At 35.9% G+C, this 72,089-nt stretch overlaps 2 protein-coding genes and 1 non-coding gene across 10 annotated transcripts in view; 2 read left to right on the top strand and 1 right to left on the bottom strand.

Moving 5' to 3' along the window:
• The first annotated feature begins 5,553 nt into the window (after positions 1–5,553).
• LOC131147309 (small nucleolar RNA R71) lies at positions 5,554–5,660 on the top strand. Its single transcript, XR_009134699.1, has one exon. It is a non-coding gene; the product is annotated as a small nucleolar RNA R71 (small nucleolar RNA).
• Positions 5,661–22,517: 16,857 nt separating this feature from the next.
• LOC131150837 (uncharacterized) lies at positions 22,518–53,845 on the top strand. 3 transcript variants are annotated; one of them, XR_009135621.1, is made up of 11 exons: positions 22,578–22,835; positions 33,980–34,109; positions 39,770–39,908; positions 39,982–40,194; positions 40,301–40,448; positions 52,511–52,661; positions 52,747–52,856; positions 52,941–53,038; positions 53,144–53,213; positions 53,386–53,458; positions 53,529–53,566. XR_009135621.1 is itself a non-coding variant. In XM_058101838.1 (10 exons), exons 1-10 carry the CDS (start codon positions 22,743–22,745, stop codon positions 53,616–53,618), a joined length of 1,242 nt encoding a protein of 413 aa, XP_057957821.1. In that variant the 5' UTR covers positions 22,518–22,742; the 3' UTR covers positions 53,619–53,845. The 3 variants fall into 3 exon arrangements, 2 of the variants coding, with proteins under 2 accessions (XP_057957821.1, XP_057957828.1); XM_058101838.1 differs by lacking the exon at positions 53,386–53,458 and having other exon boundaries at positions 22,518–22,835; positions 53,529–53,845; XM_058101845.1 differs by lacking the exon at positions 53,386–53,458 and having other exon boundaries at positions 22,555–22,835; positions 40,310–40,448; positions 53,529–53,845.
• Positions 53,846–70,565: 16,720 nt separating this feature from the next.
• LOC131157563 (pentatricopeptide repeat-containing protein At3g04760, chloroplastic-like) overlaps positions 70,566–72,089 on the bottom strand; it is a 3,310-nt gene continuing 1,786 nt past the window's right edge. The window contains exons 2-3 of one of the 6 annotated variants that reach the window (XR_009137284.1): positions 70,992–71,180; positions 70,566–70,783 (exon numbers count right to left, since the gene is read on the bottom strand). Coding sequence is in view for 4 of the 6 variants with exons in the window: in XM_058111827.1 (XP_057967810.1) it covers positions 71,131–71,180 (50 nt within the window). In the remaining 2 variants the exon portion in view is untranslated. Of the gene's footprint in view, positions 71,181–72,089 lie in introns of all 6 variants that reach the window. The other 5 variants (XR_009137285.1, XM_058111846.1, XM_058111827.1 and 2 more) reach the window with 5 other exon arrangements.

Raw genomic sequence — 72,089 nt, 5'->3', positions numbered from 1 at the left:
ATGACCCTAAGACGCTCACCATTGCACTTGCATGTGTTAGGCACTTGAATAGGGTGAATGTGAAATGAATTAAGACCGAAATGCACATTTTGTGCACATTCGGTCGATCAACCTAGGCAGTTCATCTGTTCCGGTCAACCGAACCTGGTCTGGGTCAACCAGTTGACCATAACCTAGTCGACTGAATTCATTTAGTTCAAATACACCTAGTCGGTCGAACCTCCTATGAGTCAACCTTTTGACTACTTGGTCGACCAAGCACAAAATGTACTCCAACGCTCTAGTCGACTGAGGGTCCTCGGGAGAAGTCCCAATGCTCTGGTCAACTGAATCACCCAGTTCAAATATCCTTGGTCGACCGAACCACGCTACTTGGGAAAATTGCCTCCCCCGGTCGACCGACCTTGAAGTTCATTTTCACCTTGGTCGACCGAACCTCGGAAAAAGGCCTCAGACATACATGTTTGGTTGACCAAACAGGCAGTTCTTTTTTTGCCCGATCGACCGAACCTCAAGAACTTCGATCGACCAAACTTGTCCTGGTCGACCGGGTCTCTCAGGTTGCTGTGTATTTTTTACCGTAGTTAACTAATTTTTAACAGGGTTAAAATTTCTAAACGTCATTAAATATTTTCTAATAATACCAACCTTGTCCCCAACGGTCATAATTCATGGGGTGTCTATATATACTCCTTCATTTGGGAAAATTAGTAAGAGGATTAGTAAACTTGATGAGGCCAATATTCTCTCAACATCCAAAATCCTATATTAGTCAAATAATACTTCCAAACACTCACATACTCCTCATTCTTGATTTCTCCAAGCATTGTGAGTATTTTCTAAGGCTATTGTGCTTGATCTTTGTAATCTAAAACTTCTCAGTTCATTATTGCTTGATTTGATTTTCTGTGTCGTTTAGCATTAGGTTTTTCCCACTAATTTCATTTGTGATAAAATTTAGTATGGAAAAACTTTGAGGGTTGTGGTTCTTTGCATTTTTATTGTTAAAAAAAAAGGAGATACCTAAACCGAGATTTTGTATGCAAAAATCTTTTTTCAAAAGCTAGTGCATCAACAAACCTCTAGTGTTCTTTTGAATTTATAATAACTATTGTATTGAGGTTTTTTGTTTGAACTTGTTTACCATATTTTGAAACCCTGTATGATTTGTATTATTCACATAGTTGTTGTTTCAAATATTGCTTCGGTATACCTTCTAGATCTGACACTAAATCTTATACGTGATTTGATGTCTTAGCACACATAGAGCACTCGAATATCCTATCATATCATTCACATCATGCTTACATTATTTGACTGAGTGTTAGTGGTACACACATCATCTTGTCTAGAAGCTGTATTTTCGTATACACCTTTATACATTTGGGTTTGTTTCCCAAACGTGTGCTTGAGAAGATTGGAGACTAGCCTTGTGGAATATGTCCCCCCGTATTTTGGCTTAGACCTAGTTAGGAAAGTTAGGTGCACCATCTTATTAAGGCGTGTTGGTTGAGGTCAGCCCCTAAATTGACCTGGTTGTATTAGGTGCCGCTCCACCCGTTTAAGTGAGCATTATAGTGGTAATCCTTGTGCTAGTGTGGCCAAGGCAAGGACGTAGGCACAGTTGGCTGAACCCCGATAACATATCGTGCATGTTCTTTAATTTTCTACACTTTACTTTTATCGCACGTGTATGTTTATTTGTTAATTGCATAGATTAACCCTAGGCTGTGTTACACTGTTGTTAAAACCAGTAAAATTAGGCGATAAATTTTAAATAGTTACACTGTTGTTGAAACTAGTAGACCTAGGTGATAAATTTAAATACCCAATTCACCCCCCTCTTAGGGTTGCACCAAAGCTAACATTCTTCCACTTTATTCTTACTTTGGCCTTTATTTTCATCTGTAGGTGTAACGCCCCAACTTGGGTCTACCAGTGAGCACTGCGTCTCTCCTCCTCCACCTGGACTAGACAATAGGGGGGCGAGCCTTATCGGAGGAATGAATGGCCCCACGGACCAACACGTGTCCTTTTCAATGTGTTTTGTCCTCACACACTTCCTGAGAAAACTTCCCAAAAGGTCACCTAACCCAAGATTACACACTTAACCGTGGAGTTCTTATGGGAAGGCTCTCGAAAAGAAAGGTGCACCTTGTTGATATGGGTAGTAGCATCAAATCCTTTTTAAGCCTTTCTTTCACGGGGTATTGCATTCTTCCCCATTTACAGAACATAACGTCCTCGTTGTGAACCCACATTTTCAAACCCAGGCAATGTGAATCTCATCACACTTCCAGTTGGATAATTGCTCTTATACCATTTTGTAACGCCCCATCCTGGGTTTACCAGGGAGCACTATGTCTCTTCTCCTCCACCTAGACCAGACAACAGGGGCAGGCCTTATCAGACTAATGACTGGCCCCACAAACTAACACGTGTCATTTTCAGTGTGTTTTGTCCTCACTCACACACTTCCTGAGAAAACTTCCCAAAAGGTCACTCATCCCAAGATTACTCCAAGTCAAGCATGCTTAACCGTGGAGTTCTTATGGGAAGGCTACTGAAAAGAAAGTGCACCTTATTGATATAGGTAGTAACATCAAGTCCTTTTTAAACCTTTCTTCCATGGGGTATCACAGTAGGTGAGGACATGGTTTCCTTTGATGGTGATCTCTCAATTTATTTTCCACTCCTAAGTGTGATGACCTTGCATGGTTCCTTTGGATTCACTTTTGTGCTGCTAGGAAAAGTTCCTCTTTGTTGGGCATTTATGTTCATGGCCAATTGTCCAATTTGCATTTCAAGATTCTTCATGGTGGCTCCTATATTGCTATAATGAGTCTTAATGTTATCTAACAGTGAATTAGTCTTTTTAGACCTTGCTTTTGTCTCCTCAACAAAGGATATCATGGCATCCTCAAGTGACATCTTCTTCTCACTTTGTTGACTATCAAATCCTAAAGGAGGTTGTAGAACATTCTTTGTATTTCCATAATACAAATTCTCTTGATTTCAAAGCCTTGGATGGTAATATTGTGGCATAGGATTACCATGATAGTTGTAGTTCTAATTGTTGATGTATTGAACTTGTTCTTGACTCGCTTCATTGCTCAGATTTGTTATACTTGTAGCTGCCACATATTCTGCACTTTGTGGTATCCTTTGGTTGGTCAAAGCTGAAATTTGATGGGATAAAGAAACAACTTAAGCTAAAAGGGTAGCATGTAATGACCCAAAGAATAATGGTATTTAAATAATAGAAAGAGAGAGAGAGAGAGAGAGAGAGAGAGAGAGAGAGAGGAAAATGGAATTAATATAAAGGGTAGCAACAGACTTCATCGACGACATAGCACTTTGTGCTCGTCAACGAGGGTGCGCTCAATCGACGAGAAGATACCTAGAGGGTGTTTTGGGTAACTCTGAATTTTGTCGATGAAGGGGAGAGTTTGTCAACGAATTACATTTTGACCTCGTCGACAAGGTGATGTAGCTTGTCGACGAAGGCCAGTGTATAAATAGCCCTAAACGTGATTTTTTAACCATTTCTCACATAGAAACCCTCTCCTCTCTCTCCTCTTTGGTTTCTCCTCCTTCTCTCTAAGTTTCTGAGCCGAATTTACGCCGATTCGATGATCAGAAGCTACCACGACACTCCTAGGGAAGTTCTCTACATATCTATCAGAGTGGATCTTCGACGAGGCTACTTTGGAATTCATCCCTAGTTTAAGATAATGTTTTTTATGCAAAATTTGGTATTCCTATAGTTATAGGAAATGTTATTCACCAAAAATACTAAAATTTAGTTCTGGGAGTTGTCATTTTCAGGGTGTTGAATAGAGAACCCTGCGAGTGCAGGACCGGTGTATTTAAGGGGTTTCTTTCCAGTAATTAGGTAAGGGAATAAACTAAAATAGTTATTTTCCATGCAAATTATTATTATTTATCAATAATTTAATTTTCAAAAAACATGTATTATACATATATGAGTAGATTGGTAAAAATGCATATTTGGGAAATACTGCTATTATGTTGAAATGTATGTGTATATATATATATGAAATGTCATAAAATATGATTTTAGAATAGAATGTATGGTTTTATCCAGCGTTGTGTGGCATGAATATTATTTGGCATGGAAAGTATTATGTTATTGCAATTTTATGAGTACAGTATATTTTTAGAGATTATGAAACAATGCAGTACACTATGGTTTCAAAATACATGATAAATGATTTATTTATTTATTTAAAATGATATTTATAAAATGTTCGGCGCAAGCCGTGATTGATAGCCGGTGCAAGGCCGTGTATGATGTATGATTTCGGCGCAAGGTCGTACGTATATATATGATTTTGGGGCAAGGCCACAAATATGAAAGTAATCGACGCAAGGCCGTATATATTTACATTATTGTAGAAAATGCTATCAATTTATTTACATTAAACTGTATATCATCATGTATTATATATTATCAAAACTCGGATGATAGTTTAGTTTAGTTACAGGAACACGGTACCGTTCCTATACAGATAAGATATTATGTTCAGACTTGTGCTAACCACCCCTGCAAGTAGAGGGGGTGGGAGATGAATAGTCGATGTGGCTTTCAGTGTAGAGTTGTAGACGTCCACTTGGCAATCCAAACCAGAGTGTGGTAGGCCTATCATACTTACAGACATTTTTGAATCAGCAGTGGTTGGTCAGCCATTGTCGAGTCCCGCCTTCGAGCTGCATAACCCATCATGGGGGGTAACACATGACATTAGCTAGCTATACATCCTAGGTAAATTTTAGTATTGTCAGTTATATCAGACATTTCATGATCAGTATAAACAATTAGAAATTATGAAAATTATGATTATTCAAATATGTTATCATGAATGTTTTTCAGAATACGAAATGTACTGTATCTGTTTTATAACATCAAATATTCATGTTTCCACACAGCTGTATTTGGTTTATTTTCCCTTACTGAGAAGTATCTCACCCTCAAACATTAAATAATTTTCAGGAAACCTAGAAAGACCGGTGGATCGAGGCCGTCATTGAGTCAGTTGTGCTAACCTGCTAGTAGGGTAAGTTTGGGCTAGGATCAAAAGATTTGGATATGGGATCCTAGAGATATTTTTATGTATTTTTGGGAGATTATATATAAACATCGTGTTTTGGATTATATTTGACTCTAGTATTATGTACTTAGTGGTTATGAGTTTGTGATTTACTTTTACTGCTGCCTAGGTTCCGCTGTATATTACAAGTGTCCCCGTTACCCACAGGTTCGGGTTGACCATTTACTAGTTATGCTTAATTATATAATATATAAGCAGGTCGTTACACAGCAAATATCTCCAATTCATGAATTCCAGCAACTTTCATTGCCATAGTTCTTTCGGTTGGCCATTGATAGTTATTTGAGGCCATTTCTTCCAAAAGAGAAGTAGCACCCTCAAGTGTCTTTGACATCAAAGTTCCCTAGACACAGGATCAACTAAAGTTCAAGTTTGCCCATTTAACCCATTATAGAACATCTAAATTTGCAACCAATCCGGCAATCCATGTTGTGGGTAGTGTCAAATCAAATCTTTATACCTTTCCTATGCTTCATAGAGTGATTCAAAATCATTTTGCTTGAATTGACCAATCTCACTCCTAAGTTGGGCTAGTTTTGTAGGTGGAAAAAATTTAGCCAGAAACTTTTCTGCCATGTCCTGCCAACTAATGATACTTTCCGGTTGTAGAGAATATAGCCAACCTCTTGCCTTTTCCCTCAAAGAAAAAGGGAACAATCTCAGTCTAATGGTGTCTTTAGTAACACCATTGATCTTTACAGTGTCGTAAATCTTCAGAAACATCGCCAAATGAATATTGGGATCATCAAGTGGTGATTCGCTGAATTATGCTTGTTGCATCATGCTGATCAAGGCAGGTTTGAGCTCAAAATTTTTGGCATTGATGGTCTGGCGTTGTATATCCGAGTAGTTGTCATTCACAACTAGTTGTACATAATCCTTCAAGGCGCGTGGCTACACATTCTCTTGTCCGTTCTCCATGGCTAATACTTTCTTCTTTCTTAGTGCTCTGAGAGTTCTTTCAATCTCCAGATCAAAAGGAGTAATGTCACGGGTTCTAGCACGGCGCATTCAACATCAAAACACACCTGAAGAAGAAAAGAAGAAAGAAAATATATAAAATAAAAAGGAAAGAAATAAAATAAAAATAAAAAATAAAATTCTAAATTAATACCAAGATTACTTTATATCGATATTGGAAAAAATAAGAAAAAATCAATCCCCAACAATGGCACCAAAAAGTTGATCGGTGCAAAACTACAAGTGTATAGTATCGTAGTTTTATAGTAAAGTTATGAGAAGTGTATCGTCTTCAGGGATTGGTGACTTACTTTTGCCAAATACCAAAATTATACTAATCTTGACTTTATTTAGAAAAGAAATTTAGATTTTGGTAAGTGCAAAAATTGAAATAAACTCAATTTAAAGAAAATATTCAAAGGCGAATGAAAATGTTTGCTTAAGTATCAAATTAATGAGAAAGAAAATTTTTAGGAAATCAATTTCACCTAGTTTCTCACTATGTTTTACTAATCTAACTAATAGGAATTAATTTTCTCTATTTGTTAGCAAATTTCAAGTTCATCCAAAAGACTCTTTCAATAGTCAATTGGAAATTATTCTTGTTCATTATGTAACATAAAAGTATGCAAATCAATAAAGTAAGAACGCATTAAGACCCACGATTTTAATACTATATAGGTTCATATAAGTCTTTCGATCTCTATATTTACCTATGCTCAAATATCCAATATCTATTCTACAATTTCCCCTTTTGGTAGCTAATCATAAGATCAAAATCATTTAATTAATGATCAGTTAATTAAAAGCAATAAGCTATAGATAAATCAGACAAACATAGAAGAAAGTTACTTCAGATTAGCATCGAAAAGAAAGCATAGTTTAAAACTAGATTACATCATTTTCCTAGAAACAAGAAAATTAGTTCATGCTGAAAATAAAAGCTCACATAAATGAATTCACCATATTTTCTTTTCTAATGGGAATGGAAGAAAAATCACACAAAGCGCAGTCGAAGCCTACTGGTCCTTACTGCGAAGAACCCCTCAAGAATTGCTGCGTTTGTGCTTCAAGAACCTCCCAAGAACTTCTGTTGTTCATGTTTGTCTCTCCAAAAGAAGACCTCCTCAACGGCGCTTGGCTTCTTGCTGCGATTGCTCTCCTCCACGCACAGCTGCTGCTGTCCTTCTCCCTTTCCTACGCACACAAGCTGCTCCTAGAGCAGCTTGGTCGAGTGGAAGATGTTGCACTGCTTCTCTATTCTCCCCACTAAAAGACCTAATTCGAATGCCCCTGTGCAACCTCCTTTTTTTCTCCAGCACAACCCTCCTTTAAAACTCTAGAAACCCTCAAAATCCAATTCTTGCATGGCCAAGTCACATCAAGACCTGACCTCACTTTTTTTTTTTTTAAATTGGCTCCGACGTATGTCCTTCTCTAAGCTCAGCCCAGCTCCCCTCCAATTATTCCAAAACCCATTTCACATCTTATTTAAATTAAAAGCCCAGCTACCCAAGGCCCTTCTCCAAGTCTAGCGCCTACAATTGTTTTTATTTTGGTTGCCCTACATCCATCACATGGAAATCCACTTGTATTTCATGCATAGCTTGCTTTTTTTTTTTTTTTTTCTTTTCTTTTAAAACCACGCACAAGCCTACAACTATTTAACAACTCACGACTCTCCACTTGTATTTCATGCATGGCTTGTACATGGCTTCTCCAACATTTTTAATTCCAAATTTAATTCTAGATTTTATTTCTTTCCTTCAAATCTGCAATGAAATTAAATGATTGTGGTGAGACCTAAATTGGAAAAAATTAAATAAAATTAGGCCAAAGTTTAAAGTTAAGAAGTGGTCATTTATTCTAATATATGCTAGTCATCACTTACCCTTATATATTCATAACACTCCCCCTTGACTGTCACCCATTTATTAAGTTCTTCTACTAATATCTTTAAGATGCCTCATTCCAATAAGATAAATCAATTTATTAAATGTTGTAGTAGGTAAAGCTTTAGTGAACAAATATGTTAGATTATCACTTGATCAAATCTGTTGAACATCTATATCACCGTTCTTTTGCAGTTCATGTGTATAGAAGAATTTTGGAGAGATATGCTTTACTTTGCCACCCTTTATGTATTTTCCTCTTATTTGAGTTATACATGCGGAATTGTCTTCATATAAAATTGTTGGAATATCCTTGATTAATTGAAGACCACAATTTACTTGGATATGAGAAATTATTTATCTAAATACACGCATTCTCTACTAGCTTCATGGATAGCTAGTATTTTAGAATGATTGGAGGATGTTGCTATAATCATCTACTTTACTCTCAAATAGCATTGAATGTATTTAATTTCATTCCAGTGTTACCAAGTAGAAGTAGAGTTATATCTTGCTAGTAGATTTACAACAAATGTAATGCCGGGTCTCTATAACTTGCTAGATATATCAAAGAGCCGATAACACATAAATATGGTACTTCATGACTAAGTAATTCCTTCCCTTCTTCATGAGGTCGAAATAGATCCTTTTTAACATCAAGTGATCGAACCATCATAGGAGATCTCAAAGGATGAACTTTATCCATATAGAATTGCCTTAATACCTTTTCGATATATTTAGATCAATGACCAAGAATCCCGCCATTTACATGTTCAATTTGTAGGCCAAGACAATATTTTTTCTTTCCTAAATATTTTTTGTTGAGTTTATGAGTCCTATCCCATTTTGATTATGACAAATCCAAAGTATCTCACTTGTACATCTAGTGCTTGAACAGAAATTTCTTTTAGAAGGCATGTAGAGTCAAGGTACAATGGAAGCCATAAGGAACTAAAAGTTCACATCACCTGGCTTGCGGCATGGCAAAGTAAAGAACAAGGAATGAAGATATCTTATTTTAATTTGTAATGCATTAAGTTTGGTCTGTAATATTGCATATCTTGCATGATGTAATTGGATGCCCAACAAAGACCGTATAATGACCTTAAGATCCAAAACATTTCATGGAAAATCCTTCACTTGAAGAGTCATACCGGGTATAGGAACATAAAAGCTTGAATAAAAGCTTGAATACCGCTTGTAAATAATCCAAGGAACATAACGGGTATAGGAACCACTGAGGGTATTAAAGAAACAAGAACAACAACTACTAATTCATCGGCTAATATATTCCCGAAAAGTCGAAAACTAAGTGATAAAGGTTTTGTGAAATCTTCTAAGATGTTAATGGGTAAAAGGATCGGAGTTGGCTGAATGTATTTACTGAAATAATCTAATCCCTTTTTGGTAAGATCATACACATAGGATTGAAAAATTTTAAGGTCAAAACAGGGCTAAAATTACATTTTTAACTAAGCCCAGTCGACCAGTCCTTGCATGCTTTATACTCCCCAATCGATTGACCTGTTATTTTGACTTGCTTTACAAAGCCCTAGTTAACCGATCCATATTACTCTTGAAAACCCCAGTCAATCAAGCCAGGTTTTTGGCCAAAATCAAAAGCCCAGCTGACTGGCCCAAAATGCACTTGAAAAGGCCAGTTGACCGGCTTCATGATCCGGTAGACTAGATCTTGAGCTTTAGTCGACCGAACCTTAGTGATTTGAAAATAGCCTAAGGCCAGCCAACCGACACTTTGCCTAGTCGACCAAATTTCTTGAGATTTTGAAAATCATCTAAGGGTAGCCGACTGTTGCATTCCCCAGTCGACCAAACCTCTCGGGTTCGGCAATTTTTAAGCCAAAAATAGTCATTAATTTTTAATTAAACAATTTTAATAATGCCCAATGGGTCCTTTAACGGTTAATTTTTGAAGAGCTCTATAAATAGCCCACTCAAAGTTCATTTAATCACTTTTGATTGTCTTGAAAATTCTCTCAAATTATTTGTGCTATATTTTCTCTCATGTTTACAAACAAGCAAGCACTTACTCTCTTTCCCTCATTCTTTTGAAAAATCCATTTTGAAAGAGAGCTTTGATTATTTCTCACTTCCTTCACTTGCAAATTTATTGCTCATGAAGGTTGTTGAAGAATCATTCTTTTGAGCATTTATTCTAAAGCATTTACTCTCAGTCAATCTTTTATTTTGAAAATCATTTTTGAGAGTAAGCTTAGAGTTTCTCCCACTTATTTTCTTGATAAATATTTTTAGGAAAACTTCTTATAGCTTATGAATCTTTAAGCATATTGCAAGATTCAAAAGCTCATCTTGTTTTTATTGAAAAATTTATTTATAACCTAAACTCTAGCATCTCCTACACTTATTTTTGGAGATATCATTTGGGATTTTAAGATCTTTGAAAGCTTTTATTGCATATATCATCTTTAACATCAAAGATCATTATTAACTTATTCTTTAATAATATTTCATACATATACTTTTGAGAGAAAAATACTATAAACTCTATTGAGCATAAATCCATCATATAAGAGTGCATTGGTTTTATATTGTACACGTTAGCATATTTTGAGAAGCATCTTGTTGTACACAAAAATTTATTTCATATCATTTGTATCCCTAAGGTTCAGGAGAATCGTGTTCCAGGCATAAGGTATCGCCTGAGGAGGAGGTACTCCATCTTGTAAGGAACGGTTGTAATGGTTTGGCTACGCCCGATTAAGGGAGCTAAGAGGACTCCACCTTGTAAGGAAAATTTGTAAATGACGTTGCTTCGCCTAGGCAAGTGAGCAAGATAGTGAATCCTCAAGTGGGTTGGCTTGAGGCGACGACGTAGGCACATTTTACCAAACCTTGTAAAAACCTTGCGTTATTCTTTCCCTATACTCTTTACATTTCGATATTTGCATGTTTACATTTACTTGTTGTAATTTCTATATTTGTGTTTAAATACTGGTTTGTAAGTAATTGGGAAAATACTGAAATTGTCATACTTGTTTAAATTATTTGAACGTTCATATATTTGTTGGATTTGTGATTGATTAGAAAAACCCTAAGTTGTGTAATACTGATTGTAATTTTAAAATAGGACATACTTGACCTAAGAATTTTTAAAATCTCCAATTCACCCCCGTCTTGGGATTACACCAAAAATCACACTTTCATCTCTTATTCCACCATTAAATAATTAGCAGCTTTAGTGAGCTCTTCAGGAGTCTCAATTAAATTCAAAGAATCATCATAAACAACAATTATAATAAATCCAGATTTTGATCTTTTAATAAAAATGCATGGGCAAATTGGATCATTTATGAATCTCTCTTTCACAAGGTGCTCACTTAAGCGATTATACCATATGCGTCCAGATTGCTTTAATCCATAAAAAGATCGTTGAAGTTTAATTGAATATAAATTTTTGGGTTTTGCTTTAGGCAATTTAAATCCTTTAGGGATTTTCATATAAACTTCATTATCCAACTATCCATATACGCATGTTATTACTACGTCCATAAGATGAATGCTCAGTCGTTCAGCGACTGCTAGTGCAATTAAGAATCTGAAAGTGATTTCATCCATTATTAGAGAATATGTGTCCTTATAATCAATTTTGGGTTTCTGCGAGAAACCATATGCCACAAGCCTTGCTTTATATCGAGTAATTTCATTATTTTCATTTCGCTTGAGCACAAATACCCATTTATATACAATGGGTTGGAAATCTTCTAATGTCTAGACTACAGGTGTAAAAACCTGGGACATTTTAAACAATTTAAAATAATAAGGAAGATTGAAGGGGAAGAAGGAATAAATTTGAAAGGTGGCAGTAAGCATTCGTCAACGAATAGACTGGTTTCGTCAACAAATGTTCTTCTTAGCTCATCAACGAGGGTACGTGTCTCGTCAACGAGGAATTACTGAGAGGTGTTCTTCGCATGACTGAAAATCGTTGACGAGTTGGCTGTCTCGTCGACGAATTGACTCTAGGACTCGTTAATGAATCGACGTGTCTCGTCGACGAGTCCCTACGTATAAATAGTGAATTTCTTTCATTTCGCGGGAATTCTCTATATGTTTTTTCTCTCTCTATCACTAAAATTTGGCACTACCACCTTCTCTTTTCGATTTCAGGCCGAATTTCCGCCAATTCGACAATCTGAGGCCACCGCAACACTCCTGGAAGAGTTCTCTATAAATCTACTCGAGTGGATCGTCGATGAGACTAGTTAGGAATTCATTCCAGATTTAAGGTAAGACTTTTTATGTAAAATTTGGCTTTACCCTAGTTGTAGGAAATATTATATGTGAAGAAATACCAAAGTTTAGTTCTGGGAGATGTGGTTTTCAGAGCGTTGAATGGGAAACCCTGCGGATATAAAACTGGTTATTTTAGGAGGCCTTTCAGGAATCAGGTAAGAGAAAATATTTATAATAGCTTTTTAGTAATTGTTAAAATATTTAATTTTGGGTAAAAATCCTACATATACAGGTATATTTTTTTCTAAACCAAACTGATATTGAAAATACTGTTTTAATTATATAAGTATTAAATTGGGAAAAATTGTGTGGTTGAGACCATTTTGATCATTAAATGATTGTTGAGCCTAGTGGAATGAGGAAATTGTTGAGATTGTAAATGTCATTTGATTGAAATTCTTGTCTGGTTGAATACACTGATTGGAATGTGAACATTGTTTGGTTGGAAAAACTGGAGGGTTGAGTATACTGTGGTATTTTCGTGGACATGGTTTATTGGTCTGGTTTGTAATTGATCTATGGTGTGATTCACATAAATGACGATATAACGTTGGCAGTGGTATGAGGAGGTCGTTATATCGTACCTAGTATAACTGTCATATAATGTTGGCAGTGGTATGAGGAGGTCGTTATATGGACATTTATACTGGGAGGTAAACATTGGCAGCAGTATAAGGAGGTTGTTTACCTATTTATCATGAACAGGGTGTTTGTTTTATAATTTGTGTGGTTTGATTAGTCCTGTGTGGACCATGTAATCTATGTGATTGGTTAGTCCTGTGTGGACCAGTCCTGTGTGGGCATGTATGTCGTATAATTTACAGTCCTTTGTGGACCTGTCATTTGTGGATGTATATGTTGTGTGTGCTAGAGTCCTGTGTGGACGATTATGTGATGTGTGGATGTGAACCCTGTGTGGGTATGATTGAAACGTATATGGTTGACTGTGGGAGACTATAATTAATTTAAGTATTTAGGGTAAAGTATATCACTCCACCCGAGAGCTTGCTGAGGAAGGCGAGAACTCTAGTAATCACTCATGGATACTAGGGTAGAGGGAAGCCACTTGTATGGGTGGGTGACCTTCCCTATTCTCGGCGACTTTACCTGGATACATACCTGAGGGCTTATTGTGAAAGGTGAGTGCTCAGGTGCTAGCATCAGAATAGAGGGAATCTACTTGTATGGGCGGGTAGAATTCCTTATTCTCGAGAATTATTGGTAAACATTTGTTGTTGTGGGCATGTGATTGAATGATAAGACAATTATTACGCTGCGGATATGAACATGATACTTTGGGCTGTTTATGGATTGTGATTGCATTTAGATGAATATTTTTATATAAATATTAAACACTTCAACCACACACTATTATAAACTATTTCTTCCATATTGAGAGGTGTCTCACCCCGTCGTATGTTAAATCTTTTCTAGTTATCCAGGCGATCGAGCTTAGATAGCTATTGGGCGGGGTAGTTTTGTGTGTTAAATATAGCAGATCGGATATGTATTTAGTTTATGTTTAATATATATTAATTCTGGTTTTATAATATGAAGGATTAGGTTGTAATTATTATGGACCCACGTATGTAAATATTGCACTCTAGTATTTTCTGTTGAAGATATTTATTATTTTCCCTGTGTGAATGATATCAAAGATGTGTGTCAGTCTCTTAATGCACCGGGCCCCGCGTGGCGGGGTTTGGGGCGTTACAGTTGGTATCAGAGCATAATGGTCTTACGGACTTAGGAGGATTAATACCAGAGTATAGGTTGAATTGAATGGGGGTAGGAATGGGTAGATTAGGGTGTTGATAGGAGTTTGAGTTATTTCCTAGTTTGGAGGCAGAAATCCCTTGATGGACTTCTGTGATTTTCTGAATCAGTAGACGGTTTCAGAAAACCGTAGTAAATCCATCAACGGATGTTTCTGAGTTGTGGGACTAAAATTTGGAATTTGATTTTGAAGGTTAAGAAGTTTGTGGATAAATTGACGTGGATGTTTAATTGAGGATATGGATATTAATTCAGTTTTATGTTACGTGATTGTGATATATATAAAGATGAGGAGATTTTTAAATTGCTTTGTTGTATATTTATATTCAGGGATGGATCCTAGAGGCAAGGGTGTGGATGAAGAAGGGAGTGAAATGGGAGCTTCCAGTGGAGACGAGGTTGACACATCTCGGCTGTTACAAGGAATAGCTCACCAGGTCAGAGAAGAAATGAGGCGGGATTTTGGAGGAGCAGGCTTTCCACCGATGCACCAGGGTTGCACCATTGACCAGTTCACTCATCTGAAACCCTCGTCCTTTGAGGGTGGCATCGACCCAAATAAAACTAAGATGTGGATGCAAGAAATGGAGAAAATTTTGGCTGTGTTGAACTGTGCCGAGGAGCAGAAGGTCCTCTTTGCCACCTTTAAGTTGGTCGGAGAAGCTAAACGGTGGTGGCATGTAATGAAATTGTTAGAGGAACAGCGGGTGGTACCAATAGCAATGACCTAGGGTTGTTTCAAGCAGGTTTTCTACGATCGATATTTTCCTGCCACCACTAGAAATGCAAAGGCGGAAAAATTTTTCAGCTTAACTTAGGGACACCTCACTGTTCAATAGTATGCTGCTAGATTCCTGGAGTTGTCTCATTTTGCACCTTCTATGGTTCCAGATGAATATCAAAAGGCAAGGTGGTTTTAAGAGGGGCCTGAATCAGAGGATCCACGAGCATATGACGTGTCTGCAGATTCAAGAATTCATGGAATTGGTGGAGAAAGCTACGGTGGCAGAGCCGAGTTTGTAGAGGGGTACAGAGGCTTTTGAGTGAAAGAAAAGGCCTGCGTCTCCATGATCCCAATCAAATGTTAGGCAAGGGTCGTGAAGGGGAGATAGAGATGTTTTGGGTCAGGGGTCAGAGAGAAAGGATTAGGGACGGTAGGGTGATTTGTCACGTCCCCACTACCCTAGGTGTAATCAGTGGCATTGGGGGGAATGCCGAGGCAAGAGTGTTATATGCTACAAATGTGGCAAACAAGGTCACATTGCTCAGGAATTTCAGAAACCACCGAGTAATGCACCAGCACCAAACCAAAATTAGAACTGAAGGAACAACCCGGCGCCTCGCGGCGGCAGAGGCCCGGCGCGTGTCTATATGTTGGGTACGCCTGAGGAAGGCAACACTAAAGGCTCAGGTAATGTGTTTATGTGTAATATGTTCCTTAATGTTGTTTGACTTTGCATGATTTGATGTTGCATATGTTTGAATTGTTTGAAATTCGTGGATATGTGGTTAGTTAACTTTTTGATATATAAATGGGTGACTAACAAATTTCGGGGACGAAATTCTTTTAAGGGGGGAAGAATGTAACAACCTAGGAAATTTTAAACAATTTAAAATAATAAGGAAGATGGAAGGGGAAAAAGGAATAAATTCGAAAGGTGGCAGCAAGCGTTTGTTGACGAATAGACTAGTTTCATCGACGAATGTTCTTCTTAACTCGTCAACGAGGGTACGTGTCTCGTCAACAAGGAATTACCGAGAGGTGTTCTTCGCATGACTGAAATTCATCGACGAGTTGGCTGTCTTGTCGACAAACTGTGCACTAGGACTTATCAACGAATCGACTTGTCTCGTTGACGAGTCCCTGCATATAAATAGTGGATTTCTTTCATTTCTACGGGCATTCTCTGCATGTTTTCTCTCTCTCTCTCTCTCACTAAAATTAGGCACTACCACCTTCTCTCTTCGATTTCGGGCCGGATTTTCGCCGGTTCGACAATCTGAGGCCACCGCAACACTCCTGGAAGAGTTCTCTACAAATCTGCTCGAGTCGATCGTCAGTGGGACTAGTTAGGAATTCATCACAGATTTAAGGTAAGACTTTTTATGTAAAATTTGACTTTACCCTAGTTGTAGGAAATATTATATGCGAAGAAATACCGAAGTTTAGTTCTGGGAGATGTGGTTTTCAAGGCGTTGAACAAGGAACCCTGTGGGTGCAAGACTGGTTATTTTAGCAGGCTTTTCAGAAATCAGGTAAGGGGAAATATTTTATAATAGTTTTTTAGTAATTGTTAAAATATTTAATTTTGGGTAAAAATCCTACATATACAGGTATATTTTTTTTCTGAACCAAACTGATATTGAAAATACTGTTTTAATTATATAAGTATTAAATTGGGAAAAATTGTGTGGTTGAGACCATTTTGATCATTAAATGATTGTTGAGCCTAGTGGAATGAGGAAATTGTTGAGATTGTAAATGTCATTTGATTGAAATTCTTGTCTGGTTGAATACACTGATTGGATTGTGAACATTGTTTGGTTGGAAATACTGGAGGGTTGAGTATACCGTGGTATTTTCGTGGACATGGTTGATTAGTCAGGTTTGTAATTGATCTATGGTGTGATTCATGTAAATGACGATATAACGTTAGCAATGGTATAAGGAGGTCGTTATATCGTACCTAGTATAACCATCATATAATGTTGGTAGTAGTATAAGGAGGTCGTTATATGGACATTTATATTGGGAGGTAAACATTGGCAATTGTATGAGGAGGTTGTTTACCTATTTATCATGAACGAGGTGTTTGTTTTGTAATCTGTGTGATTTGAATAGTCCTGTGTGGGCCGTGTAATTTGTTTGATTGGTTAGTTCTGTGTGGACATGTATGTCATATAATTTACAGTCCTTTGTGGACCAGTCATGTGTGGACATATATGTTGTGTGCCCTAGAGTCCTGTGTGGAAGATTATGTGATGTGTGGATGTGAACCCTGTGTGGGTATGATTGAAACGTATATGGTTGACTATGGGAGACTATAATTAATTAAGTATTTACGGTAAAGTATATCACTCCAACCGAAGGCTTGCTGAGGAAGGCGAGAACTCTGGTAATCATTCATGGATACCAAGGTAGAGGGAAGTCACTTGTATGGGCGGGTGACCTTCCCTATTCTCGGCGACTTTACCTGGATACATACTTGAGAGCTTACTGAGAAAGGTGAGTGCCTTGATGCTAGCATTAGAGTAGAGGGAATCTACTTGTATGGGCGGGTAGAATTTCTTATTCTCGGGAATTATTGGTAAACATTTGTGGTTATGGGCGTATGATTGAATGATAAGACGATTATTACGTTGCGGAATATGAACATGACACTTTGGGCTGTTTATAGATTGTGATTTCATTTAGATGAATATTTTTACATAGATTAAACACTTCAACCACACACTGTTATAACTATTTCTTCCATACTGAGAGGTGTCTCACCCCGTCGTATGTTAAATCTTTTAAGGTTATCCAGGTGATCGAGCTTAGATAGCTATTGGGCGGGGTAGTTTTTGTGAGTTAAATATAGCAGATCAGATATGTATTTAGTTTATGTTAATATATATTAATTTTGGTTTTATAATATGAAGGATTAGGTTGTGATTATTATGGATCCATGTATGTAAATATAACACTGGTATTTTCTGTTGAAGATATTTATTATTTCTGCTGTGTGAATGATATTAGAGACGAGTGTCGGTCTCTTAACGCACTGAGCCCCGCGTGGCGGGGTTTGGGGCATTACAATAGGTCCAAAAACTTCTCTTTTTGATAGAGAATTTGATTCTAATGTGATAGTCTCTTTCATTTTGGCCAATCACTTCTATATCGATATTCATTAGCAGATTTAGGTGTAGGATCTTCATTACTTCTGTTAATGTCAGTAGCTACTGCATATGCAAATGTGTTGTTGACAACAACTTTATTTTGATTCCACATTTCTTTTGTGTAATGAATTGAGATCTCATTATTATTTCCAAGTGCCTGTCCTTTTTTAAGAGATGTCTCTTTAGGAGTTTTCTCTTCAGGAGATTTCTCTTCAAGAGGTTTCATAAAAGGAATTTCATTTTTAAAAGAAACGAGTTTGTGAATGTCAAATGAATTATCTACCTCTGTAACCTCTTCTAGAGTGTTTACAGATTTCAATTTTCTCATTTTGAGAGTTTTATCTTTTGCACCAACAGGTTTTCCACACTTAACTTGCTGTTTTCATTAGTTGGCTATTGTCTTTCAGGGACATCAATATGTGCTAGAATATTTGCAGTAGATATATAAGATTTTAATATGACCTCGGTATTTGCAAAAGAATATGACAATTGATTTGCAATCCCTTTCAAATGTATAACCTTTTGAATTTTAAGTTCACTTTGATTTGTACGAGAATTTAAATGAGATAAACTCATGACATTCCATGTGATTTCATATTGTGCTTCAGACACTGATTTTCCTCCCCCTAATGTGGGGAATGGTGCTTTATTAAAATAACAATTAATTTCCTTTGAGAACAAACAAAACACATGAAATCATTTGATAAAAGAATCTTCTAATTCTTTAGTAGATAACCATGTGAATTTTCAATGATTCTTCGCATTGTTACATCTCTAGGATGTCTAAGACGATTAAACCAAAGTGTAAATAACTTTGGGTCTTTACACTCCTGGTGGGAGACATTTAATGATTCAATTACTTTAATCTTTGTATGATGCAAACTAAAAAATAAAGTTAACAGTTGTTCTAAAATTTATTTCTTCGAGAAACAATAGAAGTAATATAAAGAAATTATTTACTGCATTCATTTGTAGTTTCAATATGATATCCATTAAATCTTAAATTTTTAAAACTTAACATATTTCTTTTAGATCTGCTGGAATATAAAGTTTCATATATTTGTAATAAAGTACCATTAGGTAACTTTATATTAGTCCTTCTGAAACTTTCAATCAAATTTGTAAAACCAGATATTATATTAACACTTGTTGGAGATATATTCAAGTAGTGTAAATATTTTCTATCTCGAAGAATTGTGTGTGTTGTAGCACTGTCAGCTAAACAAACTTTTTTTCCATAAACACCTTAGAATCGATCAAAACTTTAGAACAATCCACGACGCAATGCATATTTTAAAAACTCATTATTATAATTGATCATAGCAACAAAAAAATAAGATAATTTATTAAAATCAAAACACAATATTGCTTACTATATATATCTTAAAATATTACATCATTACTTTCATCTTGATTTACAAGGAAATTAACAACATCAAAATAAACAGAGTTGGATGATCTAACATTAAGATATTTTTGAACAACATTATTAACAAAATTTGTTTCAACTTCTTTACTCTTTTCTTTTTCTTTTATAGACGCTTGATATAGATCTACCAAGTATCTGGGCGTGCGATAGATATGTGCCCAATGACTTTTCCTCCACATCTGTAACATTCAATTTCATCTTGCCTGGGTCGTTGATTTTGATCATTAACTCGCTTCTGGGGTCATCCCTCTTCTAGGGGTTATCCCTCTTCTGGGGGATTGCAGCATCATATTGATGTCAGTGATTATTTCGACTAAGGCTACGACCATGCTTACGACCATTCCTACGACCTCGTCCTCGACCATGAGATGCATTCATATTCACTTTAGGGAATGAGGTTGAACTAGTTGGACGAATTTGATGATTTTTCATCAAAAGGTCGTTATTTTACTCAGTAACAAGAAGACATAAAATAAGTTCAAAAAATTTAGTAAATTTTCTCTCCCTATATTGTTGCTGCAAAAGCACATTAGTGAGATGGAAAGTAGTAAAAGTTTTTTCTAACATGTCTTCATCAGTAATATTTTTACCACATAATTTTAACTTCGAGCTAATCTTATGTAGAGCTGAATTATATTCATCGACTGTTTTAAAGTCTTGCAACCTTAGGTGCAATAATTCATATTGAGTTTTTGGTAAAATCACAGTTTTCTAGTAGTCAAATCTATCCTTTAAATTTTTCCATATGATAAGTGAATCTTTAACAGTATTTAAATGATGACAGAGGAAGATCATAACTTTTGCGCGATCCTACAGGAATGCGGTATTTCCATCTAAAATAGTGTTTTCCAAGTTTATTGCATTTAGATGGATATCAACATAAAGAATTTATGATAAATAATTGTTGCATTTGATATTAAAGGGAACAAATTCGACTTTGCTTAGGTTTGACATCTGAATAAATTAACAATAATAAGACAATTTGAAAAACAAAATGTAAAAATTAAAATAAAACCAAGAGAATAATATAATATTATTTTCACCCTTCTGGCATACTTAAATATGTTCTTTCAGGAACATTATTTTATTTTTCTCAATTTGTACTTTTTAGGAGTATGCTTTTAATTTGTAATATTAAATTGGGTAATAATTTATCACCTATTCCAGAAGTTAAATATACTACCTCATTTGGAGGATAAACGTTTCATCTTTTCAGGAGATTGTTTTTAATATCTCTTCAGGAGGTTAAAAATATACCCTCATTGGGAAGTAAATATTTACCATCTCTTTTAGAAATTAGCTATATAGTATTTTTATGAGGTCTATCTCTTTGGGATATTAAATATGTAGACGAGAAATTTAAATATATTGCCTCTTCAGGAAGACTATCTAACCATCTCTTCTAGAGATTGATATTCTTTAAACTTTAAAAAAGATATATTCTCTTCTGGAGAATATTATATTCTTGTGGAGTAAAACTTATAAGAAATAAATAAATTAAATAAGAATTAAAGAAATAACTTGGTTGGTTAGATTCTCATGCCGATAATGTGTTATGAAAGATACAGAAAATAAATAGAAAAATTAAATAAGATGAGATGGAGATTTTACGTGGTTTGGATATACCTACCTCATGGGCGGATTGGATCAAAGCTTCATTATTTCGATGAAGAACTACAAAGTTATATGAATATGACCTTATATAAAATATCTCTCCCTATTTCTTTTATATCTCTCCTCTTTCTTTCTACTTTTTTTTTTTCTCTTTTCTTCTTTTTCTACTCTTTTGTTCTTCCTACATTGACCATGTGGGAAGAGGTATTTATAACCTTCACAAGCTAACTAATGCTAACTTTATTAGTGCAAACATATATGACAAGTTCACATGAGGACAAAATTAGCACAGACATAAGAGGTAGGTTCATGGGGACATGAATTAGTGCATACATATGAGACAGGTTCATGTAGACATGAATTAGTGCAGACATATGAGGTAGGTTCATGGGGACATGAAGAGGTGGATAATATATGAATGAATGACAGCCACCTCATCTATTCATAACAATCTAAATATTTTTAGATACTTTACAACCCTTCTAGCTAAAAACTACATTTTTTTATTCAAATACCTTGTTTTTTACTAGGGGAGTAGAAAGAGGGTGAAATAACTTTTACAACAATTTTAACCACTTTATTTTTATCAATTCATTTTTAAAAGTACCTTTCTCAAAAACCACGGGGAATAAAGTGACAAACTAAGCCTAAAAGCAACACAAAACATTTCTAAAAGAAAATACATTAGATAAAAATACATTTACAAAATTTATTTTACATATGTTAGAGTTCGAACCCCAAAAAGAAACTATATTTAGCGAAAAAAAAAAACTTATTTAACCCAAAAATTTGGTGCTATATATATATATAATAGAAAAGTACAAATAGTATAATTGTTATCTTTTAAAAAAAATTACATTCAATAACATTAAATATATCTACACTTAAAATATTATTTCAAGTGGGTCAAAATTTGGACCTAAAAACATCCATTTCGTTTAAAAAATAAAATAAATGCAATCATATTATATATATGTTAAATAAAAATATGTAAATTTGTCTAATGCCTTCTAAAATTATTATTATGTGTATTTAGATAAATAACAATATAATTTTAAAAGATAAATTTTAAAAAATAAAACTATGAACCTAGAAGTATTCTTTGAAAAATAAAATCAAAATTTATAAGAAATCATTAATTGATTACTATGTACACAAAAAATAATGATAATTAAGAGTTTAGGTAGAAACTAACAATTTAAAAATTGTAATAAAATTATTAATATTTTCTCAAAAAGAATTCATGTATAGAGATTTTTATAAAATTCATTTTTTATATATAATGTTATGTAAGTATTAAATTCAATATTTATTGTAATTGTAATTAAAAAATTCGTGTCATATTACATCTTTTGTTTTAAAAGATTTTTATGTCCTTATTTTTACATGTCATCATAATAATGCCTATTTTTTTATTTTTTATTTTTGAATTTTAGATAAAGTATTACACTTTAGTATTTTTTTTAAACGAAATTAAGACAATATATTACAAATTTATTTAAAATTATAATAATAATAATTTATACTATTATTTTTCATTCAATGGGATTCTAATCCTACATGACATTTATAATATATTTTGAACCTCTACTGAGGTCAGACGAGCCCGCAACGCGCACTCATCATGGACGGTAATAGCCGTGTAGCATCAGTTAAAACCTCAATAGCCATTGAAACGACAGGGACCCCTCCACGTTAGGGTTTCTCTTTCGTTCTCTGGCTCTTCTCCATCTTTCGTCTGTTGCATATCTAGACTTCTATCTTCTGCTCCGAGCAGCTTCAGCAATGACGACCATTGTTCCAACCTCTGAGGATGATCCCGCGCTCTCAGTCGTACGATTCACTTCCGAGCTTGCCTGGGCCGATGCTGGTCCTGAGGTACTCAGCCTATGTATAGCATTTATCTATTTCCGTACTTTTTTTTTTCTTTTTTGTAAATTTTGAAAAACTTTATGTCGATATTCATCATAAAGACAGTTCCTTGTTTATTATTGCTGCGAATTATCAACCATAAAGGTGCATCATAAAACAACGGATCCCAAGAGAGGCATATTGAGAGTACAAAAGAACTCCTTGTCATTGTTTTGGTGAAAATTTGATTTATTTTTAACAAAATTAATTCATTAATTATTATTGATAAAGATATGATATTCTGTTAGATTAAAAATAAGATCTGATATGAACCAGTTGATTTTTTTTTTTTTTGGGTATTGCATTTGGATTTATTGTGGTTCGTGCTGGATGTTTTTAGTTGGGGGAGATCAAACAAGCTGTGGGGTTTTAGTTAGTGTTATTGACACGAGGCCACATTGATATTTGTGATGTTTTGAGAATGTTAAATAATTGATTTATGGTAGGAGCAATGTTTTGGCACCATTCTGATTATGGGCCAAGGCACCTGTTGTTTTTGCGAGATTCTGGTATTCCTGGCTTCAAGGCCAGTTTGTTCAGTTAGTTTTGTTCCTCGCCCCAAGCAAGGATTATAGCCCAGTGGTTTGCCCAGTGGGCAGTTTGTTCTTGGGCACTTTCCTCTGGACTCAAAAGTTTTTTGAGTTAAGGAACTAGTTGAGGCTTCCTTTAGTTCGCTGCGTATCCTTTTGGAAGCATGATGATAATGTTTTATGCCTCTCAATTTATCTCAGGAAGAGGATCTTTCACCCAATATTTTTTTTTTCAAAAGTGAAAGTGTAAAATGAGGTATTAAACTTTTTACGCCCTGTGAGGGGAATATTAGGCTGCCAAGCCCCGGTTTAAGCTTTCTAGGCATTGAAATTTTAACATATGAATAAGTCTAATTACAGTACTAGCATGTGTTGATAAATGAAAAATTGTGAAGTGACTATAGTCTGTAACATGACTCATCTTATCTAGACGTGAAATATTTCTACATAATTCAAGCATAAGTAGCACTCGATTTCATAACAATCATCAAGTGACAAAGTTCATAGAACCCCATACCAATATAAAAACCATTTAACTTAATACCAAATATATCATTCTTGGTCTTCTTGATCAATGTTATCATTGTTATCGAACAATTCCTTGGTGGTCAGGTTTCTATTCAAGTCTCTTTGCGTCCTCAAAGTTCACATTCACTTGGACAGTGATAACCTTTCTCCCTCGTGCAAATCATTATCTACGGATACCATTTAAACATGTGGGACTGACTAAGAAATTTGTCCTCAAAAGATTGAATTACAATATTAGATAAACACTTACTTTAGAAGCTGAGCTTTTAATTCATTTTTTTTTTTTGCTGATTAAAAAGGTATTAAGCTCAGCAACATTTGTCTGAATTAATGCCTCTTTCATAAATCTAAACTGATAGTAACTCAGATCAACTGCAAAGATGTCACAATCATCAAGCCAAGAAGTATCAGTTGAGAGAGATCTTTTTCTTGTTTTCCCCAATCCATTCATCATTTTAACAATTCCGCAACTAGAACTAGATGAGCATTTGCTCAGGCTAGTGCTGTATATTACATATACTATGGCATACAATTGGTAATGCTCAGACTTATTCCTATATTTTTATTTTATTTGATCAGTAATGGTAAATCATATCAAGGACATCAAGGGGGGTTACCAAACTAGCTTTAAAAGAACCAACAAAGATATAAGAAAATCACCAGTTCAAAAAATACAGCTATGAAACAAGATTTAGAGAAGAAACACTACCGATCCCAGAAAATTGCATTTGAAACAAATATTTTTCTCTTCAAATGTTCTATTTCTTTCCTTCCAAATGCACCAAAAACAAACATAGAGGACTAAGTTCCAGAGCTTCTTAGCCCCTGCTCATAGCCCTTCATCTTCCAGCAACTGAATGGGGCAGGGGTAAGGCATGGTCCAGGCAACTCTAAAGGCTAAACCACTGCCAGATTGTACTCCATAATTTCCTTGCCTGGCAGCACTTGAGCAAAAAATGATTAGGATTTTCATCTTTTTTTTTTCCCCAGACAAGCCAAACTGAAAAGAATTGATTGACAGTAATTGCTTCAATCTTCCTTAGGCTGTACTCAATTATAATAGCTTCATATGCCACTCCCCAATCAGAAGAAAAAGCTACCTTCTTGGTTTTGCATTCTAAATATGCAAATTGTTCTCCAAGGGATGTGCACAGTCCTGTTGTTGCTGACATTGTGGTGCACTTGACCTAGAATTTGGAAGTCTTAATTATCAAGCACCCGATGTTGCTCTCCATTTGCACCAATATGATGCTATAAAGCATGCTTGAGAGTTTAAGGACGTGCTGCAACTCCCAGTCCTCTTTGCGACATGCTGCATCTCCCAGTCCTGTAACTCTATTTTACTGTTTGGTTTTCAAACTATACCACCTCCCTCCCACTTGGCTGTGTTGGACGCCAACTCATCTTTATCTCTGGTAAGGTTGAATAAAGCTGGGAAAGCTTTTTTTAAGGTCATGTCTCCTGTCTCCACATCAATCACCCAACTGGAATCAGATCCTCTTCTAATTACTGATAACAAAGTGAAAGGTAATAAACTTAGCACGCCCAGATCCTCTTCTAATTACTGATAACAAAGTGAAAGGTAATAAACTTAGCACACCCATATCTTTCATAATACTCTTCTGAAGGCCAATCCATAGGGAAGTCTTGTCTCCTTTGTCCACTAATCCCTTGCTGCTTGATCATAGTTGTCAACAATCTTCCTCTGCTAGAAACTTTCATTTCCTACTGCACATCTCCACAACCACTTGGTTAAAAGGGCTTTATTAAATTTTTGCAAGTGTCTTAAGTCAATCTCGGAACTTCAAAATTACCAGAAGACTAAACGGGGTTCCATCCAACTCGATGGAACATTTTTCCATCCTCTTTGATTCACCAAAGAAATCTCTCTGCAAATTTTCAAGTCGTCTGGCCACCACTGATGGAATTGTGAAAAAGGGAGATAAAGTAATTTGGTGAGCAGGCTAAAGTGCTTTAATTAAGATTGACTCTACCTCCCTGGATAAATATTGTTGCCTTCACCCTGCAAATCTCCTTTCAAAACTTTCAACTACTATATGTGATGTGGGACGAGAAGCGGCTATTTGGATGGATCATTTCGAGCCAATTAGGAGGCCTATGTCTAAGAATAGGGTGAATGGTTTATTGGGTCCGAAACCCAAATGTGCTTAGTTATTTAGTTTTCAGTATATGTGTGTGGTTTGCTTGTATTAGGAGTTTAGGATTATTTATGTTGGGGGCTTGTTTATAGTAATTGTGTATTCTAGGGGTTTGTTTGTAATGTCATGTAGTTTTAGGGGTATGTGTATGATTTCATATGTTTAGAGGCTTTCTTATAAATAGTGTGTGAAAGCCATGATGTAGGCAGTTGTTGATGAATTTGAATTGAAGTGAACATGGATTTTCTTCTGGTATCTCTTCTCTCCTCCCTTCCCCTTCCTTCTTCTCTTCTAATTTCTCCATGGCTGCAGAACCTTGATGCTGCCCCTGCATCAATATGTCTATATCCCATATAGCTTTTTATTCCAAAGAAAGCATCTAGCAGCAATTCCAGGTGGATAGTGGGCAATTTCCCAATTTTGCAACCAAAGCTAGCTGCAAGCTGATACAAGTTCCTTACATCTCCCATGAGGATAATCTTGCCTGTCATTTCATTTCTTAAAATATCTATATTTATGGCTGGAGACAGCTTCAAACCATGGGAAAGCACATCTGAGATGCCTAAGTTGACCCTCTTGAGCTCCACACAGTAATGGCATCAGAAAATAACAGGTGAGATAAAAAAGATGAAATAGGGTGCCCCTGATTTACCTCTTGCCAGCTTTCAAAGAAGCCTTTGGGCACGGTTGATTAGCACAGTAAATTTGGCTGTTGAAGTGTTGAAGATAATCTACCCTGTCCATCTGCTACAAACTCCATCCTCTCCATCAAATAAAAGGGAAATTCTGAGTTAACGTTGTCTTATTCTTTTTTAAATATGCATTTGCGTACCAAGCCTGGATCATTTTTCTGATCCCAGTTTGAACATTCTCTACCTACTGACACTATATCCAACGTTCTTCTTACAGGAACAGAAGCATTTTGTGCTTTTGAGATCACTTTCCTACACCTTTTTAAAGTCTCAATTCAAGAACTTAGCCATTAATATGTAGAGATTTACCACCAAACTGGTTATTTGAAAGTCCCTAATGTCTTCTGCCCCTTATTATTATTGTTGTTTGTTTCAATTAAGACTATAGAACTAGCATTCCAACCTTTTTTTTTTTTTGTTTATTTCCAAACCTGCTTTGCTAAAAACTTTCTGAAAGGAGGCCATTACCTGATTCATGATGATGCTTTAGCACTTCTTAAAGAAAGTCATGGCTATTCCATCAGGCTTAGGTGCGTGATTCGCTTTACAAGTGTTGACAGCTTCAAATACTTTTTTTTTGAGAAAGGGCCAATGCCTTTCCAGCAGAGATATGTCTTCTTCAGTGATCGAGTCAAATTCCAAACCGTCAAGCTTGGATCTCATGTCCTCAGTATTTTTGTACGAGAATTCATAAAATTTCACAATTCTCTATGAAATACTCATTACCCTATGTCTGTAGAGGCTTTAGACTTGGAGTTGTATTGGATTTGGATAAGATGTAGCATAAAATTGTATTGAAATTTGTATAAATCCAAATCCAAATCCAAATCCATGGTCCAAACTCCATGTTCCCAAACAGTGTTTTAAAAGGCGAAAGCGTAAGGCATGACATTTTACTCCTAGTGAGGTGAGGTGTAAGCCTTTTGAAAATTTATTTTTTATTTTAAATATTTAAAAATAAATTATACATATCAAAATAAATATTAAATTATTAAATAAATTACAGATTTTTTTGTTTGAATTGAAAAATGAAAAATAGTATGGAAAAAAGAATTCTAAAGTCTGAATACATAAATCTGCCACATGCCCATGGCATGGACTATAATGAGACAGCCGGACACTTAATAAAAATGACACAAGGGTACAAAAAGGGCTGGGGAAATAGCTCATCTGTAAACTGGGAGAACACTTAGACGAGAGACAGACTCGAGACATGAGAGATAGAGAAATTGTTGAGATGCGAGGCGAGAGAAATTCTTGAAGATACGATCGGCCCATCGAAGAAAGAAGATTGGGAATTGTGCTCTGCAAGAGAGATGATGGCATCGGAGTAGGATTCTCGCTGGAGAAGATTGACGCAGCTTTGTCGAAGAGAGGCTTTGTTAAGGGAGTTGCTTCATTGAGTGGGATGCTTCATGGAGGGGGATGCTTCATCTAGGGGCTGCCATCATTGAGAGACTGGAGACTGCATGAATGAGCGGGATTTGTGCCCTAATATGCTTTTCTGTTTTGAAAATATCTTTTATATTTTAGAAAATAGGTTGATATATGTGATATATGCATACACCTTAGAACTCTAAGGCATGAAAGGCGTGTTGTGTTGGCTGAGGCGTAAGCCAAGCTGCAAAAGGCATACGAATATGAGGAGTTTTGCATTTTAAAATATGCCTTGGGGCATTTTAGCCTCAGAATGCATTGGGGCGCGCATCCTTAAGAATGCCTTTTAAAACACTGCTCCCAAACATTACCTTATATTTACCAGTACTCATCCCATTGATGGACATCCTGATTGTGAAGTTGGTGCTTCTTTGCAAAAGTAGCCACTTTAAAAAATATCTAGTGTTATTATCTCCTGCTGTCTGCCAAAGTAGCCAAGGGGTCTGGATTTCTGCCTGTAGGGTACTTGTTCAATTAAAAGACTGGCAACTGCTTTTTAAAGTTTGTCTCTTGCAGCTTTTTCTTCTAGGACATGGATCATTTTCTTTACGCCCAGTTCCTTAACTTTGTGCAGTTCCTTGGACCAAATCTGCCCTTCTGAGTTCTTATTCCGTCTATTCCAAGTCATATTTTAGAAATCAAGTTTCTTGGGCAAGGAACTAGGAGCTTCTTTCATCAACGTCATGTGCCCCAATGTTTTGAAAGCAAAAGAGGCATTTCACCTCTGGCTGATCTCCCACAATCCTTATAAGAGGAACATGATCAGAGCAAGGCCTATGGAGACACATCTACGGAAAATAAAGAGAAATATTCTAGGGAGACAGCTGCTGGAGATCCAGAAAAAAATTCCTCCTAGTTGGTGGAGATGCCTGCCAATCTTGGAAAGCTAGCATGTTCCCTGTTGTTTGACCAAATGTTCAACCCTTCTGGAAAGGGAGATTGACCAACTTCGAATTGTTTGCAGTCCTGGAAAAATCTCTTTATGCCACTGTTGTTCCGGTATTCTTCCCTTTTATTTGGAAAACAAACATGGATGTCTCCACAAATGCACCACTGGCAATTATGGTGGTTTTCCCAAAGCTATTTTGTAGCCTTTTCGTCTGCATGCCCATAAACTTGTGAAAGACCCATCTGCTCTACTGCTCTCAGAAGTCGAATTGGTTGGAATCTGGGATATAAAATGTTTGCCTGAGAGAACTGCCATTTTGTTGATGCTCTTTTGTTATCCAACGTAAAAGCAAAGCTATTTAAATTTGCAGTTACTAATAATCAAATAGTGGAACCAGCAATTACTATAGAGCATTGATTTTATTACTACTTAAAAGCTGCTTCAATTTTTTTCACATCCAATAGCATTACAAGCAAGCTAGTGAACTGAAGGCCAACTCTTGTCAATATAGGGATAGCCCTGCTTCGATCAATGTGCTTAAGAATACAGTAACAAAAATGTCAGCATAGGAAGCTTATATTTTGCGGTTGAATCTCATCAATGGGCTGTTCATCATAATCTAGCATTCTCTCCATACAATCAAACTATACCTTTCTCATTTCTTCAATATTTGAAAATTTTAATGTGGTTGAGGATTTTTAGATGGTAACCAGCCATGTCTAAAGGTGGATGGAGGTTTAGAGTCCACATCCGTTTGTTCCAACTTGGTTTATTTAACAAATATGCATGTGAATTCACCATAGTTGAAGGCTTGTATGTGAATTCTCTACAGTTGAGGCTGTCTGTTTTCCTCGATTATACACAGCTCTGAGCATCCATTGCACATGTGCTTTAGAACCCCCTAATGCCCTTTTTTTTTTGGGGAGGGTGGAAAATTTATGCAGATATGAAAAATGAAATTAGCTTCTCAAATTACCTATATATCTACCTTTTCTTTTTTTTTGGATAAGAACTTATCTTCCCATCTTTTGTAAATATTGTTATTAAATGGCAACTTGTTAATACGAGGGGTATTTTTGGAGTATGAGGGAAAATAAATAATGATTAAAAGAAGGTTTGTTTAATTAATAGTAGAGATATATGCCATGGCAGACAACTCCTTTCATTTGAATAAACTTTTCTTAAACTATATAGTTTCAAGTCTTTTGACTTTTTTTCTGCTTAGCTGCTAAGAGTGAGCTTTTCTGAAGTAACTTGACGTGATGTCGTTTGCTTGTAACTGCTTTGGATGTGAGATTAGTAGTGGAAAAGTGTGTCACTGTGAGATGATGAATGAATATGGTCTGGAAATTCTTGAAAATTTAGGATGCAATATGGTGGGTATAAACAAAACAAACAAACAAACAAAACCAAGCCTTAGTCCCACTAAGTGGGGTCGGCTATATGAATCCTTTTCTGCCAATTTTTGCGATCATGGACCATTTCTTTTGATATGGTGGGTATATGTTTCATAATTGAGTGCGTAACTTTTAAAGTTTAACCACCATGTGTTGTTCTAACTAAAATATATATAACAAGCCCCAAGAGGCTTAAACAAGGCGTAGAATGTGGGTAAGAGTGGAAGTAGTTTTTGCCCCATCATCATATTTGGAGGGCCAAAAACCTTTTGTAAAGCATTTGTTTGGTTGGTGATTCTAATAGAGTTAATACTAACAATCTATTGCAGAGTAGGTCTTTGAAGGCATGGCTCCAGATATTTTTATTTTGTGCTTAACACTTTAGTGACTGCTTCAAATCTCTTCTTACACTGTTCATTTACCTGGGGTACATGGATTAGGTTCTTTGGTTGTTTTGGAGAAAATCGGGTTTGTCTGAAGGTGGTGGAAGGCTTTTGGATGTTTCTTATAGAGGATTTGGGAGGAGTAAGAAATTTGCTGCTTTGTTGGGCATCTGGTTGGGAAGGACTGCATATTTTTATTGGAAAGTGTTTTGAATTTCTTTTGGCTTTATTATAAGAGGATTTCTTACCCTTCTGTTTGTACATTCCTTCTTATTCGATTACAAAAAATCTTTCTTCTTTTTATAGAAAATATATATTTTATTCAAATGTGATGTTGATTGCCTAAATTATTTAGCAGTTGGAAAATAAAACATTTTTGACTGTAAGAAGTATGTCTTGAAACTAATTATTTGATGTATTTTCAATAGAAAATATCTATGCACAAGTCTAGGAAGCATTATGGATGTATTGAGATATGTTTTTCAAGTATTTGTGCTTCACGTTGAAGCTCTTGATCATCATGCTGAGAACTTCAATATGGGCTCAAATAAATCTTACAACTTGTGTAGCTTTTTAAATAGTTTTTTACACATCTTTTGAACTTTCTAAACATCAAATCAGTGCATACAAGTCCAATTTATTTTTTATTTTTTGCCCCACATTCACATAATTTGATGCAGTATCAATAATAATCTTCAGATTGCTCTCCTGTCTGATTTCATTAATCGCCTCATCAATATATTTAAATATAAGCCCACCATTTGTATTGGTATCAGTTAGATCAACTGTTTTTATGAACCATGGCCCAGCATGCCTCTTGAAAAAAATAATTAATACGGTGTCTACTTTTTCCCATCTGCCTAGTTATATTTTATCAAGCTTTCTTATGTTTGGCTATCTTTCTTATGTATAAATCTTCATTTTTTGGAATCTGTGCTCTTAGCTTCGTGCATATCCTGATCCATAATTTGCCATGCCTTCACAGATTGGTGGTCATGGTTGTGATAAAGGACCTCTAAATTTTGGTTGTTTGTGGTTCGCTCCAGTACCTCAGTGCATCCCCTCCTTGACCATCTCTTGATTTCTGGAGAAGATATTCTTGCTAGCTCTAGGATCCATCACCAATCTCTCAAAGTAGCTCATTTAATTTAAAAAAAAAAAAAAATTGTATTACCTTTTATCCTTTGGAACTTTGGGATAAGGATTGATACCCTCTTGAGAGCTTGCCAAATGATGCTTCAGTCAGCATATGCTTACATTGAACTTTGACTAAATCCACCCTAAAACACTTTTGCTCCTAAACCACTTTCACGTACTTCAAACAATTCATTATTTTGGCCACAATAATCTTCTTTAGATGCGTTCACTAATACTTAAGATCCAAACTAAAATAATTAACTATATTAAAGATTTATCATTGGTTCTGACTAATATCAACTATCAAGTAAACTAGTATTTCTTATTGGACGGAAGAAATGATTTAGTGAATTAGTGAACATCCCCTTTCTAAAACATCAAATTTGCAGTTTGGTTTCCAATCTCTTTTAAAAGCTTAGCACCCATCTTATTGTTTCAAATAGAAGTTACAAAACACAAGATAAAACCCCATTATCCTTTACAACATAGTTATGATGAGCTCTCACTATTTTGACATAGCATAAGCATTCTATGAGTAGGCATTTTGTTTGAAATTTGGATGATTATTTCAGCTAAAACTGTTCAGTATTGGATTTAAGAAAATAAAATTGCTCAGATTTCACTCTAGAAAAAGCCTAACATTTAATGCAAAAGGAAGTGAAGAAAATAACCATGAAAACGGAGAAGGATACAAGGTTCAGAGACGTGAGCTGAAACCTAGCAGTGGGTTACAGCAAAGACACAGGAGATTTGGGCATGGGAAGGAACTCTCATCATGCAACAAGAGAAGAACAGCTATTTCTCTGATTTCTCTCACTATCTTTTGGATTGTGTGTAAAGAAAGGAGCAGGAACTTAGAAGGGTCAACCTCATGGCTCACCGTGCTGAAGGATAAACAACTGACCACTCTTAAGTAACTGGTTTAGTAGCTCGTATATGTTAGATGCCTTTACTATTTTGTAATATTTGAACACTATAAATAGTAAGTGATTCCTGACTTGTTTCATTTTATTTGTAAATGGGTGGCACCACCTGGTGCCCTGTGTCTCTCTTTTTACGGATACAAAAAGTGAATTGAAAAAAAAAAAAACTCAATATGATCAGAGGAGAATTATTCAAATAAATCATGATTAACAAAACACTAATGAAGAAAGAGTAGTGCTTGTTAACCTTTGGAGTGCTTGATTACACAGCTTCCTAGAATGTGCGTTTTTCTTGCTATGAGTGAAGAGATGCTCCAAAAAGGGCTTTTTGGCTCTTTAATGTCTTCGGGACTTTAATAGGTTACATAAAAGACGATCTTTTATGTTAAAAATGGGTTTTTTAAGAGTTAAAGGTATTGTGGGGGCATAAGGCAAATTCATAAAAAAAAATGTGCACGCCTACTTTTCCCTAGCATTTAAAGTAGGTGCCTCACAAGTAAAGCCCTCATCCTGGCACAATTTCAGTGCAAATTGAGTTGAGGTATGCCTGGATTTTTCTTTTTGTTTTATATACCTTTGCTCTGGAACAATAGCATGTGATTCTTCCCTTGAAAATTTTTTCCATGTATGTGAATGAAGCCTAGTTTCCTTGGTTTTGTTTGAATATTTCTTTTGTATAGTGTGAATTAGTTGATATTTTGGAATAAGAGTTGACCAACTGTAGCAAATTTTGCTTTTAGATGCCAAAATTTTTGAGATTGCTAAACTAAAGATTTATTTGTTATTGTTGTACATGAATAAATGAATTGGGTGTGTGAAATTATACAATCTAAATTGATGGTTAGCTTTGACCCATTTGTAAGGGTGTTTATACCTGAACCTGAAGGTCACAGGTGCAATTTATTGAAACAGCTAAATGCAGAGGTCAAGATGTGTACACCTTGCTATCCTCATATCCCTAATATGGCGCAGGAGCCTTGTTCTCTAGATGATGCGTTTTTTCTAAATTTTTTTCCGGTTGCTTTTGCATTGTTAGGTTGCGGAGCCTCAAGTAGCTAGATTATGCGTGGAAGCACAAGAATGCATGGTAATTGGGAGATGGTTGGATCTAGCCTCACTAATGCTTACATCTGCAGACTTGATATTTTCTAAAGTTTCTGAGAAAGGTACAGTTTTCTTTGTCCTAAGAAGGTGGCTCCCTTACAAAATTTTATTGAACTAAGAGGAAAAGTAGGGACTAGGGCATGGTTTTAAATCGCCGTAGCTGGTAGCGTAACGTAACGTAATGGGTGTAACAGGTAGCGGGAGTAGCGGATGTTACATAACGGGAAGCAGGTGTAACGCTGTGAATTTTTTTGAAGCACGCACAACCTTGTGCATATTAGCGTACTTTAATGTTTTAAGCTTTTAGCCATTCTTAGAAAAAAATTAGTGTATTTTGGATCCTTTAGTTTGAGTGACTAAGTCATTTGGTAAGGGCAACAAGTTTACATTTGTTTTAAACTACCATTGATAGAAAATTATGTTTGCGTGTGTGTGTGTGTGTGCGTGTGCGTATTTATACTTCTCATTGTTCTTATCTGCGATAAATTCTTATGTGTAATTAATTAATAAAACAAAATACATTATACACTCCATTAATCTATTAGACACATAAGACATACAAATAATATAAATATAAAATAGCTAGAAAAGAAAGAAGGTTGAAGTTGAAAAATAAGGAACATAAATATCACATGACTAATATTATAAAAAAAAAAAATTTTTTTTCCTAACAAGTTAGTATTTTGAAATTGTTAATTAATGCATCTATTGTGAGTATTTAAAAAAATAGTAAATTTTGTATCATTGTCATCCTTATCATAATCTTTTCCCCCTCTTGTCACTTGGTATATTGAGAATGATATATGAAAAAGAGAGAAAAAGTGAGAAAAAAAAGTAAAAAATAAAATATTTTTTTGGTGTAACAGTCCTGTAGCGGTTACATAACGGCCATAGTGGCCTTTACATAATGGTCGCGGTCCGTAACTTCCGTTATGGCCGTGATTTTTCTTCCCATCGATTTTGCGGTGTGTAACGGTATCGGTAACCCAAAAAACCATTACGTAACGGCGTTTTGTAACGGTCGCGGCCTTTATTTAAAACCATGGACTAGGGATACAAATAGAAGTAGATGATTTGCTATGTAACTTTGTACAAGATATTCTGTAGGTTTCATGTGGTGCACATAGGAGGTAAATATTGATATATTTGTAATTTTGTTTCTGGCTGACCTTTTTCTTCCCAAATTTTTTTGAATTTTTAAAGTAGCATTCTCACTACCCTTCAAGGGGGGAAAATCCTTGGAGACCTTGGCTTAGATGATCTGTCTGAATGTGATAGGAACTTAGATACGGGAAGGAGTGTTTTGAGTTTGAATATTTGGAAGGAAATTTCTATTCATTTTTTTATTTGCAAAACAGCTTGTTATAAACTAGGGCTTATTGGATTAGGTGATGTGTAGAAAAGGTTTTGGGGAGGTCTGGAGGAGTTGGAGGGAAAGCTCAACCTTCTTTTCAGTTATTGTCAATGGTCATCCGAGAGATTCATTCGGGGCATCTCGAGGGCTCGTGCAAAGGGATCCATTGTTTCCTTTTTTATTCACTTGGTGGTGACACCTTACATAGGTTTCTTTTACATGCACATGGTTCAGAGGTGATCATAGGTCTTCACTTTTTTTTTTTTTGGGTGGGGGGGGGGGTGGGGGGGCGCTAGGGATGAAGTTAAGGCATCTCATCTTCAATTTGTTAATGGTAACAATTTTGTGAAATTCTGTGAGGTTATCTTGCTTAAGATCTTTGAGAAGATATTTGGTTTAAAGATCAATTTGTCCAAGGGTAGGGTGGCCGTGTCAGTTTGGGTGTGATGGACTTAGAGTAGAGAGGTTCATGACCTTGTGTAATGGTCTCAATGAACTCTGGAGGCATTGTTTGCTTTGGTCCACTGGCCTCACAGTTTTGTTTTACAAAGGGCACCTCATATGGTGAAGGCTAAAGTATCCTTATATGTCCTAGATCTCCCTAGTACATGTTCAACGTGGGATCATGGCAGCATCTGATCTCTAACGATTTTGTTAGAGTGACCCACACCTTTGTGTGGGACCTACACCTCTATGTAGGATCCACAAGCCATAATACCCCTAGGGTGGCTTTTATATTAAATGTAAACATCTTGGGCCAACTTTAGTGAGGCATTGTTTGCATTGGTCCATTGGCCTTATGGTTTGTCCTATAAAACCCACCTTTATAATTGAAATCTAAGCCATCCTTATATGTCCAAGATCTTCCTAGTACATGTATGATGTGGGATTGCCAGTATTGGGATCCTAAGTTGGGTCGTTCGAGGGATCTGTAGGATTGGATCGTAGAATTGGGTTGAGAATTGTAAGGTCCTACTTCCAGTGTAAAATCCAAGGTTGTCAGAATTGGGATCCTAAGTGGGATCTTTGGATGGGTCTGCAGGATTGGATTGTAGAATTGGATCAAGAATCATAAGATTCTACTTTCAATGTAAAATAAATATTAAAAAATTATATGTTGAACTTTATACAAGTCTTAAGACTAAAAACTTGGTTAGTAACTTAACAAGTATAAGAAGTTAAAAATACAATAAAACTATTAAAAAGTTCTGACAATAAAAAATAAGAAAAAGAAGAGCAAGAAAAGAAGAAGAGGAAGAAGGAGAAGAAAAGAGCTCACTACTAAGTCTTTCTTGAAGCTTTTAAAGAAGCAGATCTGTTTCAAAGCAGACTTCTGCAACTCTGTTGGGCTGCTGGCTTGGCTCTTTCCCCTGTGCTGCTGATTGAACCACAAGAACTCTGTGTTGAAGTAGACTGAGGTGTTTCTTGTCAAACACCAAAGAAATAAGATTATTGATGACTGAGTTCTGGTCGAACACCAGGATCTGTGGTTGTTGAACACAAAAGAACTGCTGTTCGATCACCAAGACCGCTGTCTGCTGCTGATTGAACATCATTCGTCAGATGGAGGGCTCTCTGGTTGTCGAATATGAGAGAAATTCAGGAGTTGGGCTGCTGAACTTCAAAGAGGAGTAGATGGCTAAGGTGTCGAACTCCAGGGAAGTCAGGTGCAGATTCTGCTGAATTTGTACATTGATGCGGGGCTGGGAGTTATTTTGCCTCAATTTTTGAAGACTTTGGTCCAAACGTAAACCTTTTGGGGCCTTTGGGCCAATAACAACATGTATTGGGCCTTATTATTAAAGCCTAAAAAAAATGCAAGTTAAAAGTAGGATTGGTACAATTCTACTTGCAATTCTGCAATCCTTTTACGATTCTACTTGATTCATATTTTTGTTGTGACTTGGATCGTTTGTTTGAATTTGGATTGTAGAGTTGATTCTATGATCCGGATTGCGATTTTGATAACTTGGGTGACACCTTGGCAGAATGAGTTTTCCCTTGAGTTACCACTACGTACTTTGGCCTTTGACTAGGGGCAACCCAAATTCTATTGCCTTTTGGGACGTTATTGAGAAAATGTGCAGGATACTAGAGTGGAAGAAGTCATACTCGTCTCTCGGGGGTCATGTTACACTTATTAGTACCTCGCATTCTGACATTCCTAATACCTATTTATTCCCTCTCCCTCTTTAAAATGCTTTTGAGAGTATCTAGGAGTTTAGAGAGATTGATGCATGATTTCCTTTGGTTGGGTTCTATGGAGGGTCAGAGAGAGCTTTTAGTGAGTTGGGAGGTTGTTGGTAGACCCAAATGTGAAGGGGACGTGGGACTTGGTAATGTGGTTTCCAAAAACATCTTCTTGATTCGTAAATGGTCGTGGAGTTTTCCTTGGAAGTTAACTCCCTATGGCTCAAGGTGATGAAAAGTAAATATAGAACCCATCATAGTGGGTGGGAGTCTACATGCTTCTAGAAATTCGTATGCCAAGTGGCAAGTCCATTCTTCCCTCTTAGTTAATGACAATATGGTTTGTTTTTGGGAGTATTTTTGGGCGGGTGATACTTCTTTGGAGCTGAAGGTGCCTTGTTTATCTAATCTTTTTTCTTTCCAAAATGCACCTGTCATTCATTTCTTTTGGGGGGAGGGGTGATGAGGGGGCTCTTTTTCATGTGATTTTCATTTCTTCAAGAATCTTAATAAAAGAGAGGTAGATGAGCTTACCACCTTACTTATTACATTGGACCACTTTGTACCTTCAAATGGGGAGAAAGAGCATTGGGGGGGGGGGGGGTGATTCGTTAGAGCTCATCACTTCAAAATCTCTTTTCTCACACCTTTGAAAATCCCCTTCTCCCAACCTTTGCCATTGGTGCCACGTCATTTGGAAGGCTTCTATTCCGTGGAATTCCCAACTGTGATTCTGAATAGGATTAACACACATATTTTGCTTCATAAAAGAAGGCGCTACAAATCTCTCAGCTCCGACATGTGTCATGCGCTGTGAGCTCAATGAAACAATTGCCCACTCGTTTGTGCATTGTAAGGTGGCAGCACAACTATGGAATGCCCTCTTCCCTTATTTTGATAAAGACTAACTGGTGCTGTGGAATGTGAGTTTCTATTGCTTGTGAGGTTTAGGGACTTTGGTTCAAGAAGAGATGACAGTGCTCTATGGAGTGGTGCTGTATTTGCTATCTTATGGACTCTATGGATTGAGAGAAACATGAGAATGTTTAAGAGTTGCACAAACTGCCCCTTTTTCATATGGGATAGAGTGGTGTTCTTGGCTTCCACTCTTTGGGTGTTTTTTGGGGAGCACTGCTGCCTGACCTTAAAATGGATTGTAGGGCAGCTCTATTGTAATCTGTCAGTTTGTATTTTTTTTTATCTGTTTTTAAGGATATCTTGTCATCTTCCCTTGTACATTGATTCTGTCTTTAATATATTTTTTTCTCTTATCTAAAAAAAAAAAAAAAAAACAGCTATGTTTTCATTAGTTTACTGCTTGAGTGGTCACTGATTGTGCACCTCTAGATTAGCTTGCTCAACTGAAACTTACTAGTGAATTGGACTAGCATGTTGCCTTTTTTACACCAGTTGTTTTATTTCAATCAAAATTTTTTTGAGTATAATTTTAAAAAATAGGGGGTGAAGGGATATTCACACGTAATTTTTCACCTTCATCAAATGTATTTGGAAAATATTCTTTTGTTTTAAAGTGTAATTGCTATTTCTGGGACAAGTGCGCTGGTTCTTGTATGATACTTCACTTGGAATTAGTCAATACAAAACATCCTACAGGTTCTCCACATTCATATGTTTTTTATGTAGTGTAAAATTCTGAGCATTTACAATACAAACCTACATCATCTTGACCCAATGATAAAGGTGTCGCAATTCGAAGGTCAAAGGTTCAAATAGCGGAATTAATCTTTCCAAGCTTGGAGGTTAGACTGTACATCTAGACCTCTTATGGCATGGGAGCCTTAGTGTGCTGAGTGTTACATTTTGTTTTAATATTTCTGAGCCATTTACCTTACAATGTCGTATGCATGATCTCTGACAAAAGAATCTTGTGTTTTCTGATAAAATGAATCTTTTCTGACATGCTTGCTTCCATTGAAAAAGGAACAAAATAGCTATCTTTCCGAGCTGCTTAGTTGTATATTATTTACTTTATATTCTCTTTCTTCTGTTCTCAAATAATGTATCTAGAAATCTCCATTTTCTGTGCTACAGATGGTCTTGTTCAAAGTTTTAATGTTGAATTATAATACATTCTATTTCTGAGAACCCTTAAATTATTTTTGCTAATGCATCAAAGCTCTGTTGTGATAAAGGAGATTTTCTGTTTGTTGTTGCCAGATCTTGAGTGCATCTTTACTGTCATTTGCAACCTTGTTACCAAGTGTGAAAGCCTGGATGAAGCGCTAGAGATGGCAAAACTTATATCTGCGAAAGTCACTCAACAGCCAAGTGATAAGCCTGCATTGCGCTTGAAAATGTAAAATCTCTCAATGACTTAATCTGGATTATGGAAATAATAGACCATGTCTCATATTTGTCTTCTTTTTCAGCATGTTTAATCTGTACAACCTGCTGGAGAACCCATACAGCCGGCACTATGTTTACATGAAGGCTCTAAGTTTGGCCATCAATGGAAAAGTCACTGATCACATTGTACCTTCTTTTAAAAAGATTGATAACTTCTTAAAGGAGTGGAATATTGATATATCTGATCAGAGAGAACTCTATCTCACCATCTCTAATATTCTGAAAGAAAACAAAAGGTAAAACTGAAGGGGCTTTTTTATTATTAGTAACAAGCTGTCGTTGCTTCTCTGATTTATTAGTATTTTTACTTTCATTTTTTTTTCGTAATTATGTCTTCTTCAGTAATTCCAGCTCAGCTAAGGATTCCTTCAAATTCCTGACCAAGTACTTGGCAACTTTTTCTGGTGAAGATGCATATACCATGAATGAATCGAAGGAGGAAGCTGTGCGAGCAATTGTGGAATTTGTGAAGGCATCTGACATGTTTCAGGTTCATCAAGTTCTTGCTGAGTTTCTGTTATTTATGAACTTCTTCCTGGTGTATTTAATTTTATCTGGTGTTAACTTCTAGTATTTGATTTTTTTTCCTTATAAAAAAATTGCTTCATGCACACACTCGAGTCTCCTCTCTGTTTTTGTTTCTTTCATTTGCTTTTTGCATGTATTTCTGTTCAAAAGTCTGTAAGCACGTCAAGCAGTCTTGCCAATTAAAAAGAAAATCTAACTGCACATGCTTTATGGTCTATCTCGGTATCAGTTTTTTTAATTAATTTGAAAATCTGACTTGTTCCCTAAATATTTATTAAACTACAAAAACTAATTGGAACTTTTGGCATGCATTTTCTATATCTTGCCTTTTGATTGTGCTAACAATTCACTGATATCTTATTTTTTGTTAGGCCCCTATATTAATAATATTATTTTTGTAGTTTGGATAGCTTTAAATTTGTTACTTGTTCTGTTACTGAATCAAGAGGGGTTGATTTCCATTTGTAGCTAGGTTGAGCTGGATTGCCTAAAGGCAAACCCCGTTGAACCCCAGATGAATCTCCTCCCCTGTTTTAATAAAGTGTGCTTGTGTATCTATATTTAATAGATTTTAACTTAATTGTTTGATATACTTGTATTTAAAACCTTGTAATCTTTATTATTATAGTCCCTTATTTTACTCCCTTGAAATTAATTGCGTAACATCATAGTCATTCTGGCTGAATCCACTGGTTATTATTCTATCTTTCCTTTTTAAAAAAAAAATAAAAATTGTGTGTGCTAAAATTAGTGAGTTAAAATGAGACACTTTATGTTTTGAAATACACTTTGTTTCACAATAATTTTTTCTATGCTATATCTAAAATGTGAATAATCTAAATTATTTTCTGGACAATATTCCCCCGTCTTTGAAAGTACAAAACACTCCTAAAAAGAATTAAGTTTAACCAAAATTTTTGATGAAATGCATTAAAAACTTTGCATAACTCATCTAATGTAGAGTAGGTAAGTCACCCTTGCGTCTTCTAAGGAGCATCTAAAGAATGGATTCAACTTTTGAATTATAAATGTTAAGAATGAAATCATAGACTTAGTACCCTCTGGACATGGATAAGAAAGTTCAAATTTATTGAAGACCAAAAGAAACCCACTTGTTGACAATCAATTAAACAAAAACTGAAAATTTTAGTAAACAAACCACAACATAAATAAATGTAAACTGTTGAATTTTGCTCATTAGTTCCTTGTATATTACTCAAAAACAGTTAATAATCAAGATAACTGAGGAAAATATGCATGAAATTCAGAACAACTAAAATTATTAGTCTCCAAGTAGCATACAATTATAGACATGAGCACATCCTACACTTATATGAGTATACAACAATCAAATAATTTTGTTTCAGTACGTACCACTTTGTTATGTTGAGCATTATCAAATTATTGAATTAGAGTAATTCCCCAAGAACATAATCTGTCAGCAACAATTAATACATAGTCGAAGATTGTAGGACTCAACTAAATTGAAGAACTTCTTCATCGACTACTTAATCTAACTTGTAGCTGAGTTGCAGTACAACTTTGTTGAGTTATGTAACTTAATTTATCATATAATAAAGCAAACAATTAGAAATAGGAGTAACTATTCTCAATTGATTGTGGCATAAGTGGCATGGTATTTTACTTCACTTTCACATAATAAGCAAAATTTAATACTTGCAAAAAATTAAACTAAACTGAAACCATATTACAGATAGTTGTGTTTTCACCTATACCATCAATGAACCAACAATGTTGTGAAGAATTTATTTTAAGAGGATTTTAGAAATTGCATTGTTTAACATTGTTAGCCATGCTATATAGCTAAGTTATACCAGTTCTTGGAAACTTATTACTGTCTTGATCAAGCTTCTATTCTGAATTGCCCTGTTTCTTGCATTTGAATAAAAATTCCTGCTTACTTAGGGTGTGTTTTGTTGGGGAGAATGAAGAGAATGGAAGAGAAAAGAAATGATTTTTCTCCACTTCTCATGTTTGGTTCACATAGAGGGAAGAAAAGAAGTGGAGAGAAGTGACGAGAGTACGGGGAAGAAAAAGACACTCTTTTTTTGCAAAAATACAAAATGAAGAATCCCTGAAATCACAAGTATTATGCATGTTATATATTTTATTTTTATATGGTTTGATTATTTCTAAAAAATAATGTGAACATGGAGTTCAATGTACTTATAGATCTGTTCCACTTTTGACATGGTCTTAGGCGATTGGATTGATCTAAAAAATTTTGTATTAAAAAATTTATGTATATAATGTTACTGCCTTACTATCCTCCCTGCACTTCTCTTACAAAGATAATATTATGTAATGACTATCTGCAGTTTCTTAGTCATTACAGTTTCTTTCTTTTATCTTCTATTAGTTGATTAAAGAGAAAAAAATATTTTTCTTCAGGTTTTTATCCTGTATAAGAGGGCAGGCCTTGGATCAATGGTAAGGTTGCTCTTTTGCGACCAGTTGGTCTTGGGTTCGAGTCCAAGGGAACGGCCTCTTTGCATAAAAGCTGCATATACTGTGACAACCCTCCCCCTACCCTTACAAAGTGGGGAGCCTTGTGGCCCGAGGATGCCTTTTTCTTTTCTCTACCCTTTATAATCAAACATACAGGAGAGAAACTACTTTTTCTTTTCTCTTCTTTCTACAGCTCCCTGATCAAATGCCTTCTTAGATTTTGCCTAATCTGTGTGTTTGAATCAATTACATTCATAGGAGAAAAAGCCTGCCTCAACACTTGTGCAAACCTGGTTGTTGCTTCAACTTGACCAGATATGAGCCCTTCTTGCTGCACAAAAGACAAATGCTTTGTTGGGTTTTACACCCACAGAAGAAACAGCCTTCTCCTTCCTGTCCTTTTGAATAAACAAACCCTGTATTAGCCTGCACTACCACTTGAAATTCTGGTCAACCAGTTGAGGCATTTTCCGCCACATGAAACACAATACGACGAACTATATTCCCTAGTTCCTACCATTATTTTTTGTTTGGATCAACATATCTGGCCTCTTTTATTTTATTCTCCAAATCTGTTAAATTCAAATCCTCCTGTCCCGCAAGACCCTTTAAATCTTCAACAAAGATGCCCCAACTATATGCCCTTTGAAAGAGTGAAGCTGACTGTCCCTGCATTAAGCGTTGTTTGCATAGTGGCAATACAGGCATGCTCGTACTTACAAAACTTTAGTGGTCCATTCAGTGGTCCTTTGGTGGTCCATTGCTTCAGTGGTCCTTCAGTGGTCCATTCTTGCCCTATATTCCTCCTCTTCTTCTGCTGGGTAGGCCACCATTATCTCTAGGTCTTCGATCGTCCCATTACTCTCTATTTGTTCCACATAATAGAGTGTCGGCCTATTCATTGTGTAGGTATTGTAGACATGGGGAAACAAAACTGGGTAATGAGAGCTTTTGGCTCTCCCGTCATCCTGAAAGTGAATTGGGTTGAATAAATCTTGTGGTAAATTGTCTGGGTCAATCAGATTTATATGTCATAGACGTTTCCTTGTATTAACCCAGTTATGTGCTGATAGGTGTGGATCCACAAAGGGATTTTCTTTGAAGCTCTATATCCTCTCATAGATGGGAGAGGTATTAACATAACGATTCCTGTCTTGAATTTGGATCTCACCTTTGAGGTGGAAAATAACTAGCAAATATGGGGACCCAGTGATGAAATCTAATTGTTCAACCCATTGTGCTTGTGTCTTGAAGAACAGTAGTCAATCTGTAAAGTAACTGTATTGGCCTAGTTTTTGTCTTTGATTTGTTATAAAGGCATAATCCATGGTTTGTGAAGGATCATACTGAGTCAGTAGGTCCTTCTAAGGTATCAAAGAAGGAGGAATACTTCTTTAGGGAAGGTCAAATAAGAAAGTGTGGGGACCCAAAGGCCATTGATGTATGGAAAAAGAGGATGTCAGTCCAAGTATTGGTGCATCGACTAAACCATATTTTGAAAGGAGAAGGGACTGGAGACCTTGGATCATTTTGTGATTTCCCTTATCAACGGTTTGACTAAGGATGTTATCCTAGATTTTACTTGAAAGAGTATATGGACCAGTTGTGAAAGAGACGAGGAAGATGAGGATGCCATGAGGAAGAAAACCTGGGGATGTGTTTGGGGATTTGTTGGTTTTGAGAGGAAGTCATTAGGGATGTTGTGCTTCCCTTTGATGTGCTAGCCCCATTTGAGTTTACCAACTAGAGTAGGTCTGATCACTGCCAAAGCTAACCAGTTGAATGTCTCCTGCAGATGAGACTACCAATTAAAGTAAAAACTGAGAAGAGGCACTGGACAGTCTATTGTGCAGATGACAGACATTTTTAACCCATTGATTCTGATGTAGGACACAATATAGGGACACCTTTTTTCTTTTTGCCTCTGTTTGCAGGAAACCCCAGAATTGGTCAAGGATAGAATTAGCCACTATGATTTTAATACCTTAAAACACCCTGCGCTTCCATCATACATTGGTGTCAGAGCAGGCATGTCCTAATTGCTGGAGAACAATTGAGGAGGAAGCAACAAATGAATAACAAAGTTCTTGCAATAGGTGAGCTTAGGGAGTATGTGCAGCAAAATGAGTAAATGGTGCAGAAGCTTGTAGCTGTAATATGAGGTTCACAATCAGTACTTGTGAATGCCCAAAAAATCCTGCAAAACATGCTCCCATGGGTGTTAAGGGACATCTGACCTGCCAAGCCAGACCCTTGCTTCACCAGCAAATGGGTGTGGTCAATGGTGGCTCAAACGAGGCTGAGGTGACTTGAGAAACTAGTGGAGGATTTTAATTAAGGTCAATCATGCAGAATACTCGACATTTGATGTGTTGATTTCATTGAAGTTGATGGATTTAATTTGAAAACTGTAGAACAATTCATGGACCCTTCAAAAGAGTTGAAGATTGATTGGAAGAAAATTTGGGATGTGCATATATTGGAAAAATTGAATGAAAAGAAAATCAAGTTGTGTCAAATATTCTAAAGTTTTGGGGAGCATGGATTTCGGGGCTTGGATTTTTCTTTGGGGATTTGGAAGAAACTCAATATAATTTTTACTACATTTTGTCCAAATCTACACGAACCCAAAACCAAGGCCTGAAAATCCATGCTCTCAAACGTATGGTAAATGTATTTCCTGTGGAGCAGAAGATAGCTGACTCAACCAATAAACCCAAGAATTAGGTCTCATCAAGTGGATGGGTACGACATAGGACACAATATAGGGACGCTATTTTTTTGATTAATTAATGGTCCACTTTCCTTCTATTTGTAGGAAGCCCTAGAATTGGTCTAGGACAGGATTAATCACTACTGTATAATACATTAAAACATCCTACCATTCTGTTCTTTGTTGGACTCCTTGCCAGTTCTCATGCGTAATCGCAATATCTTCTACTTTAGTCTTCTCTAATATCTGGATCAAAAGTTTCTAATAAAAACATAATGGTTTTATCTTAAGAGGATGTAAATTTTAAGTAAAATATACCATAAATAACAACTTAATGGGCTAATAGTTAATTTGACCAGTTCTTGGAAACCTATGGGGCCGTTTGTTATCACTTTATGAAAATGAAAATTTGAAACAAAAAACTAAAAACTAAAGGTGAGAGAGATGTTTTTTGTTTTTTGTTTATTTTTTGGTTAATATCTGTAGAACTAATACATGTTAAAAACTTGATTGAGTAGATGCTTATTTTGTCCTCGAATCAAATAACAATCAATAAATATGATTTAAATTATAAAATACAAAAAATAAAAATAAAAGTTATTATAATTGTTTACTTAATTGTTATATTTCAAAACACTTTTTAATGCCACAAGAACAATCTTTATACATGAAAATTGAAAAATAGTAAAAATATATTTTAAAATATATATTTTTTCAAAATTTCAAAATTTTCATGAAATTTTATGAATATTTTTGTTTTATCATATTTTAGATTCATACTGTAATTTAATTTTATTTAGAAACTATGAATAAAATGAATTTTTTAATTTTTATTAGAAACTATGAATAAAATGAATTATTTAATTCTAATTTTCACAATCAAACTATTGAACTTGTTTAATTGTGCCAAGTTTATCTGTCTATTAATAGAGGCTCTAAAAATGTTAAAAATATCATTACATTTGATGATGTGGCTCATCTCTTTGTGACATGCCTAATTCGTATGAGCTAGCCTCCCATTAAAAGAAATGCATGTAACATCTTGTTGTCATCCTCATAAATTTTTTTTTGCTAAATAATGAAAGAAATTTATTGAGGACAGAGGAAAGGCCTGTTTTCAAATCTTTCCCATCATGATTGGTAGAACATTTTAATCTGGCTAAACTTCCTTAGTCCCATTTTCATCGTACTCTTCTCACAACCCAGTATAACCTCTTCTCCTCCTGGATCTGCAGATCACTATCCCATCTTATCCAACAGATCTTGTTTGTCAATATCCTTATCATGAACTTCTAAGTTGTGGCAGGAGGGAGTGGGCGAAATACAATCTCCTATGAACTGATCGACCTGCTCCACATCCTATATCTTGAAGATAGGAATCCCTTCCAGTCCCATCTGAAGGAGTCTCAGGCACATAATAATCATTCATTGAATTCCATAGAATCATATAGGCACAAGTGTACTGCTGACAAATCCAATCAAAGTTGCTTACTCTCCTTATCGGACTCATCACTCCATATCTTTCCCACCAAAGTAAGCCTTCTCTCACACTCTTCCCCGAAACCGTTCACAATACCGAAGTATATGGTGGTTCAGAAAATATTTTTCCATCTCAATACTATATTGCATTGCCTTAAGGCAAGAATCATCCTTTCCAGACCAATGCAAGGAAGCTTGTTTAACATTATTATTGCATTCCTTCCATCTGATTTGCAAATCCTCTTCATTCTCAAATTGCTACAGCCATTGGATTGCTTGAAAATTACCTTCGTCAGTTTTTCTTGGTTCTGATTAGGCTTCCCTTCAATTGAAAGACCTTTCTCACCATGGAGAGATCTATCATCTTGAATCAAAACTGCTACTTCTAACCTATTCCCTTCCCCTAACCAAACTTGTTTTCCAACATCCATGCCTTTTGATGAATCTCAACAGCATCCTCATGTTTATTTTTGCTGCGATTCTTAGCAGCCAGTGTTTGCCCATGCTTTACTCTCCGCCTGATCAGAAACTCATCTGCAATTGCCAGGAAAGGATGAACAGTAAACAACTGTAACTTCTAATCAAGGCTTGGCTTTACCATTTTACTCTTCAGCTACACTTTGGGTGCTGACACTCAATCCAACACGATGGGGCCTCAATGTTTTTTGCTTGAGTACTGACTCTCTTCAGACATTGGGCCTCATGAACTCCCAATGTGACTTAACCTTGGGCTCATTCAGAATCTAATACATGCTTGAATTAGCCAGTTTCCTCATTAAATGGCCTAAATCCAACACAATAGTGCAAGATCCAAGCCCAGTCCAATTCACTGTCAAGGCCTGGCTTACCTCTCAGGAGACCCCAGGCATCTCTGCTCTATGCTAATTACCCCCCCTTGCAAATCCTCTTGGTTCCTCACCTTCTACTGTCGGTGTAATGCTTGATGTCTGCCTTTACAACTTCTGGATAAGATGTGCCTGTGGCTGTCTGATCTTGGAGGTAATGAGGGTTGGTTGGATGGGGATAAAAGGAAGAGGAAAAGGGCCAGGAGGAATTATCTAACCTGTAGCATTTGGTAAGTTATGATGGGAAGGATTTTGAGGGGTTTTAAAATTATTTTTCTTATTTTTTTTATTTTTTTTGTTCTTTCTATAGTAATCAAATTGAGATTCAAATTGCAAATCAAAATTTCAATTTTAGGAATCGAAAATTGAGATCAAATCAAATCATAAGATTTGGTGCAAATTTCCAAAATCAATTCTAAATGACATGCATATATTGCGATAAGCAAAATAGTAGAGTACGCTTAACTTTTGACAATAAATCATATGTATATTAATACAATGAACTTTATGCTATTAGAGAACAGGAATCAAGAGAAAAAACTGAACTCTTGGAAATTAAAAATAAATAATTTTCATGCATATTCTCTTGGATTAAAAATAAAAATACTAATTAACCTTAAAAAATGATAATAATTGAACAACTAAGAAAAACAACTTTTGAATCCGAACAACACAATGAAACATAAATGTTTCACCCATTCTTCATAACACTACTCAGTCCAAGAGCGACAAATAGTTTTGTAAAGGCAAGATAGGACCTAAAGTTCTACTTTTTCATCTTTTTGGCCCAAAATCGATGGAGACAAGGAATGGAAGGTAATTGTGTAAAAATGAAAGCAATAAAGGAAAAAGAAATGTTGTGGTTTTAAACTAGTCGAATCTATAAGGATGTGAATCGATAGATTCAAATTGATTTGTTAGATCACGAGGTGAATCAAAAACTTTGGTAATGATTAAGTTGTTTTAGATTTACTAATAAGATTTGAATCAATGTGGTGTGGAATTGATACAAATCATATGAATCCAGTTGCGAATTCTAAGATTCTAACAACCATGGTTCTTTCATGTTTTCTTGAGGATTTATTTCCTCTTTTAGATTATAATTCTTCTCCTTTTCTGACATAATTTCCCTTTTCTTTTCCGAACTGCCTTCACAACTTACTTCAATGATTAATATCATCTCCACTGTACAAAACGATTGCCATTCTCCATGTGAAGAGCTCCTTTGCTACTCCCACTGTCAACTGGATATTTTTGTTACAAAGCTCTTCCATCCCGTAACCACAAGAACCTCCTGGAGTAAATATTAATTCCATAGTAGTCAAAGGTGCGTCGAGGCGCAAAGCTGCAAAGGGCACCTGGAACCTAGGCATGAGGTGAAGGTGCACGCCTCATGAAGGTGATGTGCACAATTATTAAAATTATCTGTAAAATACCATGTATAATGAATTCTTGGTTGCAAACACATTATCACTAATTTTTGAATTTTAAAATATCAAATTATTCAATACTAGAACATGGAAATGAATATTACAAGATGAATTTTTCGATAATATGTGGCATTCTTGCCATAGGTTTCACAAAATAGAAGCAGAAATGTGCAAAACCAAAACTAAAAGCAGCAAAAAACAGCAGAAGTGCAGCTCTTACTGAAATTCCAGAAATTCCAGATAACAGAAGCTGAACTGCCAAGAAAGGAAATGCTTCCAGGAATAAACAGCTCAGTTTTCAAATAAAAGCAAAAAAGGAAAAAAAAAACGTCCAAGAAGGGCCCAGATCAGCGGAGCAGTACAGAAGAAACAGACTGAGGAGCAGCAGAGCAGAAATTTCAGGGAAAAGGTGCAGAAATTCCATGAAAAAATGACAGGCAAAAACAAAAATAAAAAATAAAAAAGGGGATTCGCAGCCGTGGCTGGGAGCTGCACAGGAGGGCAGAAGAAGAAGAAGAAAAGAAGTCTGAGAGCAGGTGGGCTGACATGTCAGCAAACAGAAATTTCATAAAAAACAGCAAAAAAGGAAAGAAAAAGGGTCAAAGTAACTCTTACTGATAGCAGCAGAACTACAGATTTTGATCAATCAAGAAAAAGAAGAAAAAAGGAGAGGAGACTTGGTTGATCAAGAAGAAGATGGGAGAAAAGGCTAAGTTGTTCTTCAATTAAGGCCGCCCCCACCCCCCCCCCCCTTCTTTTTTTATGAGAGACTGCTAACTTGTTGAGATTTGAAAGACATTAGATGCTGGATAAACCAACTATTATATTGTGCTCTTAACCTTTTTTTATACACATGAAAAAAAGTAAAAAAATGTGAAGGTAAACATTTCTGAGGTGCTCCTCAGTGCGTATCTTAAAGGTTGGCTTGCCTTGTGCCTATGCGTGCCTTTGTCTACTGTGATTAATCCATCTCTTATTCCAGCCAAACTCTAATTTTGAAAACTTGCATTTCTTCATTAACCTGATCGCCATCCAATGTCAAATCTTGCTTTATGAAAGAACCTCCCAACTGACCAAACATTGAAGATCATCTGAGAACGTTAGCCAAGGGACTGCGTATTGGGTTTCTCTTGAGGGAAAATAGAGAGAGAAACACCCTTCCTGACTTTCTCTATTCTGAAATTGAAGGATTTCCCTTCAATTTGGACAGTTTGCCTGAGGCATCTCTCTCTCTCATGCCAATTGATAGCCATGACCAAGCAAATCTAGGAGGAAGAGAGAGCTTGAATGGGTTGAGATACAGAGTATGTACGTTCTAATAGTGGTTTTGCAATTTATTTGCGCAAATGCAAAGTCTAAATTTTTTTATTGCAGACTCACATTTAGACCTAACAATGGGTTAGCATGGCTAATTACATCTAAAAATGGGTTTGGTTGGCCAACAGATATGTGAGCCCGAGCAAGGCCGTCATATGGTTGGGCGTGCACACACACACACACACATGATAATAATTTTATTTGTTGAAGTAATTTTAAAATAAATGTGAATAGGCTTTAGGTCTACCTAACCAGAGCATATTCAGGTCATGATGATGTATGATGAGCATTTTCTTGAGCAGGAAGCGGTGCCCAAGACGGATGTCACGTAGAACTTGACAAGATTTTATGAGTCCCACAGATACATTATAAAAAGAGTGACATTATATAATCTAACACTGTTTTTAACATTTTCAGAGATGCCACTGGGATAAAATTGATCTGATTGAGCCAGTTCAATGATTGGGAAACTTTAAAGCTTAGGATAAAAACTGAGAAGTAGTGCAAGTTCAGGATTTTGGCTATAATCCTAAACATTACTCATGATGTTTGGGTATCTAGTTAATGAATTTTGTTTCTATTAGTGAATTTTTTCTTCATATTCTTTTATTAGTAAGACAAATTCTGTATATGCTTTGCAACTGCGGGTGTATGGGCGCTGCATATGACATGCTTTGCATGCGTACATTCTATTTAGACTTTCGCATTACAAATCTTATAAATTTTCTGTGTTAATGTTTTCCCTAGTTTTATTTCAAGTTTTCATGTTTTACTGCAAAGTGTTATGTCTCCATTTTTTTTTTTCAAACTTGAAAATTGAAATTCCATGTGAAATTTCTGCAGTTCGGCACCTTGAAATTTCTTGGCAGTTGAAAAAGTTTCATTTTAATTCTAAGCATTTTTTTTGGGGACCCAGGGGGTGGGGACTAAATTGTAATTAGCAGCTGAAATTGAACTGTTATATAATATCGTTCTAAACTCATTTCACATTTTTCCCTTCCACCATGGGTTTGTTTTTTCAATGAAACTTTAAAAATAAGCAACACATATTGATATTTTATCATAAACATGTCACTTAAATGATCCACTAGTATTTTGGTCCATAACAAACAAGTTGAACATGGCAGAGTGGTTCTGTGCTTCTTGCATGATCTCGTGTTTATTTTATGGTGGTCCATTTGGGCTGATGTCAACTCTGAAGTTAACCAATGGAACAGTATATTATGCTACAGTTGCTTTGGTATGGAGTCATAAGAAACTTTGTATCTCCCATGATATCTAGTATTAAAGAGATTCTGTTATGAGTGCCTGGTCAAGGAGTTTTTTTGGATTTTTTTTGCACTTAATACGGGACCATTGTATTAAAATATTAATAATTGATAAGATGTAGAAAGTTGATAATGACAGATTGACTTATGGTGAGGTTAACATATTTATTGTCTTTGATCGCTATTACAATATATATATATATTTGATTGCAAATTTGCATGGACGATACAGTTTTGGCCAACTTTTTATAATCATGGTGGAACGTAATATATGTTGTTTATTTTTGCTATTTGTTCATTCCATGGGCATCAGGCACCATTCTTATCTTTTATTGCACTGATCATTTTTCTATGCTGGTCATCACTTTATTCTTGCTATTTGCATACATAGTTCAGGTGCGCTGTATTCTTTAGTTCAGGTGCACTGTATTCCTTTCTTAGTTTCCTTGAGGCTAGATTGTCAGATAAGGGTGCTCAGGGAGGTTCTGTTTCATACATTACAGTGTGATTTGCTGGATATGCCTGCTGTTGCGCAATTGGAGAAAGATCCTAAATATGCATTGGTATATAGGCTTCTGAAGATATTTTTAACTCAGAGGCTGGATGCCTACCTGGATTTTCAAGCTGCGAATTCTACTTTACTGAAGAGCTATGGTAATGTTTTATTTTGTGTCAATTGAGCAAAGGCTTCCCCAGGGTTGAGATATATTAATTTTTTTCTTGATTGCAAATCTTGTAGGTCTTGTCCATGAAGACTGTATAACAAAGATGAGATTGATGTCATTGGTGGATCTTGGCTCTGATGAGTCTGGTCAAATTCCATATTGTCTTCTTAAGGACACACTTCGGGTTAGCTTGCTTTTTCTTCGTTTCCTGTGTCATTTGGTTTTGCCTCACACTTGTTTAGCTTTATTGCTGTAAATTTCTTCACAGATCAACAATGACGAGGTGGAATTGTGGGTGGTTAAGGCAATAACTGCTAAGTTAATAGACTGTAAGATGGACCAGATGAATGAGGTTGTGATTGTAAGGTATGCTGATCTTTCTCCATGCTTTTGATTATGGTGGGATCTGATTCTTCAACTGTAGTTGCACATTTCTTTTCCTCGTGGGTCTGATTAATATTTGATGTGCAGCCGCTGTACTGAGCGCGTGTTTGGGCAGCATCAATGGCAAGATCTTAAAGCAAAGCTGACAACATGGAGGGTAAAAAACTTCTTTGTGCTTTAATTTCTAGACCCTTTTTTCTTTCTTAATTTGCGCCATATGTTGTCAAGGACCAAAGAAAAAGAGGCACTTTATGCCATAAATACCAAATTCTATGTTAATTCCAGTGTTATAAATCTCAATTTGTAATCCCGATTAAATATTTTCCTAGACATTCTCTACCTGCTGGTGATTTTCGTCGTTGATCAGCTGATTGCTTTATGGGAGATGAATTTGATGTTATGGTAAAATGGTTTTACGTCCCTTGTTTGATCTGCACAGTATATTTGCTTATAAGACCCCCTCTCCTTTCAGGTTAGTATTGCAAATGTCATCAGCACCATCCAAGCTAACAAGATCACTGAAGATGGATCACAGGCAGTGCAAGGCTTGATGATTCGTTAGCTCTCCTGTCATTTAATCTGAGAGCCATTTCCTAGGTTAGAATGTGAGTTGGGGATTGAGCTATTGTAGTTGGATTTCATAATTATTTTGTTAGGATTTATCCCAAGGCTTGGAAATTTTGACAACACTTAATTGTTTTCTCCCATTCTACCAACAAATTGAATGATATGTGCATGGAATGTGTCATTTACATATCCTTATATTGCATTTATAAATTTATTTGACCATTCCATAGGTTTACGTGAAGTTTTTTCTTTGTCCGCCAAATTGCCTTGCTGTCAGCATTAGCGAATGTTGAAATGGTGATATTCCTTTTTCAAGGACGGTGATAATTCAGAGTTTGCCATTTAAATTCCATTCGTCGGAACAGAACAGAGATATTCCTTCTTTAAATTGATAATTAAAGAAACATGAATGGCAGGAGGGGATGAGCGAGTATATCAAGGATTTTCGTTGAAAAAAAATTTAGAAATATATCACTGTATTTTGTCATATCAGACGCCACAAAAAAGTTTAAAAATTTATATGATTAAAATTTTTTAAAAATTAAATGTTAATGATGCATACAATTAAATTTTTGCTTTTTGATGATACATATATTTTATTTTTTTTTAACTTTCCTTGACTATTCAATATGAAAAAGGATATTTTTTGAAATTTTCCTTTTCTTTTGGGTGAAGCGAAAATATGATATGAGGAGCTCTAATATTCCATGGTCTATTCGTCTTTAATGGAAGTTCGCTGACTAGTCAATCCATTCTGTTAAATATTTTCTCAACCCCTCTTGAAGTACGAACGCTATATACCTCTCTGCTGCTGCTGCAGCTGCAGCTGCAGCTGCAAGGAATTAGAACCTAACAAGGATGGCTAAGGATCTTGTTCCTGCGAAAACAATGATGATTGTAAACAAAAAGAATGATTGATTAGCCAGCCATAAAACCAAATCTCTTTCACAGGTAGTACTTATTTTTCAGCTAGCGGAGACTATATTTACAGCAATTCAGGAGATACTGGAAGTAAACATTTTGTGTAGCTGATGAACAAGTAGAGTAGGCCCACTTACAGTGCGGACACAGAATTTTCTGAACAATTTTCATGCTAGGTTCAGCCTAAATGGGGACTACTCAGGACAAAACAAAAAGCTGAACTACATGGTCATATAGTGACTGAAGGATGATAGTAAAACACAGAGATCCTCTGTCAAAGGATTTTTTATGAACCTCATGCACAATGAACAAGAAAGAGGATAATGAATAAAGGAATAAGATTGTGAACCTGATGATTACAATTGCCAGTTTCCAGAGTCAAGTGGCTACAAATTAGATTAATCACTCATATCTGGGGATTTGAACTAGGAAAGGCTGCCTAAAAATCTGGATGGGTGAGGTTGACGACCCAACCCTTGACAGGGAGTCTGCAAAATGGCCAAATGGCTATGCTAACACGGCCACATGTAGCAAAGCAAACTACAGATTTATATATTTCAAATTCATATTCATCATGTGCCTGTTCATAGAGCGTTCAAGCAGTTATACTGCTTCGATTTCCTCGTCCAAATAAGAATGGCATACATGTGCGTGCGCGGGCATGCTAGGACGCAAAACTGTCATTTTTTATTTAGATACTCTTTGCCAGACTTGCTCACATGAAATGCCACAACTTTCCTATGTCTTTTGATTTGTAAAGTGGAAAAGTAGGGGTGATGAATTGAAGCCAAGAGCCATTGTCTATGAAAAAGCCAAGTCTTACAAAACCCACTAAAACATAAACAGAACATAAAAAAGCTGCCACTAAAACTCGAATGTAGGCTGGATGAGTGTCCCAAAAAAAAAAAAAAAACAAAAACAAAAAAATAAATAATTGAAGAAGTATTATGTTTATCCATTCCCAAAAGTAGGGGTGATGAATTGAAACCAAGAGCCATTGTCTATGAAAAAGCCAAGTCTTACAAAACCCACTAAAACATAAACAGAACATAAAAAGTTGCCACTAAAACTCAAATGTAGGCTGGATGAGTGTCCCAAAAAAAAAAATAAATAAATAAATAAATAATTGAAGAAGTATTATGTTTATCCATTCCCAAAAGTTGGGGTGATGAATTGAAGCCAAGAGCCTTGTCTATGAAAAAGCCAAGTCTTACAAAACCCACTAAAACATAAACAGAACATAAAAAGTTGCCACTAAAACTCAAATGTAGGCTGGATGATTGTCCCAAAAAAAAAATAAATAAACAAAAAAAAAAAATAATTGAAGAAGTATTATGTTTATCCATTCCACTTCCAAATATTGTGCCAAGTAGTTATATCATAGTCAATAATATAGTCATTCTACAAAATCTTTGGACTGGTGCGCTCACACTTGGGTGGTCATCATTTCTTAAACATAAAGAAAAGCTAGTTTTTTGTTTTTCTGTTTTTTTTTTTTTTCTTTTCTTCTTATTTTAACTTACAAGTTTCATAATATATGCAGATGTAACAAGAAACAATAATTATACACAATATCATGTTCACAGCGACTGAAACTACATGCAAGGGAATAGAAGATTGCTACAATTTTCAATCTAAAGTTGGTACCACATTGATGAAATACATAAATTAATAACAATATTTTCATCTTGGATGAAATTATGGTCGAGGGAATTGAGTTGATATAAAATAAAAATGGCGCTTATTTGGACAGCTCTATGACAATTGTATGCAGAGATATATTAACTAAAACAAATAAGGGTCAAATGCCCAAAAAGAAGAGGGAAAAACTGTTGGATGAGCTTAGTTGTGTTCCAAGATAACTATGACATGAAGTTTTAGAACTAAACATCAGGAAAATAAAAAGCTCCAAATTCACATTTTGTTTTAATATCTGTCAATCTGCAAGGATGGCATTTCAAGACCTTTCATGAAAATAAGTTTGAAGAAAGCTTGTGCGCAATAGTAGTTGATTGAAATAAATGCAGAAGGTTGTTCAAGAGTCCATTAACACTGAAAACCAAATACATCAAAAACGGGTCACACAAGCCAATTTTCCAGATCTCCCATGGAACAATTGATCATGAATTAAAACACAAAACCTTCCAAGCACATGTACAATGGACATGTCAACATCATAGAGGCAGGAACATTAAACTAATCACTGAACCCAGCAATGGATAAAGGAGTAAATGAGGAAGTGTAATTCACAGGACTTACTCCAAGAATATAGAGTATAATAAATTCTTGAAAACAGAAATACCAGATTTTAGGGTGGCTAGAATTGGGTCAGCCATCTTCCACTCAGTTGATAAAAGGGGTGATATAATCTGGAGAAATGAACCATTCATAAGAACAAAGAATATTTTGCAAATACTGTGTAGGAATTACTCCAAGAATATAAAGTATAACAAACTCTTGAAAACATAAATACCAGATTTTAGGGTGACTAGAATTGGATCAGCCATCTCCCATTTAGTTGATAAAATGGGGTGATATAATCTGGAGAAATAAACCATTCAAAAGAACAAAGAATATTTTGCAAATAGTGTGTAGGAAAGCCACTAAATAAATAGCTAGAATGGCCATGGAAGGAGAAACATCCTCACTTGCTAGAATCAAAACTCCTCAATTATTGAGTCATGATTCATGATGGAGGAAAAAGCACACAACAACAACAACAATAACAAGCGTTAAGTCCCATTAGGTGGGGTCGGCTACATGAATCCTTTTCCGTCAATTCACCCGATTGAGAACATTTTCTTCTATTAGATTAAAAGTTATTAAATACTTTCTCACTACCTCATTACAAGTTATTTTAGGCCTACCTCTACCCCTTTTCATGTTAGAAACTATAACTCACTCCTTGCAAGTGCTCTACTAGACCTGCATATCAAATGCCCAAACCATCTAAATCGCCCTTCCCTTATCTTATTTTCAACTGGTGCTATGCCTAAATTATTGTGTATATGCTCGTTTCTCACTTTATCTTTTAATGTTATATCCATTTTAACATTCGCATTTCAAAAACTTTTACTTTTTGTACATGTTTCTTAGTTGCCCAACATATTGAACCATAAACCATAGCTGGCCTTATAGCCATCTCATAAAACTTTCCTCTTAATTTTAAGGGTATTCTATGGTTACACACCACACTTGACACACTCCTCCATTTTACCCAACTTGTTTTAATTCTATGTACTACTTCTTCAATTTCCTTTTCTACTTGCGTAATAGACCTAAGAGATCTAAATCTATTAGTGTTATTAATCTCTTGATTATCAATTTTAATCTTCTCTCCGTTCCTACTCATCCAAAACCCTTTAGACTCTAATGTGGCTCTCCAAAGTTCTAGCTTAGATTCCACTTCACTCCTACTATCATCAATCAACACGATATCATCTGCAAACAACATACATCAAAGGATCTCATTTTGGATATTTCTAGTAAGTCATCAATTACTAAAGTAGAAAGATAAGAACTCAAAGTAGAACCTTAATGTACTCCTATTATGATTGCAAAATCTCTAGATTTCCTTCTTATAGTCCTAACGCTAGTCAGTACTCTATCATACATATCCTTAATGACCTCAGTATATTTACTGCATATCCCCTTCTTTTCTAAGACTCACACTTCCCTGAGAATTCTATCATATGCTTTCTGTAGGTCAATAAAAATCATATGCAAGTCCCTCTTCTTTTCCCTAAAACTTTCCATTAAACTTTTTAAAATCATGTCACACAGGAATAAGTGTTAAGCATTAAGAAATCTGGTTGCCTATTAGTCCCTGTCATTGCATATTTGATCCCCAGCATTTATAGATAATAATATCATATAACAACAAACATCAATGTCATGCCAAGTGGAGCCATAATAATCAATCAGTAGAAATAACAAGTTCTAAAGATGGAACAAGAACAAGGAAAATTTTAGAAAATGGACCAATCTCAAGAATCTAGCATCACTCTTCCAGATAACTGCATCAGAAATTAGAAATAAAATAGAAAGATGTCAGATAAATCATAGAAATATGCACCCACATTTATCAAACTTAGTTTAAAAGAGATGCTGAACATAACCCCATAACAATACAGTGAATAAATCTGCCATAAAAGGCTGTAATTATTAATTATATTCAACAAAAATTGGACAAAAAATTCACAGGACAAAAGTATCTCCAGACTTCTGCACTGAGAGATTTAATGAATGCAGAACCGTATGTAGCACGTCAAATGGCCCTTGAACCAAAAGGGGTCTACTATGATCAATGCAGCATTTATATTTGTGTGATTGTCGTGAACATAAAAATGTAATGAGCACAACCACAGCTGCAAACAAATTTGCAAAAACGACAACAACCAACATCCGTAGAAGAAACAAACAGAAAAGAGAGGCAAAATATCTAGGGTTTCTTTGCAAAACATACCCATGGTTCCCTGCAGCTCCTGATTTGGCTTCTTTCCCCCGTGAACAATCGATCAAGACTGAGAAACCAGCGGTTATTGTTCTTATTCTTCTTCTTCTTAATAATATAATCATAATAGGATGACTGAGATCCATTGTTTCTTAATAAAGCACACTTGTTTTGCATTTTATCTAAATCCACATAAATCCAAAATTCCAAATCCATAGTCCAAATTTCAAACTCACAAACGTGAGGGTAAGCATTTCCTCAGTGTCAAAGTATGGCATTTTGTGCCTATCTACTATACCTCCATCCCAATAAATCCTCCAAAGAGCATTAACAAAGCCCTCTCTATAATGAATTTCAATTAGTAACCACGTCATCATCAGTAAATGATACAATTAGTGAATGCGCTCATTCATGTCAACAGAAATTCATTAATAAGCATATGAAAATGGGAAAATGAGAACAAGGACATAGGGCCTACAAATAACAACTGTAGACAACATTACTATCAAATAACAACTAAGCTTGTGTTTGAGAGCATGGATATCTGGATTTGAATACAGATAACCAAAATTTTATACTGTGTTCTGCACAAATTCAAAAATCCAAATCTGAGGTCTAAACTCCAAGCTCCCAAATAACTCGGATCATTATATTCAAATCTGAGGTCTAGTCGGGATTCATTATCTTCAAGGGTGATGACATTACCTGCTTGGATCTAAATTCGTGGTGAAGATGAATAACTCGGCTGTCAACCATTCCTTTACACAACATAAGTTTATCCCCTAAACAGACTCTTTTGTAAGAATTCTGGAGTTTGATTTCTTATTCAAGCACAAGGCAGTGCAGATGAACCAGGTCACAGATGCATTGAGAAGGAAGGCTTAAAACTGGTAACACACTTGACACTAAGTAAGGCTACCACGACAATGCTAGAGCAGTAGCTCACATTAAGGAGAACCAGATAATTGATATAACTGCCTGAAACCTTGTAATATTTGTGGAAGAGGAAAAAATGCATCAATTCAATTAGAAGATGGTTTATTGTTGACACATGATAACCAACTCTTTGCTGCTTGAGTTGGTAACCTAAGACACTATTGCAGGAGTGCCAAAACACCATTTGGGTATGCCACCAAGGACGACACTGGACTTTGGCATTATTGGAGAAAAGGCACTACTGACCATACATGCGAGATGAGGTGGTTGAGTATACTCAGGCTTGTCTTAATTAACAGCAAGATAAGGTCAAGTGAGAAAAGATTGCAGGGCTGTTGAAGCCTCTTTAAGTACCAACAAGATTGTGCAAGTGTCTCACATAACTCCATGATATACTTGCCTAGAGCTGAGGACATAGGGTCTATACTTGTAATTTTAGATATTTTTTTCGAAGTATGCTAACTTCATACCAGCACCGAAGTACTGCTTGACAAAGGAGGCAACACAACTTTTATCCAAGAATATTGTGAAGCATTACGGTGCTCCTGAAGACATCATCAGTGAGTGATTCAGTTCACAGCTTGACATCTGTTTGAGCTATCACTTGCAGATAAACAAATATGGGCTACTAGAGTAGTACTTGTGCCATTTTGTCACCACCAACTAGAAGAATTAGGCGCAACTAATTGATGTGGCTCAATTTTGTTTCAATGCAAAAAAGTTCAAGAACTAATATGAGCCTTTTTGAACTTGCTATAGGACAGTAGCACCTCAAACAGTAAGCACAAGAGAAAGAGTCTAAGAGCGTACATTTTCACCAAAGAATGGAGAAAAAACATAGAGATTGCCTAACCTAGAGAAAGTTTCCACTAATGAAGTAGTGGGCAGATCAAGGTAGAAAACCGTTGCCCTTAAACATGGGAGATTTGGTGCTTGTTAAACTCCATCCATATATAGATCAAGTCAATACAAGGTTGAGATAGGAGATTGTTTTGCAAATATGAAGAGCCAATCCCCATCTTGGCTAAAGTCGGAAGCATGGTTTTAAATCGCTGTAGCAGGTAGCGTAACGTAACGTAATGGGTGTAACGGGTGGCGGGAGTAGCAGATGTTACATAATAGGAAGCGAGTATAATGGCTGTGAATTTTTTTAAAGCTCGCACAACCTTGTGCATATTAGCGTACTTTAATGTTTTAAGCTTTTAGCCATTCTTAGAAAGAATTTAGTGTATTTTGGATCCTTTAGTTTGAGTAACGAAGTCATTTGGTAAGGGCAACAAGTTTACATTTGTTTTAAACCACCATTGATAGAAAATTACGTGTATGTGTGTGTGCGCGCGCGCATATTTATACTTCTCATTGTTCTTATCTGCGATAAATTCTTATGTGTAATTAATTAATAAAACAAAATACATTATACACTCCATTAATCTATAAGACACATAAGACATACGAATAATATAAATATAAAATAGTTAAAAAAGAAGGTTGAAGTTGAAAAATAAAAAACATAAATATCACATTACTAATATTATCAAAAAAAAAAAAATTTTTTCCTAACAAGTTAGTATTTTGAAATTGTTAATTAATGCATCTATTGTGAGTATTTAAAGAAATAGTAAATTTTGTATCATTGTCATCCTTATCATAATCTTTTCCCCCTCTTTGTCACTTGGTATATTGAGAATGATATATGAAAGAGAGAGAAAAAGTGAGAAGAAAAAGTAATAAATTAAATATTTTTTTTGGTGTAATAGTCCTATAGTGGTTACGTAATGGCCATAGCGGCCTTTACATAACGGCCATAGCGGCCTTTACATAATGGTTGCAGTCCATAACGGCCGCTACGACCGTGATTTTTCTGCCCATTGATTTCGCGGTGTGTAACGGTATCGGTAACCAAAAAAACCGTTACATAACGGCGTTACATAACAGTGGCGGCCTTTATTTAAAACCATGGTCGGAAGGCTTCTTACAAGGTTCATCATTTAGCTTGGATGAAGGTGAGTATCATGTCAGCTAGTTCAATCCATTCATTGCCAACAACAAAGAGTTAATCAAAACACCATTGAAGACCTAACAACTTGACATATGAGAAGTTGAAAAAGAGATAAGAAAGTTCTTGTCATCAAGCCAACAACATTACACGTTTAAGTAGAAACACATTGGAGATGAAGAATTAGTAGGATGCTAGTGGAAGACATGCAATCATTCATGGACAAAGATGAAGTGTACTTAGCTTTAGAGTCTGTGAGGACATCGATCATATAAGCGGGGGAGAATGTCATGAGTGAAGCTTATTCAGGGCATTATGCTTGCCTATAACTGATTGTCTTGTGCATGTGACATGCCATGAGTGAAGCTTATTTAGAGCATTATGCTTGCCTATGACCGATTGTCATGTGCACATTTGGCGGGTAACCATCATGTAAAGTACTAGTATAGGGTTTATTCATTACATATGCCGTAAAATAATGCCTTAAAGAAAAGGGGAGTATGACTCCTTGATCACATTGATGTTCTCTAGTGCTAGAGTGGAATAGCATAGAGAGCTCTTTAGTGGTAAATGCTTATCAATCTTGTAAAACTAACTAGCTATTGTAAATGTCCCTTGCTACACAAATGTTACCTAGTGTAATAAATGAATTGCACTGCTTTATGGTTTGCCACATAACTCGTGCTTACTTTTATGTTTGCTTGCTGCTTCTACTTGATTTGTATTCGATGCTTGTGAATTTATTCATGTGACAAATCTGCAATTTACTTTGGGCTTAGTAAGCTTGTGTCCTGCAGCACAACCCTTCACATGGTCAATAAGTGATGTTGTCCTTTTACCCATTCTCCTTACACTAGAAGATTGCTATTATCCTATTACAAGCCATGTTATTAGGGGCAAGGATAATGAAGCTGAAGATCCTCTAGAAAAGATGGACTTACTGCTGGGGGATAGAATATCAGCAAGAGCAAGAAAAAAAAAAAAATGATATAAAGAGTTGGAAAATTTGTAGTGCACCATTAATTATGGTAGTTTGAAAAGGCATCATCTGTCCTAGTTTGCTAGTTTTTCTTCTCTTGGCTTTTAGTTATTTTATTTTTCGGGACATTTTGTCCTCCATTTTGTCTTATGCTTTCTTTCTCACTTAAAAATATTTCTTTTTGTAATTCAAATTTTGTTTAAAAAAAGCCTATTGTATCACTCCTTATTTTGGCTTACATATATATGAAATTTAACAAAATGTTAGAAGACAATCACCGAAAGAAGATTGAAAACTATATTAAATTTCTCAAATTTACAACAAAAGCTTTTTCATATGTAAAGATGGACATCTGCACTTGAATGTGGTCCCTCTGAGGCTAGACTTAATTTCCCTTGGAAAACCATTCGGAAAACTTTCGCCAACCAAAGTAGCATTTTTTGCTCAGGAGGCAACTTAGGGGAGATTCTTTCTCCTAATAACCTTCAGAGAAAGGGTTTCACCCTTGTCAATAGATGCTTGATGTTGAAATTGTCAATCACTTGCTGCTCCAGCCCTCTCAAGGAAAATTTCTTTGTTTATCCACGAAAAAAAAAAAAAAGGAAGATAACTTACTGCTCGACTGCCCCTGGACCAGAATTTTATGGAATCTGGCCATCATGGTTTTAAATAACCGTTGCGACCGTTAAGTAATGGTTTTTTGGGCTCCTGATACCATTAGACACTGCAAAATCAGTGGTAAGAAAAATCACGACTGTAGTGGTCCTTATAGACCGCGACCGTTACGTAACTACTACAGGACTGTTACATCGAAAAAAAAAAAATTTTATTTTTCACATTTTCTTCTCACTTTTGTTCTCTCCACCTTTCATAAATCATTCTCAATCTACTATGAGGGGAAATTTTGTTTTTTTATGAGAACGATAATGATACAAAATTTACTATTTTTTAAATACTCACAAGAGATGCATTAATTAACAATTTGAAAATACTAACTTGTTAGGAAAATATTTTATTTTGATAATATTAGCAATTTGATATTTTGTTCTATATTTTTCAAATTCAACCTTCTTTTCATTTCTAGTTATTGTATATTTGTATTATTCATGTCTTATGTGCCTAATAGATTAATGTAGTGCAAAATGTATTTTTTTTATTAATTAATTTAGCACACAAAAGAATTTATCATATGCATAGGAATAATGGAAAAGCATAAATATGCACACACACGTCATTTTTCTATCAATGGTGGTTTAAAACAAATGTGAACTTCTTGCCTTATCAAACAACTTAGTTAGTTGAACTAAAGGATCCAAAATATACTAAAACTCTTTCTAAGAAAGGTTAAAAGCTTGAAACATACAAATACACTATTATGCACAAGGTTGTAATTGCCCGGAAAAAATTCATGACCATTACACCCGCTTCCCATTATGTGACATCCACTATTCCCACTTTCCGTTACACCCGTAACTATTACATTACCTTACCCACTACCACGATTTAAAACCATGCTGGCCATTGCTCTTATGGGACAGCACTAGGTCTCTGCTGAATCTGTGGGAAAAGTCTCGGCTTGGAAACGTGTTTATATGAATAGAGAAGGGAGCCTTGTACTTGATTCCTCTCAATATTTTCTGGATTGCATAGCAAGAAAGAAATGCAAGAGCTAATGAAAGGACTATCTACTTCTTCCACATTCCTCCAGGATAGATGGCTTATTACTCTTTCAAGCTGGTTTTGTGGGCAGTGCATGCTGGGCACACATTTAATTTTTAATCTCTTTAGGATACATTTCACACTGTTAATGGAGGACCATCTCCATCCTTCAGGCCACATGCATATTTCAGGTGCAGATTTAAGAAATTGTTGTTGTATTAGGATTTTCTCCGTAAAGTTAAGTGACTTTCCTTGGTATTGTGTAATTTCATGTTTTATTGCGATTTTTATGTAAACATGTGTCAGTAGTAGTGGGTATAAATACCAGACATGGAAGTTATTTTATAGTTAGTGTTTGAAACAGATGTGCTGTTTAGTCCCCCTCCCCCCCCTCCTCTCTCTCTCTCTCTGTCGCACAGGTTCCTCCTCCTCCTTCCTCTTCTTCCTCCCTAAATCTAATTCTCTTTCTGTTTCTCTCTGTTCTGTTACTACTCTGTAACTTCTGTCTTTGATATTTGGTTCTGTCCTCCTGTTTCTCCTTTCTTCTCTTACTCTCTCTGATGTTTCTCGCCCTCTATTCTAAAGCTCTGTTGCTTGTTCTACATCAACTTGGTATCAGAGCAAACCACAATCACCATGCAGCCATCATTCATTAAGCTGCAACTTCCACATAGATAACTGTTGAGCCCATGTGTTAAACTCCACTTTACAGGTTTAATTTTATCACACCTCCATCATCATCATACTCAGAACCCTCCGAAACACCACCCCCTGAAGTTTCGTTGCCGTCCGACCACCAAAGAGCCCCCATGTTCTGGCTGAAACTTTTATGGCTAACCCCCCTCAAATTCTTGCACTCACTATATTTTTCTTGATACACTGCCACCCTCACTGGAATTCCCACCCCTTGATCTACCACTAGCCAGAGAACCATTGCTGGAGGCAACCCACCAGTGGCACACATGCCCCATGCATTGGTCAATCTAGTATTTTCCATATCTGCGAGATATTGCTTCCAGTTGCAATAAATTGGGTTTTCCTTGAGATTTTATATCAGAATTTGGAAAAATTCAAGTGTTAATCTATGATACAAGTTTTGGAGGAAAATCTCAAAGCCAACATTGAATTCAGACCTATTTGCATCTGTTTCAAGGTTATTTCCGGAGGATTAGAAGAATTGGGAGTTGAGGAATTGCATGGTTATGCTGAGAATTTGATAGTCATTGCTCTTTGTGTTCAAAATCCTAGGTGAGGTCACCAAATTCTCACATTCTCTTGATTAATATTTGCGACTTTGCATGATTAGGAAAATTAGTAATTTGCATGACCCCAAGTTTCTTGTTACCATTTAAAAAAAGAAAAAATCTGCCCTTTGTCATATGAATTACCTAGTTCATTCATTGCTTGAATCCTTGTTCATACCCATACCTCCTCTTGTCACGTTATGTAGGATCATGTCAATGCATGTGCATTATATTCAATAGCTTCATGTGTGTGCATTGTAGTAGTTTTTAGTATTCATATCACTTGTAGTCAAGTTTATAGCCTTCCTCAACATCATTGTACCATATTACATTACCCGTGGGTACCAGTAAAAATATTGAAACCATTCCCACTGAACTTGCACCAATTGATACCCAATATTTGTTTGTTTGATTAGACACTCTTTAGGAGTTAGTGGACCAAAAAACTGAGCACACTGCAGAACAGTCTGCCCAAGTCATGAAATTGTTAGGTAAAACACCACCTTGTAGATGACATAGGACAATTAGTTAGGAACCCTAATGAGTCCCCATATTTAGTAGGGTCAGCCCAGGGTAATCTTCCTACTCTAGGAGTTCCTGTGGCACCTAACAAGACGAGTCAGGCTCTAAAATAGACTAGTAGACCAATTCAGCTCCTCCAACCTTAGGTCAATCTAGAGTCTGATTTGGCGAAGGAAACTTGGAGGAGTTTGAAAATGAAGGGTACCAACCTAACCCTAGGCATGCTCCAAATTCCCTAAAGTATGATCAGGAGGACTATGGAGATGCTTCAAAAAGAGTCAAGCTAGATGTGTGTGCCTATGATGGGAAATTAGACCTGACCTCCTTTTTAGATTGGATAAAGGAGATGGAAGATTCTTTAATTGGTATCATATACGGAGTGAGGACAAAGTTCATTTGCCAAGAAGAATCTTGTAGGACCAGCAAATAAGTATTGGAAAACTGTGCAACAAATGGTTGGGTGAACCTCCTATTACCTGGTGAAAGCAATGAGACAAGTAGACAACAATTGAAAGAGAAGTACCTCCTCCATCCTAAAAGAGCCAATTGTTCAATGACCTTTTGAACCATTGACAAACCACTGATGCAACAAGTTATATTGAGCGATTCAAGAAGCCAATGCTTAGGAGTGGTATTATTGAGGTCACACACATAACATTACGACTAGGTTCTTAAAGGAAGATGTTAGGAAAGAGATTTATTGTTTTCACCCGAGTCTCATCAAAAAGTACCTCAAGATCTCCTGTAGACCTTCATCCTAGGTGAGACTTGTCAGTCCAAATCCTTTCTCAGTCTAAGTCTATCACCCTCAATCCGCCTCTAGGGAAAGTTCTGTGAAGCAGTTAGAGTCCCAGCATGTCATTCGCTCTAGTGGGTCTAGTATTCCTTAAACTAGTAGTTCATCTATGCAGTGTCATCGTTGCTACACTAGAGGTCACATTGCTGCTCATTATCCCCAATGAGCCTTGGCTTTAGAACATGAAAATAATGACCTTCCTGATTGTAAAGATCAAGTTGTAGATGCTTGTAGGATGCTCATGGTTATTTGATCATGATGTAACCAATCATGGTAGGGAAAACACTTACATGTTTAAGCATAAAGATAAGAAGATCATCTTGACCTCTACCAAGCCCATTCCCAAGTATCCCAAGTTAAGGAATAAGATAGCCCTTCAAATCGTAGTTCAAAGAAGCATTCACTTGCTAGATTATAGGGCTTATAAGTGAGAGAGTTTAGAAAAAAAGTGTATTTTAGCAGTCATTGCACAAGAAGTTCCTTATGAGGATTGAGAGTTTTCAAGTGAGTATCCACCCGAAGTAGGAGAGTTTCTAGTTGAGTTCCCTATCCCCAGACTTGAGGATATGGTTGAAGAGGGATGTTGACCAAAGAATGGATTTTGTTCTTGGACTCCCCATAACATCCTGAGGACATGATTCCATATTCGTTGTTGTCGATAGATTCTCCAAGATGGCACATTTTATCTCATGTAATAAGACTTTTGATGCATCTCGTGTAGATAAATTGTTCTTTAAAAAGGTCATCAAATTGCATCGGTTGCCAACTTCCACGAATATCAAGTTTTCTAGTCACTTTTGGAGGACACCTTGATAAGATGTGAGGGACTCGACGTTTTCTTTTGCTTGCCACCCCCAAACTAATGATCTGACGTTGTGAATCATATTCTTGATGACATACTTAGGTGCATTGTGGGAGAAAAACACGGAGCTGGGACTACTATATGGAGCAGAGTTACTTTCTTTTGGGAGAGTATGGCAGAGGACTATCTACATCCTTCAAGCCACCTATTCAGCACATCTATTTTAGGGATAGATTTAGGAAATTGTGCTTGTATTAGGATTTCTTTTGTATTGTTTAGTGACTTCCCTTGGTATTGTGAAATTTCATGCTTCATTGGGTTTTTTAATGTAATATTTTTTAGTAGTAATGGGTATAAAGTGCTGGACATGCAAGTCATTGTACAATTATTATTTGAATCAGAAATGTTGTTCAGTTTCCCCCTCTTGCTCTCTCTCGCAGGTTCCTCCTCCTCCTTCCTCCTTCTCCCTCTTCCCTCTCACTGTACCTAATTCACTCTCTGTTTCTCTGTTATGTTTCTATTTTTTTTTTAGATAATAAAACAATTCTATTAAAATAACATAATTACAATGAAATGAAAATAAGAAATCCTCCAATTAAAAGCACAAAGGGAAAAAAAGGAAAGACTAACAAGTTACATCAAAGCTGCTTGCAATTCCTATCCAACCAAAGTGACCACAAAATTGTAAAAATAGTGAGTCCCAAAATATACTCTCTCTCTCTCTCTCTCTCTCTTCCCAAAGCCCCAAAACTTCACTTTTAAAAAATCCTAAATTGTAGCTGGAGCCACCCAAACCTCACCGAAATATGAAAACAAATTGTTCCACATGCATTTTGCTACCTTGCAATGAATGAACAAATGACTAATAGTCACATTAGACTCATTGCACATCATACAAATATCCGGAGCAAGGGCTTTGTAGGGCTCCTTAATTGTAACACTCCATTTATATTGATCTTGTTAAGAATTAAGGTCCAAATGAAGACCTGGATTTTAAAAGGAATCTTTGTTTTCCAAACCGCTTTATGTAGAGGGAAAGGGCTAGGATTTGAGGACTTTATGAGATTGGAAAAGAAAGATTTAGAAGAGAAAGACCTTGAAGCGTCCCCAATGCAACGCCTTGTATACCCTTGCAAATCTGGCACAAAAGAATCTGGCACACCCAATAAAAGAGTTAACTCACCAATCTCTCTTTCATTGAGACTCCTAAAGAAAAGAAAATCCCAAGATAGAGAGCACCCCTCAAAAGAATAAAAAGCTGAATTTGGTGCATTGTGAACAGTGGACAGTCTAAACAAGTGAGGCACCAAAAACTCCAATGAAGACTCGCCAATCCAAATGTCCTCCCAGATTTGAATTTTATCCCCATTACCTGCTTTAAAATGAGTAAGAAGAAAGAAAAGACCAGCAACCTAGGACACAGACTCCCAAGGACTCGCATGAGTGGCATTACCACTCCCTTCTGTTATTTCCTGCTGTTTCTCCTTTCTTCTCCCTTCTCTTCTTCTCTATTTTTTTCTCCTGCTATCATAAAGTTCTGTTGCTTGTTCTACATCAACTATTGATCCATTTTTTGTTTTTTCTCTCTTTCTTGCTTGAACATGGGGGAACCCCTTGGTGCCCTTTAATGAAATCTGTCTCTACTGATTATTTTAAAAAAATGCATTTCTATCACATTTTAAGCATTTTATTAGAAAAATAAAAACAGAATGAACATAGAAATATCTAAGCTGGTCGATCTAAGAAACAAGCCGAAGAAGAAGGCAATGGTAAGTGCAAAACAATTTTGGTGTCTAGTTGCTCATCTAGCAAAATCAAGTGATCCAATACTCTGCCAAACTGCAAAAAAATTCCCTGTCAACTGTCCGAAGGCACATCCGCAACTCATATAGGACAAAATTTCCCCATGGTACAGTATCAAAATAAAGAGGGCAAGGGCATGATTATGGTTTGCTAAGATTGTCTAGAAAAACAGTAGCATGGCTGGGTCTTGAATGCTACTCTCTTGAAACACAAACTATGCAAATGAAGCTTCAAGAGCTAGCAGTGGACTTCCTATTCTATAATGGTTTAGTTAAATTTCAAGTCATGCTTACAGGATTGCTCACTCAACTAGCCACTGTTCTGTTATTTCAGGCACTTGGGAATATAAATTTGGAATAGTGAATTTGACAATGCTTGAAATTGAACAAAATTTAGCATAAAATTGCATGACCTTTATGCAAAATTACACAATTTCAAATTAACAGACACAAATCTGAGTTCCCAAAAAGATAATAAACTATTGAAATGGTTGTTTGAGAGAGAAGGCTAAGGCTAAGGCTCCAGTGGCAGGTAAGGGAGTAGAGGTGGATCCAAGCCATTTTGGGCTTAGTTATCTTATTTTAAGCTTATATACGCAACTGTGGAATATTTTTTTAAAAAAATAAAAAATAAAAAAGATTCTTTGCAGAATAACATATTAAAGGCATTATTTGTACATAGATGTTATGAAAATCCCCAATATATGTAAACAACACTGAGAAGATTTAGACAAGATCATTCTTCTCAGTAGACTGAAGAAGCACAGAAGCATATTTTGAGAGCACAAGTCCTCAATTTCAATCATCATCAATCAAAAGGAGGCCTTGGCAGTTTTTCAGTAATGGGTATTCACAATATTTCAATTCCAAGTTGGGTTACAACATAATAGGGTCAGCTGAAAAAAACAGAGAAGAGTGTTCGTGTTTGTGTGTGTGTGTGTGTAGAGAGAGATACCAATCTGACAAATATCTTACAATCAGTGTACTTGAAGAAGTTGCTACCAGTGGCACAATGGTGGCAATTATTAACTCCATTGCATCAGATTTTATCTTTGAGGGAAGAGATAAGAGTATATTACAGTAGAATGATTCCATTTGCGAACTAACTGCTAAAAATATATCAAAATACTTGAACAAATCCTACAATTTCTGCCTGAGTTTAATTTTTCAAAAAGCAAGATTGACTCTCCTATATTAAACAGCTAGTAGTCAATGCAAACTGAAAAGTGGAGAACCAAATCACAGGAACAGGAATCACCAGCATTACAACTCCATACTCAAGGTCTCCTCTAGGACCAAGTCATCACTGGCTTTATTTTATGCTTGATAAATTCAATTGTATAATCTGCCTCCTACTCTAGTAGTTACTGAAATAGCACCTGGATGAAACACTCTGATCAAAGCTGCCCTTTTTCCATGCAATCTGAATGGACTCTCGTCTTAACTGCTGAGCAAATAGGGGAACAGAAACAAAACTTTGAGCTGTCATTGATGTTAAAATAGTTTCAACTCAATCAAACAAATGGTTGATTTCTTCTCAATTGGGTAAAGTATCTATTTTCACAGGTCCTCAATGACGAACAGTTTGCAGATGAGTGACTTATTTTCCTTTACTACATTTTCTTAACAGCCAAAGAGAGAAATAAAGTTGATCAACAAATTAAATGAATCTTAAATCAAGAAATATGTGTGGAATTTAGGATTAGTCTTAGGATCAAAATCAGATTGCAGTCTTAACTCCTTATGAAATTGTAGCAGAAAATGTTAGCAGAGCAAAGACTTCCTAGAAACTAGGAAGCAACCTAATGATGCTCTTTAACATCAAGGAAATAGAGTCCCAAAAGCACTCAATAGCTCAAACTTCATGCAGTTTACCAGACACCTGCCCAAGCAGTGCCAGCCGAAAAAGCATGATATGTTAGTCAATGATAAAAAGAACACGAATCAATCAAGAAGATTTTTCAGGCTACAGTAAAAAAGCAACACAAAAAATAAACCCATTAAATAGAAAAGAAAGAAAAGTTACATCCTAATTGAAAAGAGGGATTCTCTCACTTCCAAAGGCCACCATGGATTTGGAAGTTCAAACCAAGCACTGCTTTTAACCCATTAGAGGAGAAAAGTTAGAATTTCATGAAGAAATGAGATAAGAGTCTTTGGAACGAACGGGCCAAGATCAATTTTTCTAAGAACAAACAGATTTTTTTTTTTCTCCTTTTAGGGAAAGAACGGCTATCAAGCCTCATGTCTTTATCATTTTATTATTTAAAATATGACCAAAAAAAAAAAAAAATCCTCACTATGTCAGCTCAAAATGCTCCAGTGTTCTACTTTTACAAGCTAGACAAAGAATGAT

This window comes from Malania oleifera, chromosome 1 (assembly GCF_029873635.1).
Source record: "Malania oleifera isolate guangnan ecotype guangnan chromosome 1, ASM2987363v1, whole genome shotgun sequence".
NCBI lineage: Eukaryota > Viridiplantae > Streptophyta > Magnoliopsida > Santalales > Ximeniaceae > Malania > Malania oleifera.
This window is presented reverse-complemented; position numbering and strand designations above follow the sequence as displayed.

What these genes read in the sequence shown, in the direction of transcription:
- LOC131150837 (XM_058101838.1), top strand. Translation starts at nt 22,743, where the DNA reads ATGACGACCATTGTTCCAACCTCTGAGGATGATCCCGCGCTCTCAGTC. An exon ending in GGGCCGATGCTGGTCCTGAG is followed by an intron (nt 22,836 to 33,979) that starts GTACTCAGCCTA and finishes TTGCATTGTTAG; the next exon opens with GTTGCGGAGCCTCAAGTAGC. An exon ending in AATGAGGTTGTGATTGTAAG is followed by an intron (nt 53,039 to 53,143) that starts GTATGCTGATCT and finishes TTTGATGTGCAG; the next exon opens with CCGCTGTACTGAGCGCGTGT.